The 72,089-nt window shown below is 33.9% G+C and overlaps 2 protein-coding genes across 4 annotated transcripts; one reads left to right on the top strand and one right to left on the bottom strand.

Moving 5' to 3' along the window:
• The first annotated feature begins 5,067 nt into the window (after positions 1–5,067).
• LOC133182432 (leucine-rich repeat-containing protein 9-like) lies at positions 5,068–44,000 on the top strand. 3 transcript variants are annotated; one of them, XM_061317281.1, is made up of 34 exons: positions 5,068–5,141; positions 5,597–5,848; positions 6,641–6,862; positions 10,225–10,365; positions 10,676–10,739; positions 10,866–10,936; positions 11,394–11,573; positions 13,823–13,978; positions 14,499–14,606; positions 19,609–19,703; positions 19,817–19,948; positions 20,629–20,814; positions 21,001–21,124; positions 21,601–21,727; positions 21,858–21,918; positions 24,145–24,212; positions 25,283–25,398; positions 25,519–25,667; positions 26,629–26,815; positions 26,938–26,994; positions 27,199–27,330; positions 27,447–27,713; positions 27,888–27,998; positions 28,125–28,412; positions 28,698–28,820; positions 29,098–29,273; positions 29,468–29,531; positions 29,787–30,015; positions 30,325–30,542; positions 30,710–30,778; positions 30,984–31,109; positions 31,283–31,445; positions 37,464–37,689; positions 42,952–44,000. In XM_061317281.1, the coding sequence occupies exons 2-34, from the start codon at positions 5,684–5,686 to the stop codon at positions 42,980–42,982; spliced, it is 4,632 nt and encodes a 1,543-aa protein (XP_061173265.1). In that variant the 5' UTR covers positions 5,068–5,141; positions 5,597–5,683; the 3' UTR covers positions 42,983–44,000. The 3 variants fall into 3 exon arrangements, with proteins under 3 accessions (XP_061173265.1, XP_061173266.1, XP_061173267.1); XM_061317282.1 differs by having other exon boundaries at positions 37,464–37,668; XM_061317283.1 differs by lacking the exon at positions 14,499–14,606.
• A 9,305-nt stretch (positions 44,001–53,305) lies between these two features.
• Positions 53,306–59,301, bottom strand: LOC133183767 (uncharacterized). Its single transcript, XM_061318676.1, has 3 exons — positions 59,070–59,301; positions 53,740–53,895; positions 53,306–53,581 (listed from the first exon to the last, which is right to left on the bottom strand). Exons 1-3 carry the CDS (start codon positions 59,248–59,250, stop codon positions 53,430–53,432), a joined length of 489 nt encoding a protein of 162 aa, XP_061174660.1. The 5' UTR covers positions 59,251–59,301; the 3' UTR covers positions 53,306–53,429.
• Positions 59,302–72,089: the final 12,788 nt, after the last annotated feature.

Raw genomic sequence — 72,089 nt, forward strand, 5'->3', positions numbered from 1 at the left:
TCCGCACTGCCCCTTTCTCTAGTTTATATGCTACAGAAAAGAATCCTGTCCAAAATTTTCGATTTCATATTATTTATATTGCCAGATAAATATTTGGCGGTCGCCATATAATTTTCAGGTGGCCGCCAAATAAGTTATCTGGCGGCCGCCAGAAAAATATTCTTCTACCTGGCACCTACTGGCTTCCGTATGTTTCGAATATTACCTAATAAAATTTTGAATAATGATTATATGAATATTTTCGGAACTGGCTGGAGAAATTTACGGTAGTACAATGCATTCGGGCGAGGAAGAGGGGGAGGGGGCTAAATCAGTTTTATAAGTGGAAAAACCTATGAATTAAATTTTTTTCCTCCGCATAACCGTGACTTGCCAATGTCCATAAATGACTAAAATAAATTTTCAGCGCTTATTGAGAGATAAATATTTTTCAATTGATCTGAAATTAGACTGAAACGTTATAAGAAAGAATTAAATCCAAACCATTATGGTCTCCGACGATGTATTACATGGAAAACTCTTTACATAACGCAAAATCGAATTTTGTTTAAGAATACAGTTGTGTTGTTGTGAGGAGTAATTTCTTTTAAATATAAAAATGTACGTCACACCTGAAGGAGGGATGCAGAAAATGTATGCTTAAAAGAGAAAGTAGCAGAAATCCCCCCCCCCCCTCCATGATTGGTCTCTAAATTTTATGTTTGATCATGAACACCTTTATCCTCTGCGGAAATCTTCATCCTGATAAATTGTATGTATTCATTCATTAAAAAATATGAACCCTAACCACACTGCAAATTCCGAATTCTCTTCCTGTGGTAATGCACTATTATCTGCGTAGGGGAAATAAATAAGTGCAATCAAATTTTAATTTTGTCTTTACTTAAGCAAAATTGTCATCTATAATCAAGCAGGAATAAACACACTGGTATTATTTTTTTCAAAAATTAATCCTTCTTTTCCTAAGAATAGGTACTTATTTATCATGGAGAATATAATGACTGGCTAACGGTCAAAAACTTTCCTTCATTTGCAAGTCATGTACCATGATAAAAGTTTGTGGATTCTGCAGATACGTGAAGGAAGGAGGGAGGGGGGGGGTTCCTTTCGTTAATGAGAAAACAGATTTCAGTGCCGAAATGATCACTGGATAAAAATTATATTACAGCGATAGGTATTATTTGCGTTAATAATGCAGTGTTTCTTCAGGATATCTTGTGTATCTGCTTCCTGTGATAAGTGTAGTGGCGGCTGGAGAGGATGATTTCTTTATTAAGTCCTTCGGGTCATTTGTGCAAGGAAAGGTGCAATCGAAACTGCTCCTCCAAACTGTGTTAATATATAAACCTGGATTTTCTTCTGAAATGCTAAAATCATCGATCATAAAAATATCAAGGTAATTAAAAAAACTACATTTGTAATACCATCTGTAGTCCAAGGAGATTTTTGTATGCAGTTTTTACACCACAAGCATGGAAATGTGAAAACAAAATAAACGACACTGCTAAGAGCAACTAAATAAGGAGTAGAACTCCTGCTCTAGAGATATATTGTACAAACAATGAACACAACTGGGTAAACCATTCTTTCTTCATATAATGTAAACAAACTGTCTTTAATTTTATGTGTTTAAATGAAGATTAAAACCTTTTGCACTACCCGGACCTTTAAACGTAGGCAGACCTTTTTTTATACGGGCCGGACCTTTTCTTATAAAAGGCGGACCTTATTTGTTATCGTATTAGCCCCCCCCCCCTCCCCCCGACCTTTAAACGAGGCGGACCAAATATCATGCGACACCGGTCGGCAGGGGGTGCTTACTCCTCCATGGCACTGTGAACTCGAGTGTTTTTAACGTCCGTGTTAATTTGCCCTGCTCACGATTTGTACGGTTTCAACATAGGCACTCCCCAGCTTAATTGTTAAAAAAAAATATATCTACTATACTGTAAACATAACATATTTATAATATAGTAGATATATATTTTTTAACAATTAAGCTGGGGAGTGCCTTTGGGTTTCAATGGACTTTTCGGGCTTATTACTGTTCGTTATCTCCATATTTGATTTAAAATATAAAACATTCAAGTACCTATGAAGACAAGAATCCTAATCAGTGATGAGAACGGTGGTAATTAATGAATAAAAGGCACAAAAGAGAGTATTTTGCATTCTTTTTTGAAAATGTCCCCGATTAGATACAATGAATCAAGCACTGGTGTGTGAATATTTAATAAGTGTGAAATAGGTCCCCGTTTGTGCTGTAAAAAGTGCTTGGCTTAAAATTGAAGATATTGACATATTCTTATTATATTCGCCATCAGAGTTATAGAAGGACTAATATTTTTGGTCAAAAGTCAATGAAATAATAAAAATAAAGAAGTCCCCACTTTGACAGTCTTTAACCCCTGTCCCCGTTTGACACCTTTCACATGTATGTGTGTGTGTGTGTGTGTGTATTAAATAACCAGCTGAATTAAAATACTCACTATGCTTACCTATTCAAAGGTTTATCAATTATGATGAGTATTAAAACATCGTAGGTTTACAATAGTGTCCCGAGAGGGCCATTTGCTAATTTAAGTGTAACAGAGCTTTCCTAACAACGAGACGTTGTGTTCACAACAAGCCGTTACGCCAACACAAATCACGCCGTCATGCTAACAAAACTTTAAACAACACTTTTTGACTGACGATTATTGATACAAACTTGGACAATCACAGCGATTGTGATCGGTCGACAGGGATGGATACTCCTCCATGGTAGCTGATCCCACTTCTGAAGTTTTCAGGGGTCCATGATTGCTCTGTTTCCAATTTGTACGCCAACTTTAAAATAATGTTTGCTTGCCCTCTCCCGACCCAGGATGAAAAAAATTTGGTCGGTAGGTATACATGTAGGTGGGATTTTTTTTTTTTTACTAGAAAATTTCAACGTCAATGCTGAATTTTCAAAATATTTTTTTTCCCGGAAGGCATAAAAAAAATAATTGCTCCCTGGAAGTTATAAAGAGTTTTGAGTCGAACCATTTTTAGCCAGTCGGTCGGGAGAGGGGCAAGCAATTTTTTTTAAAGATGGCCAGACTTTTTAGCATGAACACTGTTCGATATCTTCATATTTCATTCCATTTAAATTATGCCAAAAAATCAAATGAAATATCACAACAATAAAAATTCTTAGATGGATAATTATAGGTAATAATGAATATACATGTACGGACGGGTTAAATGAGTGAGTTTCTCTTATAATAGAATTACCGCGCTAGACTTAGCACTCTCACTCTCTCTCTCTCTCTCTGTGCGTGTGTATGTGTGTGTGTGTGTGTGTGCTAACAAAAATAGAAAATTATAGATTAAAGATAGAATATGTAAAAATTATAGATAATTATATTTTTGTTGACTTGCCTTGAAATGTAGTGGATATATATAAAAAAAATTTTATCTTGATTTGCATTTTCCCCATTTCTTTTTCTCTCCTAAGATGTATCATCTTTATCATTCCGTTTTTTATGTCTAGAGAAATCACAAAATTATCGATAATCAATGGCGGATTCTGGGGGTTGGGGGGGGGGGGTCGGGACCCCCCCCCCCATCATTTTTTTTTTTACAAGTGTCATTTAACAATATCTTTCATGAATGAGACTCTATCCAAGCCCATTGTTTTACACAGAGAGGTGAAATATACAGCCACCACGAGAAATCCCTTTCCGCTTGAGCGCACACAATTCACAGGTATTATATCAGGATAGTCCGTGCAGCTAGTGATGACACAAGGTCATACACTGACAACCAAAACTGCGCATAGTTATAACGGTATTGTGTTGGTATTGCTTAAGTAATATTCTTTCAAGAATTTTCTTTTTTCGATAATTGAATTTTACTTTATTGAACTACGTGAATAAGCTGTGATTTTAATAATTATTATTTAGAAAAAATAAATCAATACAATCAGGTATAATGAATTGTGGTAAAACTCATATGTATAAAGTAGAAGGTCTTGTCCAAACAAGAATTGGCCGCTTTTTTATTGATAGTTTTTCAAGATTCTTTTTTTCAAACATTGGACTAGTAAGTGGGTAAAAAAAAAAAAGAATAAAAGAGTGCATTTATGTTAGAAATTATAATTAACCCCATCCCCATGAATAAGCAATAATTCCAACATTTTCCCAAAATACTTTATATTTATTCTTCGATATGAAATATCATTATTTGTTTATTTTGCAAATTATATGAACAGTATAGATAGTCAAATAATTGAAAAAAGTAATTAGGCCCGGGTTTCTACAGAATCCAAATTTTCTAAGTGTTGGGAGAATGCACATCAGTTGTATTTTGGAAGTCAGAGCTTCACATGCGACACATTGGACGCGCATTTTAAAATGAAGAATTGGATATTATATATCAAATGGCGATATTTCTAATTTTATCAGATTTTACATTTATTTATTTTTTTTAAGAAAAGTCTCATTTTTCATGTTAACATGGAAGTTAAAAATAAATCCCAAAATTTTAATTTCTTGTTCAAATTCTTGAAAATTTGGGTAGGTCGGTCTTGAAAAACAAGTGACAAAAAACTAATTAATTCAATCTAAAATGTTGGAAAATGCACTATTTGGAGCCAATTTTAAAGAAAAGTTCTCGAGGGAGACCCCCGAACCTCCACCTATGGGATGGGGACACCCCCTCCCAAACCCTCCCCTTCGACCCTACGGGCCCCAGAACCCCCCCCCCCCAGAACTTCTGGATCCGCCACTGATAATAATTCCCATAGTACGACGATCTGAATTTTCTGAATCCGTACCTGCAGGGCATGCACTGTGATCCATAACTTTAATCGGGCTCCAGTTTCAATTTTCCCCAGTCTATATTTATGCTTATTTTATTTTATTTATTTATTTATTTATTTTCAAGGGAAGATAATCAATCAAAGCATGGATACGACCCATGTCACGTGCTTCAATGAAGACCAATGAAATCATCAGGTAAAGCTTCAAGATGGCGGACTCCATGATTCTTTAGGATTGAAAATGAAATGTGTTTTGTTACATAGCCTGCTTTCCTGATCACATATAAACGTCAAATTCTGTAGAAGATACTATCAATTGATGTGTAAAATTGACAAATTTCTAACAAATTTTAAGGTAACTAACTGGAGAGTGCTTGACAACAGATTTTCAGTAACGGAAAAAGTACATATCATGCGAAGATGTATTCATGCCTTGATGTTTTCGTGTCAGATTTGGGGATATGCACATAGATATTTAAACCATACTCTTACTACTACAAATCTATCACACACAGTTTGAATTTTATGGATATATAATAAAATATTCACAGTGAGACTCGTAACAAAAAGGGGGGTTTTGTGAATATGTATCATTGGCATCACAGACTAAAGTAAGGAAATGTTAGATTATAATTCTTTACGCTTAGTTAAAAATAAATGCTAAATACTTGAAAGAAATTCTCTGTTTCTGCACACAGACAATAATATTTTCTCATGCTGAGCTGTAGCTGTATGACATGTATAAATGTATAAAAATGCATTCTTAAGCTGATTTTTCTTAATTGATCAGTTGTAAACATTGTCTTATAGATAAATGAGATGAAACTATGATGTTTGAAAAGACTCGTAAGCAATGGCACAGAACATTTCCATAGACAGATTTTCCTGTCGCATAAGATGTCTAGCACTGCCAGTCAGTCCTCAAGCAGTAATGTTGGAGGTGTTACAACACCAACATCTGCCATGCCTGATTCAGGCTTGGGGATGAACGCCAACCCTCCATCTGATCCAAACAGACCCAGAACTCAGAAAGAGGAAGACGAAGAAGCATTTAAAGAGCTTGTAAGATTAATTATTTAGATAAAAAAATTGAATTGTTTTTCATGTAGAATAATTTTACCATTAACATGGATGTTTAAGCTATAGTTGTTATAAATATGTGAATGAGTACCAAGCACATATGTATAGAGGTTATTTCTGCAATACCAGAATAATATTTTATTTAAACTTAAAAAAATCTGTAAAAAGGTATTGGTGTGCTGAGTAGTGGTGTTCCAATCATCGATTATAATAAAAAATCCGTCGATTGCTGGCATAATCCAAGCGCTCGATTACAAAATTTTTATTCCGATCAATCGGGTTATTTATTTATTTGAACAAGCGTAATAGTTTTTAAGCCGAATATTCAGCCCCTATTTGTCTATTAATTTATTTGTGTATCGTAATGGCGCAGACGAACAGACATTGTATTCATACCTGAGTAACAACGCTCATTTCTGGGAATGGACGTACTTTGGATTATACAAAATGAACAAAGAACCAGCTGGACTAGATGGAACGTTCTATTGTTAAAATGATATTTTCCTACGGACTAGGGCTTGTCCCGAGACACAGATTATTCTAAACTACAGCTACCACAACAGAATAATATAAATATTAACCATATAATAAACTAAATTGGCAGACTTTGTAAATGTCCGATTATGATTGATAATTAGTTAGGTACAGTAGCCCAATCATCAATCATGAAATTCTTACCGATTCCCATCACTAGTGCTGAGGGATATTTATGCAAATTAATTGATTAAATGTCCGTTTTACACTGAAAGTAAACCAGTATGTTATTCCTTACAGTGTGCAAGCAATGGACTCAACCACAGTAAAATACAAAGTGGAGAACAGTGCACTGCCGAGGTGCTGGAGATGTTTTTCTCTGGGTATCCAAGAATTATCTACATGGACAAATTCCCATGCCTGCATACACTGGTGTTCATGGGACAAAGTATCAGTAAAATTGAGGGTTTGAAGTCTCTTACAGGACTGAAGGAGTTATGGATCAGTGAATGTCAGCTTAAAGTAAGAACAAACTTATTGTCACTCTATTCAGGGTTCTCCACAAGGGGTTTAACCATGGTGACCTGCCATGGTTGATTTTATGTGCGCCATGGTTAAACGAGCTGTGCCATGGTCAAAATTGGTGGCCGCCATGATTAAATTCTTATTGCATTTCAGTATTGACACCCACTTTTTTATGACTTGAGTAGTTAATTGTGTTTATACTATAACTGCCATGCACCTCTCAGGTCTCTAGAGAAAGCAGACTGTGCTAAACAATCACGGTCATTGACTATGCTGTGAAGCGTGTCAATAGAGAGTCAATTAGCTGACGAAGAATATCTTGAGAGTTAATTTTCATGTACACATGTTATTTCGGGGAATTCCAATGTGTTCACTATAACATAACAGATTTACAATAGATAACATAAGGACCAGTAACAACATGATAATGGACGAGCATCCAATTCAAATTTCTGTGCCCAGAAAAAATTAATCCTTTTTCCTATTCCTTTGCATTTAATCAGTTCCCCATGCTCTGTTTTTAGCTCACCTGAGCTGAAAGCTCAAGTGAGCTTTTCTGATCACCCGTTGTCCGTCGTCCGTCCGTCTGTCCGTCCGTCCGTCTGTAAACTTTTCACATTTTCAACTTCTTCTCAAGAACCACTGGGCCAATTTTAACCAAACTTGGTACAAAGTATCCTTGGGGGAAGGGGAGTTTAAATTGTTAAAATAAAGGGCCAAGTCCCCTTACAAGGGGAGATAATCAAGAAAAGACAAAAATAGGGTGGGATCATAAAAAAATCTTCTTCTCAAGAACCACTGGGCCAGAAAAGCTGAAACTTATATGGAAGCATCCTGGGATAGTGTAGATTCTAAATTGTTAAAATCATGACCCCCGGGGGTAGGGCGGGGCCACAATAGGGAATCCAGGTTTTACATTGAAATATATAGGAAAAATCTTGAAAAATCTTCTTCTCAAGAACCACTGGGCCAGAAAAGCTGAAACTTATATGGAAGCATCCTGGGATAGTGTAGATTCTAAATTGTTAAAATCATGACCCCCGGGGGTAGGGTGGGGCCACAATAGGGAATCCAAGTTTTACATTGAAATATATAGGAAAAATCTTGAAAAATCTTCTTCTCAAGAACCACTGGGCCAGAAAAACTGAAACTTATGTGGAAGCATCCTGGGGTAATGTAGATTCTAATTTGTTCAAATCATGACCCCCAGGGGTAGGGCGGGGCCACAATAGGAAATACAAGTTTTACATTGAAATATATAGGAAAAATCTTGAAAAATCATCTTCTCAAGAACCACTAAGCCAGAAAAGCTGAAACTTATGTGGAAGCATCCTGGGGTAGTGTAGATTCTAAATTGTTCAAATCATGACCCCTGGGGGTAGGGCGGGGCCACAGTAGGGAATACAAGTTTTACATTGAAATATATAGGAAAAATTTTGAAAAATCTTCTTCTCAAGAACCACTGGGCCAGAAAAGCTGACGCTTATGTGGAAGCATCCTGGGGTAGTGTAGATTCTAAATTGTTCAAATCATGACCCCCGGGGGTAGGGCGGGGCCACAATAGGAAAAACAAGTTTTACAATGAAATATATAGGAGAAATCTTTAAAAATCTTCTTCTCAAGAACCACTGAGCCAGAAAAACTGACGCTTATGTGGAAGCATCCTGAGGTAGTGTAGATTCTAAATTGTTAAAATCATGACCCCCGGGGGTAGGGCAGGGCCACAATAGGGAATCCAAGTTTTACATTGAAATATATAGGAAAAATCTTGAAAAATCATCTTCTCAAGAACCACTAAGCCAGAAAAGCTGAAACTTATGTGGAAGCATCCTGGGATAGTGTAGATTTTAAATTGTTAAAATCATGACCCCCGGGGGTAGGGCGGGGCCACAATAGGGAATCCAAGTTTTACATTGAAATATATAGGAAAAATCTTGAAAAATCTTCTTCTCAAGAACCACTAAGCCAGAAAAGCTGAAACTTATATGGAAGCATTCTGGGATAGTGTAGATTCTAAATTGTTAAAATCATGATCCCCGGGGGTAGGGCGGGGCCACAATAGGGAATACAAGTTTTACATTGAAATATATAGGCAAGAACTACTGAGCCAGAAAAGCTGAAACATGTGGAAGCATCCTCAAGTAGTGTACACTCTAAATTGTTCAAATCATGACCCCGGGGATGGGGGGGGGGGGGGGCAATAGGGAATCCCAAGTTTTACATTGAAATATATAGGAAAAATCTTTAAAAATCTTCTCCAGAACCACTGGACCAGAAAAACTGAAACTTATGTGGAAGCATCCTGGGGTAGTGTAGATTCTAAATTGTTCAAATCATGGCCCCTGGGGGTAGGGCGGGGCCACAATAGGTATTACAATAGGGGAAGTCTGGTAATGAACAGCATGGCCAAAGTTACTCAGGTGAGCGATGTGGCCCATGGGCCTCTTGTTAAGTATGAACTTTATTATCTTTCTGTCCCTAAGTGCAAATCACATTTTTAGTTTTAGAGTTACCTCCCGTTTTTATGAAACGTCGCGTGGTGCTATTTTTAGCACTAGGGCATGTGGAGAAGTAAACAATGGCTCAGGAAACTTGGCGAAAAATGCAATATGTAGAAAAAAGAACGTTTAGAAAAACAGAATTGAGAAAGAAAAATTACAGTCATGTCAAATTTATGCTCCAGACCTGGTTATATTAAGTTATGATACTTTTACCAGGTATGCAGTCAGTATGTTTTCATAGACCATGCATGCAGTTGAAAAAGCTTAGGCATTGTTAGGATGTTGGTTTTCGTTCGTCTTTTAGTTTGTGTGTCTGTTTACTTTTATATTTTCAAAATACTGCCCATTCATCAGTCTTAGTCATGTTTAAATAAAACATTTCATACAACAGGCAACATCAATTCTGTATATCAGTTTTTGAATAATGTTGCCAAGGATACTCTGTCAAAATATTCTTTTTTGAAATTCCTTCAAAACTTTCCTGCAGTTTTGGGCCAATTTTGGTACATTTTTTTGATTTTTATTTAATTTTTTTTAGCTTAAAAAAATTGTTGGTTATTTCAACTTTTCTTTTTGTGTTGCAGTGTTTAAGTTTTGTGAAACCAATCATTGATTAATGAAGGTTAGGAAGTCTATTACACACATTCGTGTTTTCGGTCACATTTCACCTTCACTCAGCTTCCTCCATGGTTAAATTTTCAAATGTGGAGAACCCTGTTATGCATTACAAAATATCTTTGTCATTGCAGAGAAGGTATCGATAGGCTTTGTCTGTTGCTTAATTGCTTAATCCTATTAACACATGTATTTCAATAAATAAAATATTTTTTAGATTGATGCTTTTTCTTTCTTTTGCAGAGCATTGAAAATTTGGAAACATGTTCAAAACTTGTAAAATTGTTCCTCTATGGAAATGAAATCTCTAAAATAGAAAATATTAGTCATTTAACACATCTTGAGGTTCTTTTTTTGAACAACAACAAAATAAAGAATATTGAGGTAAGTTACGCTATTTATATATTTATATAGATATGGCAAATATTTAATACCATTTATAAAACATAAGCAAGCAGATAATTAACTTATACAGGGTACATGTACAAGGAAGCATTATTATGGAAATGACACTGGAAATATTCACTGCAGTTGTGTTTGGTAAATTACATTGTTGTAGGTGTACTCAGTAACTGACTTTTCAAAATGGAATAATGCATCACTTGGTAGATTTAAATAAAGGGCAGTTGGAGGATAAAATTCAAACGAAATAAAAATGACAAGTGTTTAACTTGTCCACACTGTTCTGTTGCAGAATTTAGAAAAACTGAGGATGCTGGATACTTTGAATTTAGCTGAGAACCAGATAGATAAAATAGGTAATATATTAATAGTAAACAACTAGCTAGAATTAGCAACTTGCATGAGAAGGAATCCCCATAAATTTTAATGCTGAAACAAATGTAAAATTTAAACCACTGACCTTTGCTTTGCATTTTTTCCAGGCCACTTTTTAGATGCTAATCATAAATTGGCTGAACTGAATTTGTCTGGAAATCCTATTTCATCTCTCAGGGTGAGACCACTTTTCATAAGACTTTCTGACATAAATTTACTTCACATTACAGGAAAGCAATGCTGCATATACATGTACTTAATATGCATATGTATTTGTTGTATTTTCAGCTTTGATTACTGCTTGAATGCAGTGGTCTATATGTGCACATTTTAGTTGCATTTTCAACATTACCGGGCCCCAAGACCATAAACTGAGAACAGACTTAAGTCAAAATTTTAATTTTTGATATCTTATGTTTCATTCAATGTATTAGCTTAAAAAATTTTCAAATGTACAAAACACTTCAATTCAAACATATGATGAAAAGTTTATTTTATTATCAAAATTATTTGGAAAGATGTATCGATTTGAAATTTTGACTTAAATTTGTTATCAGTTTATGGTCTTGGGGCTGTTAATCATAGTTTTGAGCTGTATACTAGTATATTGAATTCATTTATCCATCAATATTCAGGAGCTGACACACTTGATGAGGCTGCCAGTATTAATGTCCCTGAGCCTGAAGGACCCCCAGTTCCCCCCTGCCCCAGTCAGTCTGCTATGTAACTACTCTACACATGTCCTTTATCACCTTCCCAACCTCAGCAAATTAGACACTTATGATGCCAGCAAGAATGTGTGTGAGCTTGCAGAGGTAATTCGTACTGCATATGCATAAACTTAATGTAAATCCAAATAGTGATGAGGGTGTCTCTTCATGTGTCCATGCATACGTAACACTAAGGGGTACCCATCTCTTATCCACAACTCTTATACCAATGTATTAAATTTTATGAAACTTTTACAGAATTTTTACTACATAGTGTCATTGTGCACACTTATTTTACATTTCAGTCAGAGATACATTTTGGATTTAATTTCCCATTGTCAAAAAATGGACTTTGTCATTATGCTAATATGTGAGGGGAGGGGGTGTCATTTTGTGAACTTGGTGCTATTTTTTGAGCTCAGTGCTCACAGTACCTCTATTTTTTTTTTTGAAAAATTGAGGACATGTACATTTTCATAAGTGTCAATAGGGGTCGAATGTATTGCTGAGAGGCTAGAGCAAAAAAATCATGATGTATGATAGTATTTTTTTCATACCTATTCATTGTGTACATCTTTTAAAAAAATACACTCAGTATTTGAATTTTTTGCTGCTCTATATTGTTAGGGAAAGAAAAAATAAATAAAAGTTCTTGGGCCAATTTTCTTAAAAACAGATGAAAATGTGCGGGTTTTTTATGCCCCGCCATGAATTTGGCCGGGGTATATAGTGTTTGTCATGTCCGTCTTCCGTCCTTCTGTCCTTCCGTCACACTTTGCGTTTAGCTCTGTTCAAAGCTCAGTTTCAAAGAAACTATCCAAGATATTTTTATCAAACTTCACATGCTGATAGATATTGATGAAAGCTATCCAACTGCATCAACATTTTTGACCTTGACCTTTCCTTTGACCTTGACCTCACTTTTTTTGAATTAGTGTATAGCTCAGTTTTAAAGATACCATTCAAGATAGTGTAATCAAACTTCATATGTTGATACATACTGATGTAAGCTATTCAACTGCATCAACGTTTTTTGACCTTGACCTTTCTTTTGACCTTGACCTCACTTTTCTTAAATTAGTGTTTGGCTCAGTTTTAATGAAACAATTCAAGATATTTTTAATAAACTTCATATGCTGATACATACTTTAGAGAGCTATTCAACTGCATCAATATTTTTTACCTTGACCTTTCCTTTGACCTTGACCTCACTTTTCTTAAATTAGTGTTTAGCTCAGTTTTAAAGATACCATTCAAGATAGTGTTATCAAACTTCATATGCTGATATATACTGATGAGAGCTATTTAACTGCATCAATATTTTTTGACCTTGACCTTTCCTTTGACCTTGACCTCACTTTTCTTAAATTAGTGTCAAACTTCATATGCTGACACATACTGATGTAACCTTTTCAACTGCATCAACAATTTTTGACCTTGACCTTTCCTTTGACCTTGACCTCACTTTTCTTAAGTTAGTGTCAAACTCATATGCTGGTACATACTGATGTAAGCTATTCAACTGCATCAATATTTTTTCACCTTGACCTTTCCTTTGACCTTGACCTCACTTTTCTCAATTTGTGTTTAAATGTTGCATTACTAATATACCCTCGGCGGGGCATTCATGTCCTATGGACATATTTCTAGTTTTTTATCATTTTATTGGCGATAAATTAGATGCAGGAGGCATTATTTTAATTCCTGAATTTTTCCTAAAAATAACAATGTAAATAAAATCTTCCTTCATGATTATACTGGACTCATTTTGTACATATATTTAACATCCCACAAAATTACTAAATATACATTTTATCCCTATTTTTCGTGATCAAAGTGTCCGTGTCCAGTGACTGTTGATATCCAAGTTTATATGAAATGGCTACCAGAAATGAAAATTGAGTGATAAACTATGAGAAAATGAGGGTTGAATTTTTTTTCAGGATTTCTCTCCACATTACCAATTTTTTATTGAAAATACAAAAAAAAAAATTGCTTTGCTGTAACCTCAAAACCAATGTGTGTCGGCCCGATCGAGAACTGTTATTTTAATTTTATTCAGCCTTCTATTTTTTTTTGCATTTTAGATTTCTCATTTTTACATCACTTTAACACATGTTTCTCTATGTATATTTCTACCCATGACTATACACAAAAATGGCATAGTAAAAAACACAGCAAATTATTCTACACTGCATAAATTCATTTTCTTCCTTGAATTCTTTGGCAGGTGTTTGAGGCAAATTTTGCATTTGCTATCTTTTCCTGGAGAAGATGATCTAGAGTTATGTGGTCACCAAGAATCATTTTGTAAATGTTCAGTAAAATTGATAATTTTTTTTTTAACATAAAAGGCCACAGTATTGAAGAAAAAGATGTACTATAACATGAGAGTAAAGACCATAAAACGCAACATGGCTGACATTGTGTCCAAGATGGAGATTTACAAATACAGACTACTAGAGTTTCCACATGAGAGAATTCGTAATCTCATGAACTGTATAAAGGAAGTAAGTTTTGTGGAATAGTTTGTCTTGTTTAATGTAGATCAACAATTCACAAATGACACCTAGATAAAATTTGAATTAGTAGTGACATTTTTTAATTTCAGTACCTTTGTAATTAAGAAATAATTTTTGAATGGAATACATGTGATTTTCATTCTAAATTAGAGATTTTTTCATTGAAATTTTTATTCATCGGCAAACTGCTAATGTACTGTCATGAACTTTCAAACTTTTATCTTTGCATGTTTTTATAATGACAGAAAATTGATTAAAGTGTGATATCTAACTTCATGATTGTACTGTGTGTAGTAAATTCAAATCCAAAGAAAAAAAGTTATTGATATATCAAAGATTTATGGTTTCAGTTTTATGGAATTGGATAAATTTCTTTGTTATCATATCGGGTTGAGTCTTTTGAAATACTTGTGTCTAAATGATATTCAATTCACTTTCTTGAAACTTATAACAAATTTAAAAAAAATAAATTTGTCAGTAGTCTTAATGTAGTATGGGACATTTTCAGGTGCGTAGAGAGTTTGAAGATTTGATGATGGATACAATAGATATATCAGTGTTTAATGACATGGACCATGACAGCAATTTATTATTGGTTCAGGATTTAGAGGAGGAGGTGATTTCTGATACTAACCTCTCCCCCTCAACTCCCACCAACCCCCTAACCTTGGGCTGTATCATATATTTTGACCCTCATATATTGAATGTCACTCATTCTAACAAATTATACTCTGTAGAATGTTTATAGCCTAGATTATAATAAATGTAGTTGTACCCAGTGTATATATTAATCAGAATATCTTTGTTAATGTAGTAATTTTAATTGCATGTGATCTGACTGGGTAGTGAAAGTGAAACTAACATAATCATTATCTTAAAATTACTAGTATTACAGAACATAACTCTTGAAATTTTATAGAGTGCATTGCATGATGCTGCAGTACTGTTCCTACTTACGCAGGAATTTTTTTTAGAAATTAGAAATGCATGAGGATGTTTTCAAATTCTAATTAGGGCCACAACAACACAGGATATACATATTTCATGATTTGTAGCTTACATGTACCTAGCTTAGCCAATTAAAGGCTGAAGTGAGTTTATCTGTTCAAAGGGGTCTGGCATCCATCTATAGTCTGTGTCTTGTGTCCTCTGAAAACTTTTTATTTCAACTTTTCTAGAATCACTTGGTCAAGAACCACTTGGTATAGGATAAATACAGTCAAACGTCGTTATCTCGAACTCGATTGGACAGAGAAAAAAACTTCGACATATCCAAGGGTTCGAGATATCGAGGGTAAAATACTTAAGAAATGCATGGTAAGGACTTCCCAATCACTTTGACATATCCATGGTATTCGAGATATCCATGTTCGAGATACCAAAGTTCAACTGGATATAGAAATCTTCTTCTCAAGAACGGCTTGGTATTAATATTAATATTGGTACTAATAATATTAGTAATATTATTTTGTAAGCATCCCAAGGTAATGCAGATCCAAATTTGTTCAATTAATGCCAGAATAGGGGATCAAAGTTTTACTTTGGAATAAATAAAAACTATCTAAAAATTTCCTTTTAAGAAACAGCAGGACCATTTAATAATTTAATAATTTTATTTAAAACAGATTTAAATTTGTTCAAATAATGGTCCTGGGGAATAGGATGGGGCAACAATAGGAATCAAAAGTTTACATGGGAATTATAGGGAAAAAACTTTAAAAATCTAGTGATATAAATGTGCAAGCATCCTCAAGAAGTACAGATTGAAGTTTCTTTTTTTTTTGTTATATTCAAAATATGACCCCCTGAAATAGGATGGGGCAACAATAGGGGATCAGTATTTTAAATGGAAATTAATGTATAAAGAATTCTTTTGAAAAAAAAAAGCAGGGTCACAATTAATTACATTCACAAGGAAAAACTCCAAGATTGTGTGGATTCATTTATTTTTAATATGGATCTTGGGATTAGAGTTAGGTTAGAAACTTAGAGCAGTTTTCACCTGATGCATATTTACTTCTGCTGCAGATCAGCAAGACCATTTTATGATATTGAAGCATCCCCAGGGTGTGTGTGGATTCAGGTTAGTTTATGTAATGATCCCTGGGGCTAGGATGGGGCCACAGTTTGGGGATAAGAACTGTTACATAGGCCCATGGGCCTCTTGTTTGATATATCAAGTTATATTTTAGCTTGCCTGAGTCTTTTCTGTTCAAAGTTTGTTCATCATCATTCTCTTGTTGAATCTTGGTGCAAGGCATCCTTGGATCAAAGAGGGTTTGTCTTTGTTCAGATGAAGGGCAGTCTTTTTTCTAAGGGGAAATAATTAAGAAATAAGGAAAACAGGGAAGGTTAATTAGAAGATGTCCTTTAGAACCCCAAGGCTTCAGAAGAAGAAATGAAGATAAAGATTCATCAACAACAAAGAATCATTGTTCAAATCATGGCCATCAGATCTTGGATAGCACCAAAGTTGGGATTCAAAATATGTGATAATTTTTAAATTCTTCTTTTTTGAATACAGCTAGACCTTAATAAGTCAAATCAATATGTGTGCATCCCCATGTCATGGAGAATAAATTTGTTTCAAACATGATCTAGGGTTTAAAAAAGAAATGCAACCAGTTGCAAAAGATAAAGTTATTTAACAAATCTCTCTGGAACAACAGCCTAAAATTATCTTATTTATATGTATGCAACTTTCCTTAAGTAATGTACATTTTTAAAATATTATTTAGATTCAGTTTTATGCAAATCATGGCATCTGGGGTCAAGGGGGCTGGGGAGACATACATATGGTAGTTTTTAGCTCTACTGGTCAGAGACCAGAAGAGCTTATGCGATAGTAAGGTGTCTGTCGTCCGTCCATCTGTCTAGCTGTCCATTCGTCTGTAAACAATTTTTCAAAACGCTACTCCTCCTACAGTTTTGATCTGATTTCAATATAACTTGGCACACAAGTAGACTACACTAAGATACATAATTCTGTATATTAGATTTTGATTTCAAAGGAAGATGTTGCCAGGTTACTAAAAATAGAAATTTCTGTGAAATTTGTTCAAAATGCTACTCCTCCTACAGTTTTGGTCTGATTTCAGTACATGTATAACTTGGCACACAAGTAGACCATAATAAGATACATAATTCTGTGTATCGGTTTTTGATTTCAAAGGACGGTGTTGCCATGGTTACTAAAAATAGAAATTTCCTTGAAATACTTTCAAAATGCTACTCCTCCTACACTTTTGTCTGATTTCAGTATAACTTGGCAATTACAAGTAGAATACACTGAGATACATAATTGTCGTTATTGTTTTTTGATTTTGTTGAATGATGTTGCCATAGTTACTTAAATCCAAATTTCTGTAAAATTGTTTTAAAAGGCTATTTCTCCTACAGTTTTAGTCTGATTGCAATAAATCTTGCCACAAAAAGAGACTAAACCAAGGATCATTATTCTATTTATTGCTGTTGCAAAGTTTCAAGTCCAATGCTACTTTTATTTTCCTTTATAAGTACAAGCAGTAGAGCTACAGTCTCGTCAGAGACTTCTGGTTATAGTTTTAGGTAAGTATTAGTACTGGTATATGGATAATTGGATATATACATGTAGTCTTCTTATGAAAACAATATTTTAGTTTGATTTTGTCAAGTTAATACATTTGCAATCATTAATATACACTGTACATATAAGTGGACTTTGACATTAAGCATCAGGGTTCTCCACATAATTTAACCATTTGGGGGAAGCTGTACAAAAGGAAAATGCAAAAGAATGTTAACTCTATCAGTGTTCGAATTCACAGAAATTTTAGTAACCATGCAAGACTATATTATTCATGGCAATCAAAAACTGTTATACAGAATTCTAAATCTTAGTGTAGTCTTTAGGTGTACCAAGTTTTATTTAAATCAGACCAAAACTTTAGAGGTAGCTTTTTGAAACAATTTCATAATAAAAAAAATCCAGTAGCATGGGCTTATTACATGTTATTTATGTAATTATTTGTCAGAAAGGGAGCAGAATAATTCAGGTGAATAATGTGGCCCATGCATCCCCATGAAAATGTTGAGAAAATTAGTTTTGAAATCACATAAAATTTTTCTTTCTTGTGTGTGAAGAATTACCGTAGTACAAAATCATTCAAGATTGAGGCACAATTTCATTGAAATTAACACAATTTTTAAAAAGCACTGTCAGTAAATATTTGATATGAATGAAAAAAAACCCCACATATTATTGTATCATTTTAATTATTCTACAATGATTGTGACTATAGTTATTTATGCCAATTTATTTTAATCTGTATACAGTTGAAGATTCGGTATCTTGAATACTGATATCTTGAATACCATGGATATGTCGAAGTGAACAGGAAGTCCCTACCACTTATTCTTTAAGAAATTAACCTTTGATATATCGAAGTTTTTAAGGTCCCATCTAGTTCTAGATAAAGAAGTTTGACTGTACTTTTACGTGAATTAGCAATTAATTTAAACAATAAAATGCTTTCTTTGGTTGTTAGTAAGGGAATTAATGTTGCAGCTGTTGCAGAAAAAATGCATAACCTGCGGGACATGTAATTTTTTTTGCGATAGTTGCAACATTTAAATTCCCATACTAACAAACAAAGAAAGACATTTTATTGTTTATATTTATATCTGTACAAATAATCATTTAAAGTAGGATTTAGTAGACGAAATAGTGTATTATTGATATGTACGTCATTGTACATTTCATTGATGGAACAGCCACTGCTCAAGACACCTGTACAGGTTATATGCCTATTGCTGTGTTTACTGACTGATAAACAGCAATGGTTTTCTTAAGAAATAAAGATAATATTCAGTGGATGTAAATTTAGTGTACTAGCCACATACAGTCAAACCTCATTATCTCAAACCTGATGGGACTTAAAAGATACTTCGAGATATCCAAGGGTTCGAGATATCCAGGGTAAAATATTTAAGGAATAAGCGAATGGGACTTCCAAATCACTTCGACATATCCATGGTATTTCAGATCTTCCAAATCACTTCGACATATCCATGGTATTTGAGATATCAGTGTTCGAGATACAGAAGTTCAAATGTATATACTGAGCTAAATAAAATTTGTTAAGTACATTTTTGTGCAAACAATTATTTGTAGGTAATGTTTAAAGATCTATGAAGTCAGTTCTTTGTAAATTATTTTTGATGATTGATTTAACCAATCTTCTCCTTTTTTACTAATCCTTGGGACTAAAATTGTGAATCCAATATTTAACTTAGGTGCATTTAACACTATCAACATCATATTTATTAGAATACTCAGAATAGAATAATAGTATGGATTAAATTGCAGTGGTGACTGATACATGAATCTAACTATAAAAAAATATTCATATAGTACATTTGATTAATATGAAAGAGTTCTCAGTCATAATAGCTATGATTGCCACATTTAATTTTTTAGAAATTATTAACTTAACAATAATTAAAAGGCATATAGTTTGCTCAATTCTTTAACTTCAGTGATAGAGGTTTGGGAGATGAAATTTGCTTTTAACAAGGAGCTCAAAGGTAATCAGTTCATAGACAAGAGTAAGTAATGTGGGGTTTTTATTACTTTTTAGAGTAAGCTACAGAAACTGGACGAGAGCGGGGGATTTACTGCCAAGATGAATTCTCTCAAGGACAGGATGAAGAAATGGGAGAAAAAAGAAGCAGAGTAAGACTGGACTTAAATCATTATCCCATGGTCATACAAAATTCTGAATGAGATATGAAGTTTAAATAAATATTAATGATTGTTAAGATAAAAATAAATATTTTATTCCGCAGAGTTGAAAGCTACCAAAAGGAAGCTTTACGTAGAGTAGAAACCCAGGCCGAGGCAGTGATGCGAAGAATGGCTATTGAATTAGAGTCAGGGGGAAATGTGCGCTTTGAAGAGGGAACAACATCTGATGTTTGGTAATTAAATTTGGCTTATTTGATTGCAATTACCAGTACATTAGGCATTGGTTTATCACTGTAGGACTGAAAATTGACTTTTTAGACCACCAAAATCATTGGATTTGTTTATCTTTTGTAATAAACTTAATTTTTACCTTTTTCTACTTCTTGTACATTGCTGTAGAGAACTAATGAGCTAACTTCAACCAAATTTAGTGCAAAGCAATCTTCTAGTAAGGAAATTCTTTTTTTCATTCAAAAGAAAGCCAGGACCCCTCTCTGAGGAAAATAATTGAAAAATATAAAAGGTAGAGTGTGCCTATTAGAAAAAAAAAAACAAAATTTTATTCTTTATATCTAAGTTTGGGCCATAGTATGTGTGTGTGTGTGTTGGGGGGGGGGGGGGATAGTGTTACATATTGGAAAATTCTTAAAATATATCCTCCAGAAAACTAAGGCTTCTTTTAGTTAAAGTGATTTGCAAGCATCCTTATGTATTACAGATTCAAAATAATCTGAAAAAATAAAATTTACAAGTTTATAAACAAAATGACTTTTATGTTATCCATTACATGTAGTCTAACCTTTTTTTTTTCACTAAGAAACATGCATGTTCCATAACATACATATACATCCACAAATCATATGATAAGTGTGCCTTTTGGGAGAATCTTAATATAATTCTTTGCTTTGTCTAGGTTCTCTTCCTGTCATGATTTAGTGCTCTCTCGGTTCTGTGCCACAGACTACAGAGAACACGGAATTGCAGGAATCAAGATACACAGAATTCTACGAGTCCACAACAGAATGCTGCGCAAGCGTTTTGATGACAGACTTACAGGAATTGTTGATAGCATTGAAGGAGAATACTTTCCAAGCAACAGGTAAAAATCCATTAGGTTGTCATGTAAAAAATTGAGATCATTTGGTTCAGTTAAATGCATTCAAACTTTTTGTATAATTCAGGTGATTTTTGTGCCTCTTACTTTTTTGATTTGTATAGAATTTCTGCAGATGGGTTATGTGTTTTGATTCATGTTATAAACCTGTTGATATTTTCTGGGTTTCAGGAATACTGCTTACAAAAAACAGTTGGAGTACCTGTTTTGGATCTGGGACCCTAACCTTCCTGGAGGAGTGCATGAGTCAACAAGAGTGGTGGAAGAGGGATTCATGGATGCCATGTCATACAAGGTGAGGAAACTTTTAGCTGTAAGAGAAAAAAGACTTCAAGTTTACAAGTTTCAAGTTGTAAAAATCAATTAATTGCCATGTCAGTAAACCAGATCTAGTCTAATTAGTTATAAACATCATGCAATGCCATACATGCACAAACAGTCATTACACTTTACTTGAAAAGTAATGTAATTTATGTTTGTTAAAGTAAGTTTGTGACGCCTACAGGTATATTTTGACATAATATCCTTAATGTTTTTGTCACTAACTATTGTAAGTTTGTCCAAAGTTTATTTTTTTTATGTTAGAAGACAATATAGTAGTCAAATATTCAGAAAAAATGTTTTATAGTCATCAGATTTCAAAGACATTTTAATTAAGGTTGATAGTTCAAAAGTCTTTGGTTAGAGTATCATCACTTCAAAATAAAAAAAAAGCTAAGACTTGCAGGAATATATTTTTGATTCATTTTCCACCTTAATTTGTGTGTACAGGCTCTAGGAAAAGATGGGGCTGTACCTTTGAGTAACAGTCTGAGTCTAGCAGACAGACACAGAACAAGTTACCTGATGAAAGAAAGCAAGGAAAAGGAATACACAGACAACTGTCCATTCAGATATGGTAGGAATTTCATTACATCATTTTGCAAGTTTTACATTAAAGTATATTATACATGTAAATTCAGTATCATGAAAAGGTCAATGATATGTAAGAATTGTCAATGAAATCAACTTCTTTTCATTCATTGTAGGTCAACTAGTCATATCAAAAGTGTTTTTGGGTAAAAGTGTCAAGGCCATTGATGAAAGGTTGTAAGTATATTTAGCTCTTCTGAGCCAAAGGCTCAAAGAGCTAATGCTATGGCCATTTGTGTGGTGTGCGGTGTGCGTTAACTTTTTAGAATATGGGCCATAACTCAAGAACCCCTTGGCCAATTATTGTCAAATTTGTCACAGGGTATCCTTGGCCCAAGGGCTCCCTTTTATACTAAAACTGGGGTTGTGACCCTTTGACAAGGGGAGATAATTAGGAAAATAGAAATAAAAGTACTGGTTGCTAAAAAATCTTCTTCTCTAGAACCACTGGGCAGATTATCACCAAACTTACACAAAAGGATGAGAATATGTTGTAGATTAAAATTTGCACGGGATTTACCCTGGGGCAAAGGGCGTGGTCTCAAGGTCACTTCAAAGTTGACCAAAAATTACATTTTATTAAAATGTTGATATTTTGCTTACTATAAGGACTAGGATCATCAAATCTTGTCAGTTGGTGCATCTAAGGACCTCATATCATGTTGACTCAAAAGTAGGTCACGGTGACCTACTTTTTAAATTTTGCGGCCATTCTTTTTCAAAATGATTTAGAGGCATATTTTGAACAATTTAAGGCCTACTATCATCAAACTTTGTCAGTTGATGCATCTTTGGTCCTCAAAGTACGTCAACTAAAAAGTAGGTCAAATGACCTACTTTTTGAATTTTATGGCTAATCTTTTTTAAAACAATTAAGGTCATTAATTCAAATACAGGGAGGCTTAGAATCATTAAATCTTGTAAGATGATGCATCTTGGGGCCATAAAACATATTTATTAAAAAGTAGGTCACAGTGACCTACTTTTTCAACTTTGCAGGCATTCGATTTCAAAGCGTTTTAGAGGCATAATTTGGACATTTTAAGTCCTATGATCATAAAACTTTGTAAGTTGATGCATCTTGGGTCCTCAAAAAAGGTCAACTGAAAAGTAGGTCACTGTGACCTACTTTTCAATTTATATGACTATGATTAAATATTTCAGGTACTAATTGGCTTAGAATCATCAAACTTTGTCAGTTGATGCATCTTGGGTCTTCGGAGTAGGTCGACTAAAAAGTAGGTCACAGTGACCTACTTTTGAAAATTTATGGCGTTAATTAAATATTTCGGGTACTAATTGGCTTAGAATCATCAAACTTTGTCAGTTGATGCGTCATGGGTCTTCAGAGTAGGTCGACTAAAAAGTAGGTCACCGTGACCTACTTTCAGAAAATTTATGGCTTTAATAAAATATTTCGGGTACTAATTGGCTTAGAATCATAAAACTTTGTCAGTTTATGCCTCATGGGTCCTCGGAGTACAACAACTGAAAAGTAGGTCACGGTGACCTACTTTTGGAAATTTATGGCTTTAATCAAATATTTCGGGTACTAATTGGCTTAGAACCATTAAACTTTGTCAGTTGATGCGTCATGGGTCCTCGGAGTACAACAACTGAAAAGTAAGTCATGGTGACCTACTTTTGAAATTTTATGGCTGTATTTAATATTTTCAGGAATTTTTTGGCTTAGAATCATCAAAATTTGTCAGTTGATGCATCTTTGGTCCTCAGAGTAGGTTGACTGAAAAGTAGGTCACCTTCTGTACTCCGAGGACCAAAGATACATCGACTGACAAAGTTTGATGATTCTAGCCAATAAGTACCCAAAATATTTAATTACAGCCATAAATTTTCAAAAGTAAGTCACGCAACTGAAAAGTAGGTCACGGTGACCTACTTTTGAAAATTTATGGCTTTAATTAAATATTACAGGTACTAATTGGCTTAGAATCATCAAACTTTGTCAGTTGATGCATCTTGGGTCCTTGGAGTAAAACAATTGAAAAGTAGGTCACTTTGACCTACTTATAAAACTTTATGGTTATAATTTTAAAAAATATTTTAGGTATTAATTGGCTTAGAATCATCAAACTTAGTTGATGGGTCCTCAGAGAATGACAAGTGATAAGTAGGTCACCATGACCAACTCTTAGGTACTAATTGGCTTAGAATCATCTTGGGTTCTCAGAGTGTGAATTGGAATTTCAAGGGTTTATCTAAATATACAGGATACTTCGAGGCTTCAAATAGAAGTGATAGGTTGTACAGTTTATCAGAAGAGCGATTCAAGGCCCATGGGCCTCTTGTTTCACCTGCATAAGCATAGAAATGCTGATCTTTATATAATATGTATGTCTACCTTTTACTACAATTTAAATTTTTTAATTTTTTTTTTTTTAGAATAACTAGGTCAAACTATCCCAAAATAGATGCAGTCTTCAAACCTCGTAAAATGTGCATTCCACCAAGTAAGTTACCATGACATGTTTTATATGTCATTTGTTATTCATTCTTAGAGAAAAATATGATGTTTATGGTTCTGGTTATGGACTAGTTCTAACAGAGCATTGCATTTACAGCTGCCCTAGAAAAATTTCTCATGGCAGGTAAAATTTTACATTGTGACTGTCATCCAAGCACTTTCTAGGTCTTTGGGAATCTCACGCAAATTTCACAGCTTTTGATAGATTTAAATGAAAATAAATAGAAAAGGGTTAATATAATTTTAACTCTTGTGTACAAATAAGGGGATATGAACATGTACAAGGAATAAGTGTGTTGATTTGTCCTTCTGTCTATCCACCCCAGTGTTTAGGCTATATTCTTCCAACAGAGAAAAATGAGAAACTCATTCTTGGCATAGAGACTGAAGGGAACAATTACCATGGCATGTATGACCTATTAAATCAATATCCTGACCCTAACTAAGGTCATCTGGACAAGTCAAGTTCACTGTAGTTATGAAGTTAAATTTCATGAAAATTTAATACATGACTTCTACAAGTGTTTGAAACTTTTTTCCAAACTCTTCATTTTGTCCTGTGTGGTTGAAAGTCTCATTAAGACAGTTCCAATGTTTACTGTTGATTTGAACTAAATTGTTATATCATTTACATATACATATACCTAGTATGTGGAATCAAAGTACGTATGTTGAGTGAAGCTGATAGTACAAGTTCTTGATATGAGTTTGCTTCTTTGTGTGTTTCATTCACATTTTTATAAATAGATGCTGCACATTGAAAAGTTTTTAGCAGCTTTTGAATTTATATATTACACAGGAGAAATTTATTACAAATCTATTGTTTGGAACATTTTTAGAACAGAATAAAACTTGTGGAGATTTTCATTTGGTGGCTTGTTTTTTGCTTATGGTTTATCTGTGTTCACTATGTCTGTGGAAAAATATCATCCCCTCTCACACTTTTCACTTGATATATCATTTCCAAGCTAATACGTTCTTTAGTGGTAAAGGTACTTCTAATAACAGTATATTCCTAATAAAAACTTAATTTCGTAATGTTACTCTCATCTTTAGGTGGAGGGGACTCGATACACAACTGTGAGTGCAGTGCTCGGCAGTGTGAGTGGTACCTGTTTGACAATGAACTCATACTTCCAGAGTATATTGTGGAGTTTGAATATGTCACAAAGGTGAGTAGGATTAATGAATAAGGTAGTTAAATTAGATCAAATATGCAACTTAAATAAAAATAAGCTTCAATAAAGGTGTATTTGTTTTTAGCTTGAAAAAAATTTTCTTTCATTTTCAAGTTCCGGTCAAAGTCACCTTTTGCAACATTTAGTGACCTCAATCTTGACAATAAAGAATCCAAGATCCCTTTGGTGCCCCACACAGATGATGACCCTTCTGTAGATGATGATGTCTTAGGAATGGAACCACTTCTGAAACAGAGACCAAGGTAACTAGTATTTCCTTTCTTACAAAATCTCTCCAGGGATTTTCAAATTAAAAATTATCTGATTAAGTCAAAACACCACTATTTTAAGAAAGTAAACAGTAAAAACTAGAGGTACTGTGAGCACTGAGCTCACTAAATGATACCCCCCGCCTCCCATATGATTATAATGGCAAAGTCCATGTTTTGCTCTGAGAAACCCAAAATAAGTGTCAGATCAAAAAGTAAAATAGGAGGTGCACAGTAGCATTATGTAATAAAGAATCTGTGAAAGTATCATTAAATTTTATTCAGTGGTATAGGAGGAGTTGCGGATAAGAGATGGGTACCCTTCAATATTATAGAAAGAATGGCAGTGTCCATGTTTTGCTATGGGAAACCCGAAATATGTGTCCGATCAAAAAAGTAAATAGGAGGTGCACAATGGCACTATGTAACAAAGATTCTGTGAAAGTTTCATTAAAATTCATTCAGTGGTATAAGAGGAGTTGCGGATAAGAGATGGGTTCCCCAAAGCGTAATAGACCGACAGACGGACCTACAGACGGACGGACATCCCGATCACTATATACCCTCCCAATTTTCAGGCAGGGGGTATAAAAAAGCCAGGTTGATCTTTTTTTTTTGTTGGTGGGGTGGGGGGTCATTATTTGGTAGAGATAAATTACTTTGAAGATTTTATCTACTTTTAATAGTATTACCCTAAAGCTACATGTAAAAATGGACCAACTTATAATCAATTAAATCATGCAGCCCCCATCAAAAATTAACAACCACTGCCAAACAACAAACATTAAATGTACTGGAATAGCCCTCATACTTACAATTCAAACAGTTTAACTGTATTGAAGTTTGTTTACCATGCAGGTATCAAAATAACAATAATAGACAAAAATGGCAAACATACTCTTCAATTTTTCAGGAACTCTGTAGGATATTGATCTATTATGACATATTTTTTCAGATTGACTATGTTAAATGAGGATATACTGATGAAGCATGTGGAAGTTGATTCTCTGGAAGCCATAACTGTGTTAAACCTCCACAACAATGGAATCAGTAAACTTAGGCCCATCCACTCTTTGTATCATCTTAAACGACTTACTGTTAGCTTTAATGAACTCAGCAAGCTGGATGAAGTAGCTAGTATGGTAAGTCACATAGAAAACAATAAATTCTTTTTTATTTTTAATTGCATGGTTCTACTCGTGCAAATTTGATTGAGCAATGCAGATTAAGATTTACATGTACTTGAAATGTTATATCATTACAGGGATTGGAATATCTTGATGCCAGTTTTAATCAAATTTCCACCTTAGAAGGACTTAAAGTAAGTTACTGCTAAAACTGTATTCAAAAATGAATCAGATGGAGTATTTTTTAGTGTTTGAATGTGACAACATGTGCAGTTTTTAACATTCCTGAAAACAAAAATTTCTTTCCCCATAAAGATTTTAAGTATGTTTTTAACAAAATTGATAGGAAATGATTTTTGTTCAGTTTCCTTACAATTGTACCATCATTTTGTACTCAGAACATGATGAAACTGAAGTTCTTTGACCTAAGTTGGAACAAGCTGACAAACACGAGAGAGGACTTATCCATCCTAAGGAAGCATGCTTGCAATTTGTTGACCCTTGACCTCCGACACAATCAATGGCTGAAGGTACTGTAACAGTTTTAATTCTTTTAAAATACTTCCTACTCTTGATAAGGATATCTTCTCAGGTACAATTAGCTTCCTATAAATATTTTAACTAATTTAATCCTTTAAATTTTCAGCCTCAGCATTTAAGGCTGCGTGTGATTGGACGATTGAAGTCACTGACCCTCCTTGATGGGTCAGCAGTGACGGAGCATGAAGCTACAGCAGCATTACGTGTGGCGGCTGGATCTCGAATCTGTCAGTTGTCACTACTTACACATGCTCGAGTGGACTCCCACAGACCGCGCTCACTCAGTCTTATGCCTACTGCTGAAATCTTAGAGAAGCAGAGTCACCACAGGCCAGAGAAAATCAGTGAAACAGATACACTTTGGTACCAGAAGGTAGAAATTCAGAATAACTTGCTAATTACTGTAATTAGTGTCTCCTCATAAAGTCATATAAAGTGTGCATACATATAGGGATTGATATCTGATTTTTATTTAAGGTGTGAATTCTAAGATGGGCTAAAAATTTATCTCAAAATGCAATCAATTCCATGTATTTTGTAAATTTAGGTGACCTCTCTGTATTTGGATAATCAGCATATCACAAAACTATCTGGTTTAGAGAGATTGGAAAACCTTAAATATGCCTCTTTTAACAACAATGACATCACAAAAATAGAGGTATGTTAAAGTTTTATCCTCATGATAGGAAACAAAATAACAAGGGTATCCTCAAGTTGGTTTAAGATTAAATACTTTAAATCATTAGATTGTTTCACAGTTTATAATTTTATTTCATTTATTTAGGGTTTGGATCATTGTGTAAGATTACAAGAACTTTCCCTGGAAAACAACTGTATCAGTAAACTAGAGGGTATCTCTAAACTGATCCAGTTGAGGAGGCTGTGTGTGGGTAGTAACTTCCTCACCACCCTGGAGAACTCTGGCATCCATTATCTTGGACACCTGACTTACCTGTCATTGGAGGAAAACAAACTTACCTCTCTGTTAGGGCTACAGAAAATGTCCACTCTTGTTGAGTTGTATGTAGGGAACAATATCATTGCCAGTGTCAGGGAAATCTTCTACCTCAAGGTAGGATTGACATTTCATACAGGTTTTGTGAATTGAATGAGTATGTAATGTATGTATGTATCATTTTTGAGAGACAATGCAAATATTCAGTTAAACATTTTAGGCCATTAAAAATAATGAAAAACACGAATTTTCAGTAACTGCATTTTAGATAAATGTCAAGATGCTATAGAGTAAAATAATCTGAGTTGCAAGAGAAATCAATACACTCATACACATCAGACCCCCAAAAACATTGATAATGATTGATGAAATGTAATTTTGCACTTCATTTCTACCTCATAGATGCTGTCAAATTTAGTCATACTTGACTTGTTTGGGAATCCTCTTGCCACAGAAACAGACAACTATAGACTCTTCATCATTTATCATCTTAAAAATCTCAAAGCATTGGATGGATCTGCAATAGTGAGTTCTTATGTTTCATTAATTGTAAAGGTGTCATCTCCTTTGTCATAAAGACACTTTCATTTTTTTTTCAAATTTATTTACACAATGTAGATAAATGATGTATATGTACATGTGTGCAAATAACAACTAAGATAGATCTGTGAAGTAATTTTATTAAATATTTTCAATGTTAACATAGTAATAATTAATACTTATGTTTATATATGTGTTTCAAAAGATCCAGTGGAACAATTTGTACAGTGCTATAAAACTTCCATTTTTCCCCACTATATAGGAAGCTATGGAGGGAAATCTTGCCAAGGATACTTTTGGTGGTAGACTTACACAAGACTTTGTAGCAGAAAGGCTGGGTCATTCCAACTTCCATGATGTACGGGAGTTAGACCTACCAAACTGTAGTATTCGCATTGTAGATCTGGGAATAGGGGATACATTTCTCAACCTTAGAAGGTAGGAAAGATTTTGTTGCTTTGACATAAGCATTTTGGCAGTGCTTGAAAAAAAAATTCTTCCACTGTTTGAGTAAATCTAGATATAAATTTAATTAACTGTAGTTTTTCTCCTAACTTGCTAATATAGAAAATTAAGATCACCTACAATGCTATAAATCTCTCCCTTTAATGATTTTATTGTTATATTTTTAGTGTGAACTTAGAACACAATAATTTGACTTCCTTCAGTGGTTTGATTCATTTGCCAAATATAAGGGTAAGTGTTGGCTGTTAAATTATAAATACCAAAAATATTAAGACTGAAAAATAAACTACCAAATTCAATTTCCTAAGGTTGCTGAGGTGTTGACAAAGGTACATAATGTCAGAGATTGAAATAATAAAATGAACAAACCAAAATTTAAATTCTTAACTGAAAAGAACCTATGTGAATTTAGAATCAATGGGAGAGAATTTCTGGCTTTGACACAAAATAATTTGCAGTGTATTTATGAGGGTTTTCAATTTACAGGTGCTGTGTTTGAATCATAATCATATTGAATGCATTATGCCGAAACAGAAACCGGTTAACAGAATGTCCAAGCAGGGATCAAATAAAAGCTTGGAATTTTTCTCCAATGACTCATCCACTCCTATTATGGAGAGTTTAGAGGTGCTACATTTAGGTTATAATGGAATCAAAGATATGTCCATTTTACAGTTGAGCAGACTAACTTCACTCAAAGCTTTGTTTCTACAAGGTAAAATGCTGGTACTATCAATATTATCAAAATGCTAAATGGTTGATAGTTATTACAAGAAAATTAGAACAAGTTAAGATTTTATCTCTTAGAGTGATAGATTTATGATTCCTATGCTATGATTTGGATAGGTGCATTTCAAGGGAAGTAACTCTATTTTAAAACTAGAAATCTTTAAAGGAAAATTTCTCTGTATTTTTTGTTCAGTATCAGTTTAGCTCTCATGTTGAAAGCATATGCATGTAGGAATCTCTGAGAAATTGTCTTGAAACATCACCAATCCTTAGTGGTTTATTTTTGCTGGAACAGGAAACGAGATCTCTAAAGTGGAAGGAATGGAGGGACTTCATGATCTCAGGGAGCTGGTTCTGGATCGAAACAAAATCAAAATCATCTCGGAATTGTCATTCGCCAATCAGTGGAATCTACAAGAACTCCATATTGAGGAGAACAGAGTGAGAGAGTTATCTTACTTGAACTGCATGGACAATCTACAGAGACTTTACATGGGCTCCAACCGCATCCAGGTAAATGACTCTAAATTAACCTAGTGTAAAAAACATTTTGTCTGTATCTAACATAAACTTTTTAATTTAATATTTAGTGCTGATTTAAAGAAAAATGAGATTTGTTCAGATTTTAGTGACATGTTTTTTGTGTGTGTGTGTTTGTTAATATTATTCATGATTTGTAGGAAATTTCTGAACTAGAGAAGTTGGAGGGGCTAAATAATTTGATTGAGATCTCTCTAGTCAACAACCCTGTAAGTATAGATGAACATGTCTCAGACACAGATTTTGTAATAAAATCAAACCTAGGATATTATTTAGTCATAAAAAGAATAAAAGAATGTTTCTCTCACATATCACACAACACAAAAGGCCCAATTCTGAAAAAAAAATTGCATGAGAACTGTTGAGAAATGGTGATCTTGAATGGGATAATTTAGCTCACCTCCTTCACTGTAGGCTGCCAGACGTCACCTTCATCGTCCTATCCTGGTGTTCAAACTGAAACAGATCATGATTATTGATGGGATCCCAGTCAGTGAGGAGGAGAGAGGGAAGGCTGAGCTCTACTTCATGGACCAGCAGGTATGTGTAAGAGTTTCTATATCAAAATGCTGCTCATTTTCGTGGATCAGCAGGTATATATGTACATGTATAAGGGATTTTATGGATGTTACATGTATATGTACATGCATTTATATCAAGAAATCAGCCAATATGTGCAAAGGATAAAGTCTTACATTGGTTTTGTTTTATAGGTAGCCACAACTCAGCCTTCAGCCAGTGAAGGATCACTTCCTGGTATCAACCAGATTAAGACACAGGTCCCAGTCAAAGTGACGACAATGCATCTGGGTTCCTCCCCATTGTGGAATGGAGGTGTTCTGTATGATGATAGTGCTCAGGATGCCATCCAGCGAGGCTAGTATTTCATTCTTGGTGAATTATGGTTGTACATGTAGCACAGAGATGGCTTAAGATAGTTTATATCATTTGTTATATCTATTATCTGTGAACTCCAAGTTTAAAGGGTGGAGTAACTTTTCAGTTATCTTTTAGAGGATCCTTTTAGATTATAACAGGTCACTTTGTTAATACAGCTAAACTTCGAAATCTCGAACACGGATATCTCGAATACCCCGGATATGTCGAAGTAAGGCTGCGGTCCCGACGAAATTTGCTTTATAAATGATTAAAATAAACCCCTCTATGTCGAACACGGTAATGTCGAATACCCCGGTTATCTCGAAGTAAAATTGTGTACCCATTCATTAAAATCGCATGCGTTATCTCGAAGTCAGGATAATTTTCCGCACTGATGATCAAGTCCGTTAGGTAAACTGGACGCTCTATTGATAACACCCACCTGTCTGTCAGGCACGGGTAATCTGTGTTCCTGTGATCAACAAATACTAGCGCAATAATTATACGAAGTGTATGTATGGCTTACCTTGATTTTAATTATGCAAGCCAAGGTTGTGTGTATTGGTCTAATGCATACGCATGGACGACATGTTGTTTTTTTTGGCTTGGGTACGTTTATCTTGATAATCGCTATTTAATGCCATGTGAAATATGCGCGCATACATACATATGAAATTGAAAATCAAAAACAACGAAGTAAAACACAATTCTGTAATTTAATACAATTAGAATTTATTTTTCCTATATGAGCATGCAGAATTTACAATCGTCCGTACACACCATCATGTGAGCGTGTGTCGCAGTAAAAACTTGTGCTGTAGTGTCCTGTGATTCAATGTTGTTCTGTTGTTAGACAAAAGTGCGTGATTTTTCTTTTCGTTTTCGTTATTCTGACAGCGACCGGTTTTAAATTTACAATGCATAGGCGATATCCGGTTATGTATACATGGGAAACGATGCTAGCGGTTGACATACCGCGTTGGTAGAAAGATTATACTTCTGTGCATATTATACAAAGTTTTTTTTTATTTTGTGAATTATAAAGAGGATGTAAAAATCTTTTTTTTTTGCTAAATACATGTACATGTTTATTAAAGAAATCGTATACAGAATTTCAAACAAGAAGGAATTTGACATGTTTTTACTATTAAGTACATGTTCACTGCACTAAGTTTATTTGAAGTTCATTTGAATTATAACCCTCGATATGTCGAACCCCCGGATATCTCGAAGTTCATCAACGGTCCCGTAAATTTCGAGATAACGAAGTTTAACTGTAGCTGACCATAAGAGCCTTGTCAAAGACATCTTTTTGTAGCATATAAAATGGTATTTGATGCAGAAGAATTAAGAAAAAAAAAATTTTAACACATGCTACCTCTAAATTTTAGAAAATGTTCTGATGTACTGATCAATCAAAAGTTTACCTGGCCATGTGCCTGATCAAATAATTGTGCATGGACAATAGAAGTTTTCACATCTTGGTGATGAAAAACTGTTTTTCACAGAAGAAAGAGCTAAATCCACAAAGGGGCCAAATCGGACTATTTTTTCAGGAAAATTAAACTGAGGGGAAGAAGAAAATTAACAATAGAAATATTATCCTTGGGTATCGAACTTAAATAGTTTATGCCAAATTTTTTTTTTTTGATGACGTCATATTTGTACAGAAAACGTCTAAACACGTGCACTTTGCTACTTTTTATCAAAATATAGCATTTTTTTTATCTTTGGTTCAATTTTTTTGCTGTGGCCACACCCTTCGAACAAAATAAAATTCATACCATTGAAAAAAGAATTAAAATATGAATAAATAAAGCATATTTTTATTTTGTTCGAGGGGTGTGGCCACATCAAAATTAATACTTTTCGTTCGATTCAAATCTCTTAGCACCGACTCACACAGTGGAAATAACGGGGATTACCCTACATTAATAGAAAAGAAAAAGAATCTATATTGCTTTTTGTACGTGTTAAAAAGTTTCAAAATGCAAATGTTCTATTTATTATAAGTTATTTTGTGTAATGGTGCAAAAAAGTACGAAAAACTCTCGCTAAGCATGACTGCATGCAGATGCAATAATCTGTCGATTTTTTGTGTACTACGTGCCTCAGTCCTGAACCAAGACTTTTCCTTTAAGTAGCTGATCTATATTTAACTCATCATTATGCTGAAATGTTTGAAAAAAATAAAATAATGTGTATACTCTTTTCCCCTGACAGCCTATTTATTTATGTTTTGTTTTTCTACTCCCGGTTCCTTGTCACCATGGTCACTATGTAATCAAAGGGAGATCACCCGAGAAACCTGTAGGCTACATCTTTATTTTCTCCTGAGTGGCTGTGTCGGAATAGCCTGGAAGATTAAACAGATTACGTCGGATGCAACTACCAAGACGTATTTATAATTGTTGTTTCTACCTTACTAAACATTAATTGTGTATACCGTGAAGTCTGCATCGACAGCAAACAAATGGTTAATTAATATTAGGCAATTATGAATAACTAGTTTAATTATAACCCATACACAACATGCGTTTCAGAAATAGCCACTGGCATTTTAAGACAAAAGATTAAATAATATTTATTAGTGAAAACCTTTTCTGATCCGAGACCTCTTAACATAAATTATATTACGTTGAACCTAGAAAATTCGAGTTGACAAATAAACAATAGATTGATATCACAGATCGCGTGTAATTTTTGTGATAGGCCTCTAGAAGACAAATGCCCTACAATAAAGGAATAACTTACTACCAAGACAGTGACATTTCTTTATGGTTTTAAATAATTCCAGTATCGTCTGCATGGTGTGACCTAAAAAAAGAGTCAAAGGGAGGCTACTTGCTATCTCTCTCTATTTTGAGTTACTCCGCTTAAATTATAACAAGGGAGAGAGGGCAACCAAGATTAGCAAGCATGTTTATACTATAGTAGTGTAAATTCATAAATGGGGGATTAGATCTTTGACATAAAATAAGAAGCCAAAAAAAAACAAAAAACAAACAAACAAACAAACAAAACAAAACAAAACAAAACAAAACAAACTATTACATTTACAAAAAAGACAGGAGTTGGGGGGACGGGGGTGTCGGGATTCCAGGCCTCACTCATTAAATTCGTGGGACAGTTCGATCAACCAATTACTACTGTCATTTAAACAAGAAAGTAGTAAAGTGAATAAATAACAATGCCAATAATATTAGTCCTTATATATATATATAGTATAAAAAAAATAAATTCAATCGCAGTTTTAATTCTTCTTTAATCTCTATGATAAAAATTTAATTCAAAAACGATTGATTTTTCTTGACTCGGTCATTGCATAAATTCATTATACATGTATATCCCAGGTCTGTAGGTAGCAATTTCAGTTGGGGTGGCACAACCATCATACATTTCAGTTGGGGGCACTATCAACTACCAAAAATTCCTTGACATGCAAAAAAAAAAAAAAGAAAAAAAAAAATGTTGCTTCGTTTTATAAAGTATTCTATATATTGGCAAAATTATGGGTGGGGGGGTTACAAGGCCCCCCCCCCCCCCCCCCGGGTTCCTACGGCCATGTATCTTGAATGTATTATCATCATTAACAGATATATCTGCTAATTTTGCCTGTCTATCATATTTGTTTTCTTGAAAGGATGTCTATATAGAATATAACTTCATAGATCGGGCGTATGAACATGTTTATTTTCTTGGGGGGGGGGGGGGGGGGGGGGGGTATGGTAATATGTCGCTCGACATATGGTCTATAATTTTTTTTTCGACGGTCTGTAATGATAGCCATTTACTACTGTCAGTAATGATAGCCATTTACTACTGCCAGTAGCTGTTTTCTGTATATTTTTATTTATTTACCAAGAGTAACGATCCGAAAACGTCCAAGTTAAAAATCTCATATGCAATATGTATACGATATTATGATTATTTTATCGTCTTCTGTACTCATTATCGCCTATCTATTTGTAGTTGTGTTAGAAATTGCACATGGAGAAACGAAACATTATTTTAAATATGTGAAAATTATGAGCAAAATGTTAAAACTGTCTTTGAACTCTATGAAAGTCTTAGTTGTTATGTTTCAATGTAATTTTCAATTCTCACCAAATAATAGGTACTCCCCAACATGGGAATGTGTAAGATATGAAATCGAAACATTTTTATTGTTGCGGATGTTAATTATAGGGCCAAAATTCATAAATAGATACCACAGTCTATTTAAAAAAAAAATGCTACAAAAGCTGTAACTGTAGTTGACGAAAGGATATTTTTTTTCTACACGTCGCATTTATTGCGTTGTCCGTCATCGTGATATGCAGCATAATCCGCAAAAATTATGGGCATGGTCAGAGGTATAACTACATGGAAAGGTTATCCTTTTTGTCATCTGAATCTCTTTTCATATATATCTTTTGGGTATGTAAAAAAAAATTTCCCTTTGATGATGTAACATTTTATCATAACTAGTAAATTTTATTTCGATTAAGTAATTTATATTGAGTAAAGTGGTATACAGGTATGTGCCATTTCCGTTTCTCTTGTTTTTTTTTTAACTTCATGTTCCGTTTTGAAATTCAAATACTTCTGGAAATCTTGTGGTTTTGTTGGACTCTTTCATGTAGAAAAAAATGCTTAATTTTTTTGCGGCCGATTTGATGTTTTGCATCACTCTTGTTTAAAAGTCTATAGTGGTTTCTCTCCTGACAATCTGTGGTGCTCAGGATTGTCGTCAAACGTCACTATTTTACGTGTATTACATGTATGAACTACAATTTCATTTCAAATGTCCGGAGAAAGGCCATATATTACGGAAGTGCATCGAAATCCTCAAAATGACAATATAATAGATGGTAACTTCAAACGTATTCATTTTTAATGCAACTTTTTATTTTAATTTTATGTTTTCGTTATTAAAGAGTACTTGTGTATTCTCTGATAAAACGTCTATTTTTGCTTGTTTGTACGCTGTATGACCAAACAATAACACATGCATTTAAGAATGATAAAATCCTTATCCATGGCTACTATAGAATATATATTACTACATTAATTCAGTTTTACTCAAATATGATGGATTAACACTTTGTTTTATTTTTCAGCTTAACGTGTCTCTTATTTTCATTTAATTAAAACGTGTTACATGTATCTACGATTATACCAGACTACCGTTGTATATAGCAAATATATGGCATTTTTTTTAGCATACAAACAGCTTTAATTAAAAAATAAACCAAAAGTTTTCAAAACTTCTTGAAAAATTCATAGTAAAATTTTCCTAAAATTTTAAAGAAAAGCCTATAGTGGTTATTTTTATTCCATTTACGTACATACATTATTTTCTTATACAAAATGTCAACTTCACGACGTTGTCAACGTCACGACGTTGTCAACGTCACGACGTTAAAGTATGTAACGTCATGACGTTATGACGTGATAGTATAAATAAGGAAAACAATACTAAATTTAAACGAATGTAAAAAGAAAACCAGAAAAGATATTGTTGAAAAATAAATGGTTTTACAACATACAAATCTTACAGTATTATGTGAGAAAGTTTCATTTATTTTGATGACTGGGCCGATTTTGGCACTTCGTGGATTTAGCTCTTTAATAGAGACATGTTTTTCTGTAAAAGTATTGTTATAAATGTACCTTCTTTAAAATTGATTCACCTGGGTATGTATTTTGAGGAAAAAAAATATCTTTGCAGTTTATAAAAATATATATACTGTTAAATTAATTCATGAATGCATATATTTTAATCACATAAAATTTGAAAGATTGTAAACCAAGTTTTAGAAATGTCCACAAATTTTGTGAAATACTTCTGTTCACAAATATTTTTTGCTGTGAACTATTTATTTAATTATGTTTTATTGTAGAATGTTTTCTCAGTCACAAAAATGAATATTTGCAACTTACTGATGGATTTCAAACTGATTGAATTAAGTCCCAATAAAAGTTGTCACAACTAATAGTTGGTTAATGGTATCTTTTTCAATCTCTTTTCAGGTGGTGGTCGTAGAAGAGGAACAGGGAAAGAACCCACCCCTCCCCCTAATCAAGGCATGATGAATCGTGCCAACACTATGGTATACAATCCTTCAAACACTGGTTATGGGGGCTTCTCCTACACCAACAATTCGGTAAACTCGGGAGCACGGCCACAGTTTTATCTCAATCAAATTCCCTATGTTCAGCCTCCTTCACAGACAGAGTATGTTGAATGGTTTTCAAGGTACATGTTGCTGATGAAAAGGGGGCATGTCAAAACTACATAATACTTATTAACTAATCTAGTTTGCAGTTATTTGGCAATTTTAACAGATTCTGTTAAAAATTACTTATCTGAATTTCTTATTACCGATGAGAAAGTATTGAGGATGTTTTAATTCAAGAATACATCAATCCTGATTGATTTCTTATCGATAATAGTTATCATCTGAGTTATTGTTGTATTCTTTAAAAGAAACTTTTGTCATGATTCTAGTTATTGGATCATCTTTAGTAGTTTCACTAACTGCTTTCAGATCTATTTACTCCTCATTAGATAGCTCATTTACAGTAATTAGCACATCATTGCTTGTCACTTTTTTTTCAGTAGTCCCTGGACTCTTGTAAATCCTTGTGCCTTTGGAAGAAATTGTGACATCAGATAGAGGATGTCATGCACAAGTGATTTTTTGCAGCTGAGTAAATTAAATTCTTGGAGCAAGTTATTCCTTAAGTAACAACTTGAACCAAGCCTTAAAGTACATCGAAGATTCAAAATCTTATTTTATGAAATCAATCTGGACAGCTTTATTTTGAAGATCAGAGATTGGAATAATTTAGAATTTCATTTATTTATTATACATATCATCATCATGCAGTGCATAATCATTGGGGGGGGGGGGGTTCAAGGTGTCCAATACAGTAAAATGAAGAATATTCCAAAGAAAACAAGTCATAAGATTGAATGAAAATAACTAAAATATTCTATATAATTCAGATTTTCAAAGTTTTCAACATCATGCTAGCTTTTAAAGACTTGCATTGTGTCACTCAATTGATATTTAAGGCGCATTGGCCTGAAAATCATCTAAGTTGCATTTAACTTTAACCATGTAAATTGTGCATCAGTGACTAACATGTATTGGTCTTCTTGTGGATGCCATTTTGCATGACATACAATTTTCTATTCCAAGAAGAGAGCAATGGAACCTCCATCATATGTGTCGTCAGGTATGACGCTCATGTATGGATGTGTGCGACTGTCAAAACTTGTTACTTTATAATAATCAAGAAACTGAGAAAGAAAATGCAGGTTTATTTGTTTTGTTTTTATGGCCACCATTTTGCATACTGTATTATGACCAGGTACTGTAGTTTGAAATTTATATTATTAATATTTGTTTCATGTATTTGATACACTTTCAGAACACAGAATTTTACATCAAAGTAGTTAAATGCATTGAAATTTTAGATATAAAGTTTACAGTGTTCAGGATTTCTTTGACATGGCCTCTAGCTGCCATGATTCATGACTGCCAGGAAATAGAGGATCATTATATACAAAATGAAAACAGATACCCTTTTATTGTCTTTTTCAGAATTGCAATCGTATCACTCTTTTTCTTCCTAATATTAACATAGTTGCTGGAAATAACTGAAATTTATTGAAAATTGAGTTTTAAAATGGCAGTTTCATGAATCACATATAATTAGCCTGTTGGTATGCATTTCTCAATTTATATCTCGATTTTGTGAATTTCTATCTGCTTTTGAATAGTGAAAGCTCTGTGGCTTATGGGTTTTGTAACTGAAGTGTTTCTTAAAATATTACATGTAGTTCTATGCAGGCATGTAGGGGGGGGGGGGGGGGGGGGCTGACCTCCCCCACTTCAATTTTTACCAAACTTAACATTTTACTGTTGAAAATGTTCATTGAAAGGCTGTTGTTGTAGTAATTTTTTTTTTTTGGCGTGTGCAAGATTTTGCAGGTTAATTGTCAATTGTTGTCTTTTTTTCTGCCTAGCCCCCCCCCCCTCCCTTCCCCCACTTTCACAAAGATATACTACATGCCTGCTATGTTCTAGAGGTTTATTTTGGGCTTAATAATATTTTATTTGTGATTTGTGTTTTATCTTTTATAAAATATAGGTAAGTTGAGAGTGGATTGAGTGCATGTTTTAAAGAAAGTATATATATTTTTAGCTTTTTATGGTGTGAATAAAGTATGTTTTTGAATAATACACTGTAGATAGTTATGCAATCCAAAATATTCAAAGAAAATATGCACATTTAGTATGCATCATTTGATGCATTGAGACAGTATCTTAAAATCATACAATTTTTTGTGTAATATGGATAGTTCTGTAGATATTTTCGTATTGCTGATGGAAAAGTATTTAAATAACTTTTTAGTATATTTGCAAGGTTCTGTCTCTCCTAAAAGATAAAGGTTTTTTTATGCCCTAAATAGGAGTAGCAACACAGTAAATCAATGCACTTATATGCTTGTAGCCAGTATTCAACACATCTTGTATTGCATATATGCCTGATTAGGTATAAAATTTTTAGTGTTCCAGTATACATACTTGAAGACCAGTGCTTGCAAATCATAATCTTTTTTCCCACTGTCTGACATTGATGATAGAGGTGTGAGAAGCGATTGTCTCCGTAATCATTCCCTCACAGTAAATTGATGGACATTTACACATGGGACTTGTAATTGTCCAATGATGCTGAAAATTGCAACTTATGATATGGATTGCAACTTATGATATGGATTGCAAACTGAGTTTATTTTCCTTGATGATATGACTGTCTTGGCTTTCTTCTGTAAAATCAAAGAACATTTTTATGCCCCCGTATCAAAGATTCGGGGGTATATTAGTTTTTGCCCTGCCTGTCTGTCTGTTTGTCCGCAAAAACTTTAACATTGCCCATGACTTTTGATTGGTTGGAGCTATGGCTCTCATATTTCACATGTGTATTCCTTGTGACAAGACCTTTCTTTGCGTACCACCATATTTGACCTTTTGGCCTTGACCTTGGAGTTTGACCCAGTTTTGCAAAATTTTATCCAACTTTAACCTTGGCCATAACTTTTGAACAATTGGTGCTAAAGGGTTTTTATCACGTCTCAAAACTTTTTGGTATGACAAAGTTTACATGTTATTTAAAACAAATATCTAAAATTCTTTGTTAGGAGATTAATATTTTTGATGTTTCAGCGATTCAAAGTTTGAATTTCTCAATATGCATATTTTGATCGCCAATGTTACGCGCCATTGCTCTGATGTCATAGGTGTCAATCCTGGTTAAGCGAAGTACTTATTGTGTTTACAAAAGGGTTCATTTGCTGCGTCTGTTAAATCTGTTAGATAATAATTAAGTGATAACTGGATAATTGACAGCTAGTTAGGCATAATTTGTGGTTTTAGGATGCCCAAATGTGCACAACAAATGTTTTAGGAAGATTTTTTTCCACATTTCCTGGACTTGTTCAAAGATGAAAGGGGGGCCCTTTTCCTCAAACGCGACGGTGTTTATCTCCATTCAGAACAATCGTTTATGCTCAATCACGAATTTTTTTGTACTATAAAATATTTTAAGGAAAAGATGCCTTTCTTTAAAAAGATAATAAATTTAAAACACGCATTTTTAAAAGTCGCACCGAATAAAGTAGGAATGTTGTAAACTTTGTAATGGCGCACGGCGCCATTGATGAAGCGTCACTTCTAGTAAATGATATTCACTGCTGGAACAGATAGAAGATATTTAGGATTTATTTATATATAAATAATTGAAATAATGAAGGAGAATTTAGAATTCCTATTTTTATAAGTAATTTACGAAGTTAAACTTTAGTAATTCGTTCTATTTAGCAGAAGTCCCGAGTTATCAACGGCTTCATCTTCGGTGACCTCTCCAATTGTTGGCATACTTTCTGGTTTTTCTCTCTGCTAGGCATTCATACATAAAATATTTACCGTCCATAACCAAAGGAATGCAGCTGATGTCAGAATTTCATCCGGCCATATTGTGTAGTCTATTTATTAAACGTAAAAATCTTTTCAATATATTTTTTCTTACGATAAGCTTTACGAGGTATAATTGACCATTGACACCTATGACGTTTCAGTACCACGTGACCCCTATCTAATTAGTGGAGATTTTTACTACGAGGACCTTATATTACGGGCGCTTTATCCTTTAATTATGACCGTTTTCAAAATCATTTCATAATTAAACGATAATTATATGTTCCAAGAATATAATATTGTTTCATTTTAAAGAAATTTAGATACATGATAAAAACCCTTAAGGCTTTCATACTTCATATGTGTAGTCCTTGTGACAAGACCTTCCTTTGGATACGAACAACTTTGACCCTTTGACCTTGACCTAGGAGTTTGACCTACTTTTGAAAACTTTAACATTGGCCATAACTTTTGAACGTTTGGTGCTTCAGCTTTCATACTTCACATATGTAATTCTTGTGACAAGACCTTCCTTTGGATACCAACAACTTTGGCCTTTTGACCTTGACCTTGGAGTTTGACATACTTTTGAAAAACGATAACCTTGGCCATAACTTTTGAAGCATTGGTGCTAAGCCTTTCATGCTTCACATATGTAATCCTTATGACAAGACCTTCCTTTGGATACCAACAACTTTGACCCTTTGACCTTGACCTTGGAGTTTGACCTACTTTTGAAAAACGATAACCTTGGCCATAACTTTTGAAGCATTGGTGCTAAGCCTTTCATGCTTCACATATGTAATCCTTGTGACAAGACCTTCCTTTGGATACCAACAACTTTCACGCTTTGACCTTGACCTTGGAGTTTGACCTACTTTTGAAAAACTGTAACCTTGGTCATAACTTTTGAACAATTGGTGCTTCAGTTTTCATATTTCACCTGTATATTTCTTGTGAGAAGGCCTTTCCTAGCACCATTAATTTTGACCATTTGACCTTGATCTTGATGTTTGACTTACTTTTGAAAAACTTAACCTTTTCCACATCTATTCAATGGTTGCTGCCTGGGCTTCCATATTTCACAGGTATATTCCTCGAGATAAGACCTTACTTTGGGTACCAACATATTTGATTTGCATAAATTGAGAAAGTTTAACCTTTGCTATAAGTTGCCATACGGGGGCATCAGTGTTTCACAAACACATCTTGTTATATATTAACCTTATTTAAATCAACATTCTAAACGCTTGATATATATGTTCATAAAGGAAGTACTTTGTGTTCTGTTTGAATTGTTCAAACCCTTCAGGAATACCTTAGTTACCATCTTTTGATAAATACTGGTACAAGCATAGAGTGTTGAATTTGATAATATTGTACTATATATTTTTGCTTTTGGTTTTTTATAGTTTATAAACACACAAAATAATCACACAACTTTTATCTGTAAGTACTTGTACCTTGTGATGTAGTTGTTGTTGAAATGAGAATCTAATCCTTTATATTTTCATTATTTTTCTCCTTTTTAGGATAAACCAAGCCAAAAATAACAGGAGGTGAACTTTTCTTCAACAGTTTGTAATACTGAATAGTGGTGCACATAGATGTACCTACTTTGTGACCTGATACAGTGACAGATCAGAAAATTTGGACATGTATGAGTGCTAAGCTCATCTCAAGGTGATGACATTCATTAGGGTTGGTGTGGAAATAATTAGTGTATACTACAGATGCTGTGATATCCTGGACAAAAATACTGTTAAAACTTGATTAATCTATATTCTAGGTGCCAAGACTAATTATAAGTCTCTGCTATAGTGTCTCCATCTCTAGAATGGTGATTTAATTACATTTCTTTGTATATATCTAATTAATACATAATAAGCAGCACAACAATTTTAAATTTCTTCTATAGACTTCAACTCATTTCTGCTGTATTTTATCTTTAAAGTTTATGCGCAATTTAGGCAAACCCTTTTCCTCAGCAATTATGACCAGGTAAATTACATCTTTCTTAATTGTATATATAGATCTAATACACTGTGGTAAGCTTATAATGTTTATGAAATGAATTCTCTTAATTTTGAGGTAGTGTACATTTTGTGGCCTTATAGCTTTGATTCCTTATATTTAAGGGATATTATTTTGTTCATAATTTAATCAAACATTGCCAAAAATCTCCGTCCTATTCAAGACTTGTTTCAAGTTATGTCCATGAATAATTTCATGATTTTCAAATAGAGGGATCAGTATATTTCGTGTTTCTTTAATATTTATATGACACGAACTGCAGTGTCAGTTTGTTTAAAAAAAAAAGCAGTATTGAGAGAGAGAGAGAGAGATCTGTAAAGAGATACATGACTTAGTATGAAGAACTGACTGTTATATGTATGTGGATGTTGTTAATTATTATGTGAAGTTTTTTTGTTGTTGATATGTAAATGAATTTTAAATAGAGTCCATATCAAATTATCTTTTCAATGCAATATTGCATTCCAGTTACATTATATTTTCAGCAGAATGTGTATACTATTATATATATGTCTTCATTATTGAGTTTTATTTTTGTGATATTTGGTTTGCTCAATATGTATTTGATGTATCTATTCCATAGTCATGAATGATATTAAAATGAATAATTCATTAAGCAACTTTTAATAGTAATTCGGAATGTTTGGTGAGCTTGAGCTCTTGTTTCCCCTCCTTTGGATAGTATTACTACTCTATCAGATTCTACCCGTGCCCAAAAAGATTATGACATGGAAAGTTACTCCTCACAAAAATATTATCTACTCACATCAGACGTACTATGCAACAACATACTAGTATTCAAGAAATTGTGTAAATTAAATATGGATTCTCAAAAACTCTGAAAAAGTTTTAGAAAATTGAAATAGCAATATTTTTTCTTCAAAATCAGAAACATCAAAACATGCTTATACAAGACTACTAGTATACAACCATTCCCCATGATCAATTATAGATCGGACTTTTTGACATCAAAGACAATGCTTCACTAGAAATGGAACCCAGAAATACCTTCTGAATGGTCATACATATAAAAAGTAACTTTGTAAAAAATCTTTCTGATTCTGCACAAAAATACTCTGAAGTTAATATTAAAATGATGCTGAAGTTCTCATTGACAATATCTACGCTTATCTAGTCTTCGGAGACAAGGTTTTCCAATAATCTGTTGAATTGGCTTATTTTTTAGCCGACCTGTTTTATTTTCTTATGAAGCAGAGTTCATTCAAAAACTTTTACATGACAAGCAAATTCAAAGAATTGTAGTTCCTCGCTTTCAGTGTCTTAGTGGATGGGATGCCATTATTTATGGCATATTGTAACTGTCTAGTTTCTATGTCCTCTCTTGTCTGTGCATCATTAAAAAAAGACAAAAATTATTGAATAATAACAGTTATGGCAAAGATTATAGCTTCTCAAAACTACACCAACCTTCAAGGTCATGAGGTCAAATATCATAATACAATCCGGAAGGTCTTGTCACAAGTAATGCACATGTGCAAATAAATATCAAAAACCAGAGTATGCAATCGAAAAGGTCTTGAAACAGGTAATACACATGTCAGATGTAAATGCCTTCTCTCAATCAAAAGTTATTAGCAATGTTAAATTTTTCAAAAATGAGGTCGAACTTCAAGGTCAGGGTCACTTGGTTAAAAATCATGGTACATTTGATAACATTTTTTGAAAAGTAGGTCAAACATCAAGGTCATAGGGTCAAAAATCATAGCATATTTGGAAAGGTCTTGTCACAGGTAATTTATATGTAAACAAGATGTGTTTGTGAAACACAAATGTTTAAAAGGTACGGCCAAAATTAAAGTTTTTCAAAAGTAGGTGAAACTCCTAGGTCAGGGTCAAAAGGTTAAAGTTGTTGGTATCCAAAGGAAGGTATTGTCACAAGGATTACATATGAGAAGTATGAAAGCCGTAGCACCAAATGTTTAAAAGGTATGACCAAGATTAAAGATTTTCAAAAGCAGGTCAAACTCCAAGGTCAAGGTCAAAGGGTCAAAGTTGTTGGTATCCAAAGGAAGGTCTTGTCACAAGGATTACATATGTGAAGTATGAAAGCCCTAGCACAAACCATTCAAAAGTTATGACCAAGGTTCAAGTTTTTGGAGGGTAGGTCAAACTCCAAGGGTCAAAGTGGTTGGTATCCAAAGGAAGGTCTTGTCACTAGGAATACATATTTGAAGTATGAAAGCCCTAGCACTAACCATTCAGAAGTTATGGCTAAGGTTAAAGTTTTTCAAAAGTAGGTCAAACTCCTAGGTAAAGGTCAAAGTGGTTGGTATCAAAAGGAAATTCTTGTCGCATGGAATTGACATACATGTTAAATATGAAAGCCCTAGCACCAACCGTTCAAAAGTTATAACCAAGTTAAAAGTATTTCAAGAGTAGGTCAAACTCCAAGATCAAGGTCAACAGGTCAAAGTGGCAGGTATTCAATGGAAGGTCTTCCATTCACAAGTCACAAGGAATACACATGTGAAGTTTGAAACCCAAAGCACCAACTGTTCAAAAGTTATGGCCAAGGATAAAGTCTCATAAAATTTTGCAAAAGTGGGTCAAATTCCAAGGTCTAATATGATGGTACCCAAAGAAAGGTCTTGTCGCAAGGAATACATATGTGAAATATGAAAGTCATAGCTCCAACAAATCAAAAGTTATGGGCAAGGTTAAAGTTTTTGCGGACAAATAAACAAACAGACAGACAGACAGGGCAAAAACAATATACCCCCGAATTTTCGATATGGGGGCATAAAAACGAAAGCACTATCTTTTCTCATTCAAAAGTTATGACCAATTTAAAGTAATGTTAAAATTTTTGAAAAGTAGGTCAAACTTCAGGGTCACGGAGTCATAGTATATTTGGAAAGGTCTTGTCACAGATAATGTACATGTGAAATGTGAAAACCCTATTTCTTCTCATTCATAAGTTATGACCAAGGTTAAAGTTTTTGTGACGGACAGACTGACAGACGAATGAGATTTAATATCCCCTCGCTTTCGCAAAAGCGGGGGACAAAAAAGAAGAGAAAACTCTTTATGTACCCTTGAATTTGAGGTATAGGTATATCATCGACAATTAATCGTTACTTTCATTCATATTGCGACTTGATCTCAATGTCTTTCGGTGAACTTGAACAAAAGACACCAGCCTGCCGTATCTGTTTCATGTTTGTCTTTTTTTCTGACTATAGCAAACTATTGGCAAACTAAAAACTACACTATAATACAAATGGCTTTTCCATCGTCAGCTTACATTATTTACATGTAAGTAATAATGAATGTTCCATTATCGCCTGCTTATGGCGTTTAATATACATGTATATCTCACATTTGGTACACAAGAGCATGTTTCGAGGACGATCAATTTTTAACCAAGGCAGACTAATGAGAAATAGATTTATGTCATAGGGCTTTCTACAATCTTGTTAAGTCCAGCATATCGCAAATTCTAATGCAAATTATAATGATCTTGTTTGCAAAAAAACCTATCATTGGGTATTGTTTTAGATGGATACTAGTTTTGACCACAGATTACTCTGTGTGCCCGAAAATACACTCATGACAGTTGTGACGGTCGATAGATGCTCACTTGTCTTAGGTACCAAATACCTGTTCCAACCTTTAGCTCTGGTGTTTCCGGGCATCTGTGCTTTTGCCCTGTTGACGGTTGGTATTGTCTACAGGGTTTTTGAGATTGGTCACAATTCGTTATCCTCACCATTTCTTTCTGGTTTATGAAAAGTACTCATTCTAAGTCGGATTTCGGTTTTTGCTGAGTAGAAAGGCATTTATTTATACAAATATAGCCCTTTCATGATCATCAACTTTACACGTGTACAGAAGCATATCGACCGAACACGAAGTGCTCGGTCGATATGCTTTTCTGCGAAGTCGATATATCTATGGATTGACTGAATGAAAAGGCTACATTTTTTAATATTATTCTTGTACAGAGATTGACAAAACTTTGAAAATAATGGGAACAAACTATGAGTTTTCTCTCGTCCTTTTAATACATAGAGATCAAAATAAATTAAGTTGTTTAGTGTAATTGTGTTTCATTTATACTGATAAAGAAATTTACGGAATTTACCAATTTTAAAGGCTACAGTTTTTTAATTATCTTTTGTAAGAATTTATGAAAAACATATTCTATATCTTTTAATATAAAATAAACCCTTATTCAAGGGATTATAACTTCTGATCAATTATTACAGAACATCACAATCGGAACTTAGAAGCTGATTCAGAAGTATAATTAGATATTAGCAATTAATTTAAGTGTTCTGAGAAAAACATTGGGATTTCTTTCTTGTTCATCTTCTAACTTCTTAATGATTTGTTGCCCACATTATATTCAAAATGCCAAATGCATGGACTATACACGATATTTATGGCAATCTAAGAAGTTTTGATTTCTTTTTTCATTCTAATTTTGGAAAACTTCAGCTTATTCTATACTCCATTTCTACGGAGCATGACCGAGGAGTGCCCAGTAGAGTTGGAACAGGTTATTCAATGTATTACTCATAAAAAAAAAATGAAGTGTGAATATATTTTGAACAGTGAGTGATCATGCTCAAAAGTCCATTTGAAAAAAAAATAAAATTGTGAGCAGAGTCAACACAGATCACTAAAAACCAGACCCAAAGCAAAGTTTTTCGAGGAGGGGGGGGGGGCTGTAAAAAAGGACAACTAACAAAAATTTAACTGCCAAACTTGAAAACCCTATTTCTGGAGTGGGGATATATTGTTGAAACCTTTCAGAACATTTTTTCAAATGCTGGAATTTGTCAGTGTTCAAGCATACTCTTATTACAGCAACAAAAAGTGTATGTGAGAAGGGGGAGTAAAAGCAGCTTCCTAATGAAAATTTACATAGTCTACATCAAAGACCCCCCCCCCCCGTACAACAGGCCTGTAAACAGCAGTGGGATTAAGTGCAATAGAGAAAAAAGCATACCCTGTCGAACGGTCACACCCGCCGTGTACCCCTTGTCATGATCGGATGACCGAAGAAATCCGTAGACAATTCAGTGTGAAAATAATGACCTAACAATTTGTATGAAAGACGTCAGTCAACATTCGACTTAACGACAAATTGTATTTGTAAACAAGGTCATAGTATCGACCATAGAATTTGCAAAATGTTGACTTTAAAAAAGATTATTGATATCCTTGTATCACAAACTTATTTGTCAATAGCCTGCTTCGTTTCAGAAATGTTCATGCACAGAACATGCTAATGCGTATCAAATCAACTGGGAAACATAAACTCATTATGCAGTTGATAATGGTATTTTGCTTCGATCAGAAATAAGGGAAGCAGACGACAGAAAAGCTGAAATCACGTTTATCATTTTATCCTCATGTGAAGTTGTTTTTCTCTTTTTCTAGTAAAATATCCAAACATGAAGTAGATGCGTCAATTTCTGTTGAGTCTTTTATTTGAGTTCAACGAGATTTATCGAATCAACGTAGAAATGAAAATTTACGAAGATTGTAAATTGACATATCGTCGATCTTAAATGTTGAACTGAAAATCACAAGAGACTTCTTTTTTCATATAGAAGTTTTCGAATGAATTTTGCAGAATTCAATTTTAATTAAAAATTTAAGAATACAGAGACAGATCTGTTAATAATGGGGAACAATTAGAAAACATGGAAATTCCAACAGATTGTTGAAATACCTGGTCTCCATGAACTAATAAATCTAATTCTTCTGCTTCTACTTAAAGTTCAAAAGTTACATTCAGGTTGAACGATCTTTACGTAATAGCATGTGAACAAGATTGAGAAGGAACAGTACAATCAACTCAGCTCTGACTTGAAGACTACTTTACTCAATTCGCCGATCAACAATCGATTAACAGTGTGTTGGTATGGCTAAGTTGATGATATAATTGAAGTGATTTAATCTTTATTTTACATATACGTGTATAAGAAAATACCCCCCCCCCCCCCAAAAAAAAATAGACTTTATTTAATAATAGTATTTATTTACTGGGATTTATTTATCTGTTCATTTTATTAGGTCACCTGAGTCACTCAGGTGACCTATTGCTATCTGTTTTCGTCCGTCGTCGTCCGTCGTCCGTCGTGCGTCGTGTGTTAACATTTGAACATTTTCAGCTTCTTCTCTGAAACCGCTGAACCAATTTCAGCCAATTTTTGCATGTGGCATCTATGTGTGAAGGGGAACAAAATTTGTGAATTTCATGGTCCCTGCCCCCCTGGGGCCTGAGGGGTGGGGCTAAAACCATCAAAATTAATGCAATCTTTAAAAATCTTCTTCTTTACTCCTGGACATCAAGCAGTCAAACTGTTGACATGATTGTAATAAGCATTGAGCCCTCTACCAAATTTGTGAAATTCATGGCCCCAGGGTCAGGGGTTCTGGTGATAGGGCGGGGCTATATAGATCATATAGTGAAAGTGCATTATTTCTTTGAAAATCTTCTTCTCTACTCCTGGGTATTATTGAAACAAATTGAATACATAGTTATGATAAGCAAGGGTGACTCTACCAAAATTGTGAAATTCATGGCCCCAGGGTTAGGGGTTCTGGTGCTGGGGGGGGGGGGGGCTCTATAGATCATATAGTGAAAGTGCATTATTTCTTTGAAAATCTTCTTCTATACTCCTGGGTATTATTTAAACAAATTAAATACATAGTTATGATAAGCAAGAGTAACTCTACCAAAATTGTGAATTTCATGGCCCCTGGGTCAGGGGTTCTGATGTTAGGGCGGGGCTCTATTTATTATATAGTGAAAATGCATTAATGCTTTAAAAATCTTCTTCTCTGCTTCTGGGTATTATTTAAACAAACTAAGTACATTATTATGATAAGCAAGGACACCTCTTCCAAAATTGTGAAAGTCATAGCCCCAGGGACAGGGGTTCTTGTGCTAGGGTGGGGCTATATATCTCCTACAGTGAAGGTGAATTATTTCTTTGAAAATCTTCTTCTCTGCCCCTGGGTACTATTTAAACAAACTATGTACATTGTTATGATATGCAAGGATGCCTCTTCTAAAATTGTGAATTTCATGGCCCCAGGGTCAAGGGTCCTGGTCAAAAGGTGGGGGGGGGGGGCTCTATTGATTATATAGTGAAAAATCAAAATTTCTTTGAAAATATTCTTTTCTGCTTCTGGTTAAAAAGCAAAGAAGCTAAGTATATAGTTATGATGAGCAAGAGTGCTTCTTTCAGAGTAGTGAATTGCATGACCCCTGGGTCAGATGTGCTGGTATAAGGGTGGGGCTGTTGATAATGTAGTGAAAATGCATTAATTCTATTAAATAATCCTGTCTGCTCCTTAATGTTAAGCAGTTAAACAAAGTGATAACTTATGATGAGCAAACTTGAAACTTCTGGTCCCAGGGTGAGAGGCTCTGGTGTTTCTCAGTGGTGAAGGGGGGGGGGGGGAGGGGCTCTATTGATAATATAGTGAATCTGTAGTGAAAATGCATTATTTCTTTAAAAATCTTCTCTGCACTTGGGCATATCATTAACAGTTGTAATAAGGTAGGGTATTTTTACCAGATTTTTGAACATATGGACCATTTGGTCAAGTGTTCTGGTCCTAGCCAGGGCTCAATTAATTTGCATTCTACTGAGAGGAGTTATTCCCCTTTGCCGTTTACTTTTGATAATTAATCATTGTAAATAATGTACTTGAAAAATTAATAGAATAAGAGAATTATGCAAGAATTTTTATTGTATAATACAAAAAGTATTTTCATAGTTTTAATGATCATGTGGACTTGTAAGTAATAGATAAATAAAAATGAGACAAAAATAACTTGTCTTATTAAATGTTCATCAAAGACCAAGAGAGGCCAATGTAAGAGATTACAACAAGGAATTAAAATAGTACAAAAGCACTGACAGTTTGTTAATATACTGTATGGTGATAGTGATAAATGGGGAACAGATTAGAACCTAATCTATGAACTGTTAATGAATAGTAGACTAATTATTTTGTTGATCCTGATCACCCTATTTTTCTTGCTTTTGGGCAACAAAGCTTCACCTTTCATTTCATTTTAATACTCTATGGATCCTCTAAATTGTTGTATTCTACTCAGGTGACCGTTAAGGCCCTTGGGCCTCTTGTATTTATTTCAATGAATAATTAATGTTTATTGAATAACAAATCCACAAACTATGTCAATTAATAATATAAACAGCATTGTGAACACGATTTATGATTTGAAAATTTACAGTAAATCGGAAGAGCAAAACAAAAAAAAAAATCACAAAACAACGGTACATTACAGTAGATGTTCTGCCAGTCACCTGCTGTGTAAATGTTCAGTAATGTTCAGTACTGCTAACGAGTCTGTCAGATAAGGGATGCTGCAAATCGATCTGACTCATTGTGGTTCATCTGCTCTTAAGAATTCAGGATGTGTTTTTCTTTATATATTTGTTTTTTTTCCCTGGAAAAACTCCCTTCATTTAAGCAATGAAGGACTTCTTATTGCCATGGTGTATGTAAAATAAGATTTTTCAGCCTAGAGCATCTCACTACGCAAGGTATTCACTTGCTTACACGTACATGTATATGTGCGATTTAGGACTTACATGTTCAGCTATAATGAGTATGCTTCCTTGTACATGGTCTTTCTACTCATATTTTTTTTCATAAAACTATTTTTTAAACTAATTTTCTTAAACAGTTTATCATTATAAAGTTACGTAAATTGCACTTCATCGACATATATATATATATATATATATATATATATATATATATATATATATATATATATATATATATATATATATATATATATAATTGCAAGAAATTTGAGAAAAATACTGAAATCTTAACACATGATCCACTTCCTCCCATGGACAACTGCATTTTATATGAAAATTGTTATCTTATTATTTTTGCTAAAGAAATTTAGAAATACGCGAGGGGATAACAAGTTCATTTTTAAAGAAACATTGCATAGTTATAATCTTTAAATCTACAAAAGCATTAAAAATACATAAAATAATGTATTTCGTAGATCTTAAATATTATTTCAGAAAAATAAAATCTTTAAATGATTTCAATCCCTATAAAAAGCGTCCAGTTAAATGCTGTCAAAAGAGTACAATTACTGTAAGTTTTCCCCTTATCAAATTTCTGAGGATAAAAGAATTCTGAAATACTGATGACCACAACATTATTTCATTAATGTTTCTGTGTCGCCTGCAGAGCAGTGCGACACGTAGGGACCACTTTATCCGGCATTTGTCTGTCTGTCACATCTTATTTATTTAGAACTGTAAGGGGCAAAGATTTGATTTCTTGGTCATTTACTGCTTCGCACAATTGAATTAATTATTTCATGGAGTGTCCCCTTCATGGAAAAAATATACCTCGTTGCAAGTGTCTGATTTACTGAGTTGCTACGGGTTGTAAACCACCTTGATAAACAGGAAGCAAATCTCGGAACTCTTCTGCAAAGTCATAGAACCTGTACATATCTGTTAATAGCGGTTGAGGCTATCTGGTACTAGTAGTTAATAGCATCAGTCGAAGAAAGAATCGGTAAATGTATATATTGGTTAGATTATCGACGGGTTTTTCCATTTACCCGATCATGACAATGAGCAGAAGCACACGACAAGGTGACCGGTCGACAGGGGAAACTTACTCCTCCATGGCACCTGATCCCACCTCCGATGTTTTTTTTAGAGGTCCTTGTTAGCTCTCTCCCGATATTTATTGTTCCAATGGACTTTTGAGCTGATTATTGTTCGTTATCTCCCTATTTCATCACATACTTCATGTAATATATTGGAAGAAGACCTAAATTATATCTTTAACCCAGAATATACAGATGTAGAGAGACATGGGGATTTATTTACACCCTTTCATTTTAGGAAGAACACAAATACTATCAATTCACCTAGAACATAAAAATGTTTTTGGTTTTTACTTTCATTTTTATTTTATGTTACACTTGAGTGAGTAAGAGGCCTGCACAAAACTGTAGAATGCACGCTGCAGCTGCTAAGAAAGCTGACCACTGGATCTTTGGGCTGACAGACGTATGGGATTCGTCCAGCTTACCATAAAACATTACCAAACACAGGGATATAACAAACACTGAAAAAACATGCACAACAATATTATGAAGTAAAAAGGTGGAAGCACCATTAGTACATGTACAGTTTCAAGGCTAATTACAATAAATAACGCTTTTAAATTTTTATGTCAGCTATTAGACAAGAAATGAAACTTTTTTTTTCATCCTGAAAACTGACCTGATATAATACAAAGTGCAGACACAGTCAGCTGTTTATGGTATTTCCATGATTTTGGGATGCTGGTATCAAACTTCTTAGAGGTAAGAAGAATCAATGAACCTACCATCCCAGACCAACCAAAAAGACCCAAAGCTTGAAGAACGTGGTACCATACTGAAATAAGAGTTTCTTTTACACTTTTTATGATTAAATGTGTATATCATCGAGTTTAATCGCAATCTATTATAAATACTTTTTTCGTGTTATGGGTCGGTACATGTAATTACGGGCACCATTACTAGAAAACTAAACTGTAAGAAAAACAACATTTTCATAGGAAAAATACAAGGTAAGTGTTCAGAAAATTGACAATGTGCTGTGTATCAGGAAATTTATGCAATAAAGAGAGCAACATCAACGCCTCTGTAGATCACTAATTTTCGACCCCACTCTATTTAAATGACAATTATGTTTACATAAGAGTTTTTAATCTGAACAATATACATTATGGAACCTTTCATTAGCCAAGTGGGTCGTTTTCCTTTATATGTATCAGTATATTGTCGAATGATTTCATATTGGGCAAAGCTTTATTCAGGCCTGCAAAATAAAATTTTTAGTGTATTATACAAATGTATGTTTAAACTGTAATGTGATAGAAATTTAACAAATCCATGGTTAGACTGTATACATTTAATATGTGTGGTTTATCAAATGTATGGTATGAACAGGTTGTCAATTTAAATTATAAATGGATAACCACGATTGTAAAACAAATATTACAATACATGTATCAGTTTATTCAAAAATGGTCCATTGATGTAAATAATTCCTAATGAGAAATTTACAAAATCTCCGAACAAAATTTTGGATTTGAAAATTTTATTGATAAGTTATCTCCCAAATTTAGAAAAAAAAATACTTTTAAAATTTCGTACTGCAAATCATCACCTACCAGTAGAAACCGGAAGATGGTATGGTATACCACTTTCCGAAAGAATCCGTACACTCTGTAATAATTCTCAAAATGCTGACGAATTCCAGGGGCGTAGCTTCCATTGTGGCAATGAGGCAACTGCCTCACTAGATTTTTCACCACCACCACCTCATCCCATAATCAACAACACATTGCAGATAATTCGTAAAAATTAATGGCATTTCTTTTAACATTTTAAACAGTTCTATAATGTTGAATTGAAGTTTTAAAGAAAGAAGAAAAGTTTAATAAGATGCGCTTTCACCTTTAAATGTTTCAAAAGTTTTAGTAAACATATTAATTAACTCTTTTACATTCTTTTACAATATGTAGTATCATGCTGAAGTCTTAAATAAAGAAACTAGTACAGCAAATGAAATTTCATTGCATTTTAAAACCCAAAACTCCATTTTCTGTCGGAGTGCCCCCCCCCCTCCCATGACACCACCCGGAACCTGCTGGGGGCTCAAGGTTGCCCAAGACCTCTCGCTGCTACATGTATGGTTTTGCCTCACTAGAATTTAAAGTCAAGCTACGCCCCTGAATTCCATTACATCCTAGAATGTAAAGCTTTAGATAATGTAAGAAAAAAAATACCAACGCAATTTTTATTCTTGTAGGCTAAATGTTGTAAAATTCATGGAATTAGGCCTAATGTCAAATAAGAACAAAAAAAAAAATACCCTGAAAAAAAACGTTGTTTATTTTAAAAATTTATGATGCTGTCTGTCCTCCTTGATATATTTCCTTCTCTCTGTTTTCTTTTTAATATTTATACCTATTTTCTGTCATCTTTATGTATTGTATACGTGAATGTACCTCTGACCAAATTATATATAATGTATATATGTTATTAATGACCCCCATGTATTTTGGTTTGGGAGTATAAATTAAACTTGAACTTGGTCTATCGCCTAAAGGACATAATATTAAAAAATAAAATTATTTCATCCTAAGACCGACAGCGAAGTGCACAGCATTGGGTTAATTAGAGAGGGCGAAGAGCCCCCCCACCCCACCCCCCACCCCCACCCCCCCGAAAAAAAATCTGAAGTTACATATGTGTATGTTCATAACTGTAAAGGGAAAAAAGTTACGATTTACGAGGGTTGTCCATTAAGTTCGTAGACAAATGCTATAATTTTCTTAATAATGACCACACTGCCAAATGTGTACGATATTTTCCATGATATGCTCGAAATTGCTAAGTCTTCCTTTGATTGTTTTCATACGTTTTTTGAATAAAAAGACCTCATAATGGCTGAGATCTAGCGAATAAAGGGGGGGGGCTTTGCTTTGTAAACCTTTTTTTCTTCAAAATTTTATTTATTTTTCTATGCTTATTTGCAGCAGCGTTGTCAGGTACAGAAAAATACCATGAGGACCGATATTTGGACTTGCTTTGCAGGAAATCTGCTTAACTTTCTTGAGAGAAACTTTAACATAAAGGTTGCCATTGACAGGTCTTCCTTTGGCTGTGTGTACATGTTTTACTGAACCTCTTGAATAAAAGGAAAATTTACAAAACATATTTGGAGCCTTTGCTTCTCTTTGCAATAATAGGACGTACGACAGGTTCCTCTTTGATTCCATATTTTATTCTTGATCTTCCTTTTTGGCTATAAGAAACTACCCATGTTACGACATCTATCACTCAAGTTTACCAACTCTTCTTTTTTGTAAAAATTCTTCATTTTTAAAATAGACAATTGGGCCATTTAACGTGTGTTTTCTCTTATAAAAGCATTTGTATATAGGAAATAAGGCGCCCATCTGATAGAATTAGTGTTAGATTTATTTCATTTGCGACGATGAAATGTTTAGTGTTTTAGCAATATCTATCAAAGTGAATCTAACATTTTCAGATATCGTGTTGCTCAAAACATTGACATTTTTTGTGCCCCTACAGATTTCGATTGACCAGTTTGACTGCAATCTTTTACTTGTACTTTTTTTACTTTTGAATTTCCGAATCCATCTGAAAACTATAAAGCGTGAAAGACTAGTCTTTCTACATATAAAAATCATATCTTTAATATTGGCTTTTCAGCTATTTATGTAAATGTTTTCACGCCCTCATTCTCATCTTCTTGGTAGAGACAATTTTTAAGCAATAATCAGCTCAGTGTAGTGACCATGCTCACTTTAAAGGTGATTTCCTTTGCGAGAACAATAGGAAAAAGCATAGGGTTTTTTGTGATTAGGGGTTCCTTAATAGAACTTTTCAACTGTTAAAAAATAAATTTAAATACTTCTACATTTATTATGATAAACTGTATGTTGCATTACTTACTGAATGACCCTTGTAGATTTATAAGAAGGTCATGAATAGATACATCGTATCAGTAGTTTTTCACTCTTGTAGTGTCTCATAAATAGTACACATCCTTCAAAATTCGTATATACCAATTTCAAATCATCAAACTAAATATATTCTAATAATTTCCCATTGTTTGAATAATTATTTTGTCTCTGACGTTGTTTAAACCATATAAAAACATGATTTTACAATTGGATGTTTTCGGATGGCCGATGTCCCTAGCTCTTTCTGTCAATTTTTGAAACACACATCTTGCACTTTTTTTCTTAATATTTTCACTAAACAATACTAAATTATCAGAAAATGACGACAACCGCATTTTTTGAGACACATTTAATTTTAATAAATTTTGGCTTGTTTTATGACGAAGATAATCATTTTACTCAGAAAACTTTTTTTTCATGCACACTATCTGCAACCTTTAGAGACCTCGATTTTTACAAAAATATAAGGTTCACACAAACAAAACCAAGCTATCCTGACTCGGATTTTCATAACAAATATTTTGGTATACAATACACACCCAGTTTGACAAAAACATCATTGTTCACGAACTTCATGGACAACCTTCCTATACAAAAGTGTACATCAAAATACCCGTACGTTGAAATACATTTATTCATCAAATAGGAAATGGTATTCTTGCAATTCCAGCATTATATGGATTATTCTTGACTTCAGGCAATCAATATTACTGGATAAATGATTTCCTTAATCTTTGTTTTTTTTATAGAACAGACCTGCTATCGGCTACCTGATACAATATACTACTGAAATTGTCAATAACTTGTTTCAGAAAATCTTCACTAACCTCGGAAATAAAGAAGAATGGTTTTGTTTGTGGGCAAAAAAAAAAAAAAAAAAAAAAAAAAAAAAAAACTAGTGGAAATCGTCGATCAGCAAGAATTTAATACACTTCAATTTCTGAGGCTAATAAAGGCGAGAATCCCTTAGCCAGTAAAGAGGAAACTTTTAGTGGTAAAATAAGCAAATTAATTCAGAGAAATATGGTCCCCGCTTTTGGGGTCTTATAATTGCAATTGTTTTGTTTATCCTGTCTTGTCTGTCCGTCATACTACAGTAAAATTTATATTTTTGAAATAATGTAATCTGGTACAAAAGTTACGGCCAAGATTGACGTTTTTTGAAAATCAAATTTCGAAGTCAGAAGAGATCAAAAGTCATAGTACATTTGGAAAGTTCTTGGAAACCTCCGAAAGGTCTTGTCACAAGCAATGCATATGTGAATTTTAAAAACTCTATGAATCTTCTCTCATTTCGAAGTTATTTCCAGGGTTAAAATATTTGATTGGCAGGTCAACCTTCAAGGTCAATATTATGAGGTCAAAATACATAGTATATTCGGAAAGGTCTTGTCACATGCAAATGCAGATGTGAAATATGAAAGCCTTATCTTTCATTATTCAAAAATCAAAAGTTTTGAGATATTTAGCTTAAAGTTTTTGTGACAGACGGACAGACGAATTTGATTTCAATGTCCCAGCGCTACCGCGAAGCGGCGGCAAACATTTTTGTTAATAAATTACTTCGATAGACCTCTACAGGCTTTTTCCCCCCACACCGTCTTTACTCACAGTAAAATTAGAAGAAGGGGACTCAAATCACAACTCTATGACAAACAGATAAGAATGAAAAGCAAAAAAAAAAAAAACAAACAAACAAACAAAACAAAACAAAAACAAAAAAAATGATGATGAGAAATTTCACATAATTTGATAATTATTACTAAAAGGGTTTGTGGGGAAGGTAGTGGGGCCAGCTGCCGAATTGTGAGCTTATATATAAAAGGTAACATTTTACTCGTAAAATCCTTAAAATTCTTGAGCTTGTGGAGGCTTAAAATTCGCCCCCTGGTGCTTTGTGCTTTGCCCTATAGCTACATGTACCTGAGGCCTTAGGGCGGCCCCAATACCTCCTTCTTCTCAAACTAATTAATCCTTGGTCTAAAGTCAATTTGTAATTGCACTTCATCTTCTGTAAAACCTAATTATATGTTCTAATGGACTACATTTTATAATTGTCATTCCATACCTGGTTCCTCCGTAAAGAATGCTGGAATAATTTGGCACGACAGGTAATCGCAGTATCTTGCTACCCACAAACCATAGGACACATCAGGTAATTGGAACCACGAATGACTGAAACAGGCTAGGCTGTACAGAACATTGGCTGTAATTAGAAGTAGGATCGATATCCGCTCGTATATTAACATTAGAAGAGTGGATCTTGACTAACATACCCATCAAAAACAAACATGAATAAAATATTACTGTTGTACAGTGTTGGTAAAATATATTTACTCTGAGTCAAAGTATTTTGTGCTTGGCAGCGGCCGATCACAGTTGATTCCACCTGACGCATCATTTACGCGCACATGACGCGACTGATAGTTTATTTATAATACTATGCGCTGATAGCTACATGTAAATATTGTATCGTGTTTTGAATGGACGATTCTTTTAATCGTTTACTTTGAATTCGTGGTGTATGAACTATGTGCGCAAGAATTTTATTGACTAAATGGAACTGCATATTAACAATTAACAATCACTAACAATAGTGATTTCCATTCACATGTCGACACGATATATCCCAGTGAGCTTGTAATAAAAGATACCACAGAGTCTGACACATCTGTTTCATATTTGGATATTTTACTAGAAAAAGACGTTAATGGTAATCTAACAACAAAGCTTTATGATAAACGTGATGACTTTAACTTTTCAATCGTCAACTTCCCTTACTTATGCAGCAATAATTATATACCCTTATAACCTGCATATGGGGTGTATATCTCTCAGTTGATTCGATACGCAAGAGCATGCTTTACGTATGAACAATTTCTAAAACGAGGTAAGTTATTGACAAACAAGTTGATGACACAAGAATATCAACAGTGTCGTTTAAAGTCATCATTTCGTAAGTTCTATGGCCGATGCAATGACCTTGTCAGCAAATACAATCTATCATTAAGTCATATGCTGACTGACGTTTTTTCATACTAATTAGACCATTATTTACATTCTGAATTGTCGACAGATTATTGAGTTAATAACCGATTCTGACAAGGAGCACATGGCGGGTGTGACCAGTTGGCAGAAGATGCTCACTCCTCCATGGCACCTGATCCCTACTCTGATGTTTTAAGTTTGAGTACTGTTCGTTATCTCCATATTTCATGTCCATCTTTTCCTTTCCTATCAGGGAATCATTGTCGTTTCAAGTAAAACAAACTTTTACTTAAATTACTTTTAGTATTTTGTTTTATTCGTTTATAAGTTGATATTTTGTATATACGCCACAACTTTGACATCTGAATATTACATATTTTCGGTATGAAAAATGAACTGACATACATGGCTGTAGGAAAAGGGGAGGTATAGTGTTTGGATAAAGAGTGTGCATTCAGAGCATCTTTTTGTCCTTGACCCTTTTAGTATAAAATGGATACGCTCTTTTTGTTCAGCTTAGTTTTAACAAAGTTATATAACTATCGATTCCGCATGAATAATCGCTGATATCACTTGTTCAAAATTGACATCACTAATTCGAAAAAAAAGATGTTACCTCAAAGAATCTATATTTCGGGTAAGTGATTACTTAAGTTCAAACTGGTGATTCGATTATATTATCATGGGGTACTCCAGGCTGTAACAATTGTAGGCTTTGCTATAGCCTTATTATGCGGTGTCCAATTCACTGTCATGAATTTCCATCTTAAAGGTGTGTTCAAAGTCGACAGCTTGAAATGCAGTCCCTGAAAATACATTTTTTCCATGCTTCTTAATATTCTACTTTAGGCATTAAGCATTTGACATCATGACGTTTCCAATGTGCTATTCTAAATGCAGACATAAATATACTTTACCTGACATCAGTAATTCCATTATCTACAACCAGACACACTTTTTGAACAAGCTATCAAATGAAATAATATGCATGGCGCATAGTAAATATAGTTCCTGCACATATACTAGTAGTAATGTACTTCTCTTTTCGATGTATATATACACCACTACAAACTCATATCTTGTAATTGTCAATGTGTCCAGGCACGAAGTATCGTTTTTGAAAGGGGGGGGGGGGCAGAAAAAAAAGAACACTTAATGAAAATAAAAAACTTTGACAAAAAAAAGGGGGATTGTCCAAAAAAAAAAAACTATTTCGGGGAGGAGGGGGTTCAACTTCTTTTTACAACCAAATTTTATTAAATCAATACATTACCAAACAAGAATTCTGTGAGCGAATGCTCACTTGTAATACCCCCGCTCGGCTGTGAATATACACTCTCACGTTGACATCGAATTCATACAAAAATGAATCCCACCATTTGGCATGCCTAAACAAAGATTGTGCTAAAATTTCAAGCATCTGCGCTGAGCAGTTGCTGAGAAAACTTTGACGAAAATTTGGTACGAACAGATGCACGGATAAACAGGAAGTTGACATCGAGTTCGAACAAAAATGAATACCATCATATGGCATGCCTAAACAAAGATTGTGCTAAAATTTCAAGCATCTGAGGGAATAGTTGCTGAGAAAACTGTGGTGGAAAATTGATACTGACAGACGCATGGATAAACAGGAAGTTGACATCGGATTCAAACAAAAATGAATCCCACCATATGGCAAATCTAAACAAAGAGTGTGCTAAAATTTCAAGCATCTGTGATGAGTAGTTCTTGAGAAAACTGCGACGCAAAATTTGTTACGGACAGACGCACGGATAAACAGATAGTTGACATCGAATTCAAAGAAAAATGAATCCCACCATATGGCATGCCTAAACAAAGAGTGTGATAAATTTTCGATTTTCAATCATCTGTGATGAGTAGTTGCTGAGAAAACTGCGACGAAAATTTGTTACGGACAGACACACGGACACACAGACAGACAGACACACAAGGGTAAAACACTATACCCCCTCTCCTTTGGAGCGGGGGTATTATTACCTACGACAAAAGGGGGGGGGGGGCAACAAACCTTTCAATGAACATTTTCAATAGTACAAGGTAATGTTTGGCTACCCACAATGATAATGACGAAGATCGTCTCAAACACTTTTCCCCAAAAATCTCTCTCGTACAACTAAGCTTTCTTCAAACATAACATTAATTGTGTCCCATTTAATACTCACGTATTTCGGTTTCAGGGTGGTGTATTTTGTTTAATGTGTTTTTGTAAGTCTGTCTAAAAACACTAATTAAAAAAAAATTAAAATCACTGAAACTATCAGTTATATGGCATGTCAAACGTTGCAATATTCGATCTTTTCCATTTGCAATGTATAATTTTCCATTTGCATTGTATAATTTTTATTTGTATTGTATAATTTTCTATTTGTATTGTATAATTTTTCATTTGTATTGTATAATTTTTATTTGTATTCTATAATTTTCTATTTGTATTGTATAATTTTCATTTGTATTGTATAATTTTTATTTGTATTGTATAATTTTCCATTTGCATTGTATAATTTCTTATTTGTATTGTAAAATTTCTTATTTGTATGCGATAATTTTTCATTTGTATTGTATCCGCGGACTGTTTATTTGTTTCGTTACGAAGGATTTCATTGGTCAAGTTTCAGCCTGTATCGGGTTGAAGATGTTCCGGATGCTCAAAGCAAACTGGGCTCATATGTATTTGCTTGATTGATTGATTGATTATTGTTTAACGCCGAGTCGGCAATATTTCAGCCATATTTCGGCGGCATATGTATTTGCGTGCATGTTAGACGGTCACTGGATTCTAAAAAGGGAGCGCTGGTAGATGGCAAATAAATAATCTGTCCTTAGGAATGCTGACTGAGAAAATAAATAAATTGACCTTGAGTAGTGGTAACTACCCCCACCCCCAAAAAACTGAGTTTTCGGGTTTGGGCGGATTTTCTTCTTTTTGTTTTTCTCCTTGTCTCTGGTCATATTGGAAATAAATATTCTCTCCTGCGAGAGAATGAAAATAAATAATCGGATTCGACACCCCCCGGGAATCAAATGGTCGTCCCTTAGCATGCACCGCAAATAGAGGAGCCGAGTTTGTGTTTGTAGAGAGTGCGCGATCGGAATTGTGGGAAGGGTACCAGACTAAGTTTGTGATGGGCACCTGAGACCTTTATACAGACTAAATTTTATGACCAATGACATCCTTCGTAACGAAATAAATAAACAATCCTCGGATACAATACAAATGAAAAATTATCGCATACAAATAAGAAATTATACAATACAAATAAGAAATTATACAATGCAAATGGAAAATATAGAATACAAATGAAAAATTATACAATACAAATGATTTTTTTTACAACACAAATGGAAAATATTGAATACAAATAAACATTATACAATCCAAATGGAAAATTATAAAATCCAAATGGAAAATTATAAAATACAAATAAAAATTATACAATACAAATTGAAAATTATACAATACAAATGAAAAATTATACAATACAAATAAAAATTATACAATACAAATGGAAAGTTATACAATACAAATGGAAAAGATCGAATATTGCAACGTTTGACATGCCATACAGTTAATACAAAATATCTCATATTTATGTTCTTAAAAAAATCACATTTCATGGAATGTAGTTTTCATGATTATGACGATACGTGTATTTATTTATCCACTATATCTAACAATTTTTTTTTCACTTCTACAGTTTTATTTATCTTTTTAAGAAAATCCTCAATTCCGTTCTAGGACCTAAAGTAATTGTTTGTTTCATTTTCCAGATTAATTTAAAAGCTACCGTGGTTTCATTAATGTTCGTATGGATCAAATTTCGTTGCAGTGCAGAAAAATCTCCAGATATTTGAATTCGTAAGCGAGCTACCTCCTCCTATTCTCTCATTAGTAAATTGTAGCTTCGTTGATCATCAACTTAAATAATGTCTGGCTCAAACACGAAAACAAAAATTGATGTTTAGTAACAAAGAAATAAAACCACAATATACTAATTTGAAATTTTGACTCGAAACTGTTCCCAGTTGGCCTAAAAGCAGGGGTAACATGAACATATACAATACCCATTTGTATATATATATATATATATATATATATATATATATATATATATATATATATATATATATATATATATATATATATATCTGTGTGTGTGTGTGTGTGATAAAATATGATCGACACTCGTGGTTATTTCTCACACGCGACTGCAAGTTGGTTTACAGCACCCCCCTCAACCAAAGTTGCAATAGGACATGCCTTCTGTTTTTGTGAATTGGAAACACAAGTACAATAACGGATCTATTGTACATTTACTTTATCACTCATCTTAGTACAACACTCTTGTCGACACTTCGAATGGCTTCTTCGGCTCCTTTACACTTTCCCCGTCTATATAATCTGATGACATTTTTCATATTACATTAGTCAGGAAGATAATGAGATATATCCAATTATACCCCTTCAGTGTTCGATAATTAATATTTCTTGGTGGTTAGTCAACGGAAAATAGTCCATTTTTTCTCCCTAATTGGGGATATTTCACAATGAAAACAATATTTGCATTTCATGACTTCGCCATACAGCAGGCTAATGCTCTGAGTTTCTAAATAAACAGTTTTAATAAAAAAAAAGAAGAGTTTTAATGAAGAAGGTCTACATATTCCGAAGCCTATCTTCTTCATCTTGGCTACTTCCGCTAGTATATATATCCTTTTCCCCACTGATCATTACTGAGATGCAGAGTTCAATTATTTATTTCTCTCCCTTATAATTTTCAGCCTCTACACTATAGAAGCAAGACCTATTTGAGTAATTGCATTTTTTGCTGACTTCCTGTTCACAGGAAAGCAAAGACACGAATTTCAAACCATGTCACCAATTAAAGAAAAAGAAAAAAAAGCTAGTCCTTTATGAAATCCTTTACTTTGAAATAAATTTTAATGTTCTCAAAGACAAAGAAAAGATAAAATATATTTAAGAAAGAAAGAAAGAAAAGATAAAATATATATCTCAGTTATTTCTGAATAAAACTTTTAATATGTAAATTTGGGTTACTAGTATCCTGCCCAATCTGACGCATACTGAAGGTGATGAACCGAAAAACCATTTAATTCGATTTATTGAATCAAATTCGACTGAAATAAATACGTATATAAAATTAGTTTGCCATTTCAACATACTTCTTCTGTATGGTATAACTGTTGTACATGCTCGACATGCTAATGATAAAGTTGAATGGACGTTTCCTACATTCCATGTGGATCCAGGCCTTTCAAGGGAAATCATGGCCCTTGTTTGACTGAAAATACACTGTACTAAAGTCTGTTTCTAATCTTAATCAACTCCCAAAAACATTATTTACATTTAAAGAAGAAAGATTGCCGTGAATAGCAGTCGCTGATTGTTTTATCTTTTTTTTCCCTTGAATTCAACCAAATAATGGTCTCTTTATACTGAAAATCGATAACTGTTTTTGTTTTTTAGGACCGCTATCGTTTGCTTGAATTCGAATGTATATCAATGATAAGGCATTTCGAGAATACAGATCCTTCTAACAGTCTACTTGAATCTGTCTGAAGGGGAAATATTAATTCAGTCCTAAGGCGATAATTAGAAATATTGTTTTAAAATGTCATTAATGAACAAAAGAACATCATTTTATTGTAGACATATTATTTGTCAAAGTTGGAAGTATCCTCCAATTTCGAAAATTTGAATTATAAATTGCAAACTATATACATGTATATTCTAGATCTGCTTTGGAAAGGCTTCTCTATATCTAAAATGATAGCAATTTAAAACGGGTAATTAGTATTGTTTTCCTCCTACATTGATAAAATATTAATGATACATCATGGTTCAAAGGTTTTCTTGGAAATGAACTTTGGTGAAACGTAATCAAATTTACTGAGAAGACTGTCGTGTTTCACGGATTATTTACATGACCAAACAAGCTAAAATGCCAATTACGACTGACAATGCTTTTATATTTTACCCGTTATTCATTTCATTATTAAAAGATAAGGTACTATTGATAATCCGGCTAACTTCAAGGGTGTATTTAGAAGTGTATAAAACATTTTATTCTTAGTTAAGGACAGATGATATAAACAAACTTTTGTCAAAAAATTTAAAAATAACAACTTGAATCATGTTTATGTTAGTAAAATGAACAAGTTTAACCGTATAGTTTTTAATTTTTCATTCAAAGTTTCACAAAAAAGAGATTTGAAATGACATATATTTATATAGATTATGAAGGATGGTTGCTGAAAGGTATAATTTGAAACATGATAGAGGGTTTACAATTTCTTAATATTTTAGAAATTTATTATTTGCATCATTTACAACAGAAATAGGTCCAGAAATAGATACCAATCCAGACATCCATTTTTTTTTTTGTATCATCTGTCCTTAATCTTAGTTGATCACGCTCGTCTCTGTATAGGTATAGAAATCCAATGAGGTTAATATGAACAAATTGTTCTTGTACTAATTTTTCAACACATGGTTATAGGAAACATGTTGTAGTCGATAGACCATCTGCTTAATTAACATGTTTTCTATGTCACTATGGATACCAGCCTTCACTACTGTCAAGTTGCTACTATCTCACTTAAATAATTGTTGAAAAGCGCATATTAACGTACGACTTCTTTAAAATAAATATAGGATCTCCCATGTTTCGTGGTTGGATAAGATTTTATCCGAGTTGTGTGTTTTTTGTCCCCCCGCTTTCGCCGAAAGTGGCGAATATTAATTTTGATCTGTCTGTCCATCTGTCTGCATTTCTGTCTGTCTGTAACAATTTCGTTTCCACGCGATATTTCGAGAAGCCTTTGAGCTTTCGCAATGAAAATTTACATAACAATTCCCTATGGCCTAATTTAAAGAAGACCCCTATTGATTCTGAGGTCAAAATGTCAAATGTCAACGTCGAAAATACATACATTCTGTCTGTATGTAACACTTTCGTTTCCGGGCGATATCTCAAGAAGCTTCTGAGCTTTTGCAATGAAATTTTATACCATAACTGCCTATGGCCTCGCCCGCCCCTCTCAAAGTGTCCCGCCCAGGTTTTTTTTTAAATTTTGGTCTTTTTTTTTAAAGTCAATTGGAAGTTTTAGAGTCAACTTACTCCACGTTTGTATTAAAAGTCGCGTGGCACTTGTACTATTTTTTAGCACAGGAACATGTGGAGAGTTATTACATATAATGCAGGTTGTCGGCGGACTTTATATTCTAAAGAACTGTTTAGTTTGTTTGTTTGTATGTTGTTTAACGTCCCTCTTGAGAATATTTTACATATGTGGAGACGCCACCACTTGCCGGTGGAGAGCTGCAAATTTTGTCCTATACTCGGCACTTACGGCCATTGAGCAGTGAGGGATCTTTTTCGTGTCAGCACCTACTGCGATACGGGACCTCGGTTTATACGGTCTCATCCGAAGGACCGGTCTCCACGTCCCACAGTGGGATTCGCGACGTAAGGATCAACTCCTTACTTCGCGACTCTAGAGCAGACGCTCTAACCACTGCGCCACGCGGGCGACTAGAACTGTTTTGTAAAGGCTAAATTAGACACCATGTGTTGTGTAAAATTTTGACAATATCCAACGTGAATATATATACATGTATAAGTGAATATACACGTACATGTAAATATACATGTATTAGTGAACTGCTGTTTGCATTTAATTTGTATCAATGTCAAGCGCCTCGTTGGTCTAGGGGTATGATTCTCGCTTGGGATGCGAGAGGTCCTGGGTTCATATCCTTTTTTAAAATGTTTTTTTCGATTTAATAAATGATAGTATTCAACATATGAAATGAAGAAGTTATGACGTCTGGCGTGTACAAACCTTCTCATAAAATCATTATTACAGTGTGATAAATATTTTATATAAAAAGAATCTTCTGTACACATTTTGACGAATAAGCAATCAAATTTATATATCCATATTGGCTTTTTTTATATGCTTCAGTATATACATTCAATAACTCTGCAAATCCAGTGGGTCCGAACCCCCCCCCCCTCCCTTTTAGATCTGCGCATGCTCTTTTTTTTTTTACCTTAAGCGGGGATCCAAATTCTCTGAATTAGCTTGTTTTATATCCTTGAACCTTGGGAAGGGGATAGAAACACCCAACGAGTTGGATAAAAATCATAGCCAACCACAAACCATGGGAGATATGTCGGATATTCAATGTTGTGTAGTTGGATATGGAATTGGGACAGGATTTTTTTTTTTATATTTTCACAAGTGCGAAGCACGAGTGAAAATATCAAAAATTCCTGTCTCACGAGTGAAATAAATTCCATATCCAACTACAAAACATTGAATTTTCTGTATATCCCATTGTCTTTTGATTTCCCTTTTCCTCTCGCTTTTCTTCACACATTGTCGTACATACAGGCTGTGACGTCACAGTTGAGCGGTTGAAACCTCATAGCGTAGCAATACTGTGAAATTGAAAACATCGTAACATGGATTTTAGCAACATATTTGGGAAGAAATTGGCAGTTTTAGTCTCTATCAAGATGGTTTAGTTACTATCTCTTTCTTATGAGAGGCCAGAAATTATTTTACTTACTTTTATCATAATATCCTTTCACACTGTGACAGATTATCAACTTTGGTATCCTTTCACATTGTTACAGTATATCACTTTTATTCAGTCAATAAATCACAGTATTTCAATGTTGAAAATGTAATTATCTTTTTTTCCCCAGATGTTATATCTAAATGACTATCACGAATTACACTGGTTTTATGTATGAATCCAGTTCATTTGATTTCAAGAAAACACTATCATGACGTCACAACTGTTGATAATGATTGATTGATTGAAGTTGTTTAACGTCCATTCGAGAATTTTTCACTCATATCTGCCAGTGAAGGGCTTCAGATTTAGACATTTACTTGACACTCAGGGCCATTGAGCAGTGAGTTTTCCTCATCTTGCCATCGCCTACCGTGACCTCGGTTATTAAAGTTTCATCCGAAAGCCCCGTGACTTTTACTTCCATTGCCAGGTGCTTTGCGAAGGAACAGTTACAACCTATGTTTACGTCGTAGGTTTGAAGCGGCACGGCAAACGAGAATCGAACCCAGGCCTCCCGATCAAGAAGCGAGCGCTCTACCACTAGGCTACTGTGACCGGTCCACAACTGTTGATATGGACAAAAATATCCACTGTAAAGAGGAGTAAACGTGTAATAAAAACTCTTATTAGGATCCCCTTGAAAATGTGGGAGCCCTATAGGCAATCACATTTCCGTCTGTCTTTTGTTGTAATACTGTAACTCAGTTTTCAACGTAATGTTTATAAAATAATTTTGTACAGATTTTTACTTTAAGAGCAAGTCATTTATAGATTTTGGAGCTCGTCTGTCAGTCCGTCAACACTTTCGTTGTGACGCGGTTACTCATGGTTTCCATTTTCCCGATCACGACAAGGAGTATATGGCGGGTGTGACCGGTCGACAAAGGATGCTTACTCCTTCATGACAGCTGATCCCACCTCTGATATTTTCACAGGTCCGTGTTCTGCTCCCGATTTGTATTGTTTCAATGAACTTTTGAGCTTGATTACTGTTCGTTTTCTCCATATTTTTTTTTTAAATTTTAAGAAATATTTTGAAACTATTCATGTGTATTTTAATCAATAATAAATAAATGAAATTCTATTGTCAGAAAGAGTACCTTGTACTTTTATAATAATCAGTCTACCTATGCAATTCAGAAGATGATGATCGCAAGTGTTCTATTACTTATAAATTTATACATAACTAACGTTACAATAAGCTGAAAACACCTAAATGTATTAGGGTCATATTACTTTGTCCGTCTGTCTGTACGTTTGTTTAAACGTAAATCCGTGACACTTTTATTGTGCCTCAAACAGTTTCAACTTAATGTTTTTAGATTTTGTAAAGAAGTACTTAAATCCCGGCCGCGACAGATCGAAGTCGATAAAAAAAATAGGTAGCAACTGTTCCTTCACCAAACGCTCGGCACTTTGAATTGAAAGTTGCGGGTCTTTCGGATGAAACTTTAAAAAACCGAGACCCCGTGTCACGGCAGGCGTTGGCACGATAAAGAACCTTCACTGGTCAATGGCCCTGAGTGCCGAGTAAAGGTCTAAATTTAAAGCCCCTCATTGGTATATATGGTGACGTCTCTATATGAGTGAAAAGTTCGAGAAACAACATACAGTCATTCAATCTGTACTATATCAGTTAGTTTTCTAGTCTATTCTGATGTTCTCGTTGGAACAGAGACTGAAGAGTTGCTGATATTAATTTTAAAATTCACATGTATTTTAGTACTGAAAATTCTTTATTCTACACGAGACCTTAAAATGCGAAATGACTCAGTGTCATCAAATAGCGAGAACCTGAATTCGCGAGTATACTCTTGATCAATAACTCTGTTTAGAATCTTGTTTGCGACACAGAGCAATATGATGTCCCTCCATTTTTTGCAAAGATTGAGATCTCCCTTTTTTGGTATGTGTAGCGTCAAAAGCTTAGCACGTATTTCAGCAACATAAAAATAAAAGCGAGAAAATTTATTCTGCGTATACCTCGTGTTTGTTTGGTTTTTTTCTTAATCTACAGTACTTATTATGTGATTTGCTGCCTTCTTCCACTAATCGACCGTATTCTGTGAAAACCATAGAAAATCAAAAAAATATATATAGATATCTCAGAAAACCCTTATACACTACAGTGTATTTAACCAGAATTTTATTTCAACCCGAATATTGAATTATTTAGATAATAAAAGCTGAACAAAAACTGATTAATTTGGGTACTTCAGCTTGAATTTATTAAATTGCATTCTCTAATCGCCAAAAAAAATCTTGCTTGTTCTATCAGATATTTTGCAATATAATCATCGAATAAATTTAATGTGGCGGGCGAATTCTGCTTAGATAAATCAATAAATCATTATTATTATTACCATAATAATAATGTAATCGAAATATATCGATCAAACAATTGTAGATAAGCCTAACTCGATATTGCAATGGACACTGAAGTTTTATCTTTGTTTTTCTGGCGACGTAGCGGAAATTGGACTTACTTATCATTGTATTAAAATTCAATCAATTCTCTCCGAAAATATCTAAGTAGAATAATACTAGGTGCATTGCATGGGTTAAAAAAGGATGCTTCAGTAAATATAGAGTCTCTGAGTGCATGAACATTAGAAATTCTAATAAACATTAGAAAAATCTAATTTTAATCATGATTTAAGACAAATACTTGAGGACAGGTAATGTATCATCGCCGAATTTTTCCCCCGGTATTTTAACGTTTGTTAGGTGCTTTTATACTGTTCATCCTTAAAACAACCTACACTCACGAAGATTTAGCAGAAAGATTAAACAGTGATGTATGCACTGTATAAAAAATGCAATGTCAATCCCGATCGGGTAGTTATTATAATATATATATATATATATATATATATATATATATATATATATATATATATATATATATATATATATATATATATATATATATATCTCACGGACAAACAATCACAGATTTTTTTAACCGAGTACATTTGAAAGGGAAGTAAAAGCTTTCCGAATATTCATGCCAGACTTAAAGAGTTTACTTACTACGAATCAAAGATTACAGTGAAATATTAGTTTTCGCAGATAGACAAGAAAAAAAAAAAAACAATCCCCCTGATCTTCAATGGCATAATAAATCTAATATAAAGTTGTGGGATTTGAACTAGTAACTAACCGTATTTCTTTCCCGATATTTTATTTCGAAAATAAATTGAATTTTGTGTAACCATTGTTGTCATCTTTCTGTTTTTCATTACATGACTAGTGCTTTTGACTTTGCCAAAATGTAATTTAAGGTAACTACTTAGTAAGTTTCCCATGGAATCAGAGATTTTTAAGCCCCCCCCCCCCCCGAATTCCCATAACGTTCCGTAAGAACGAGAAATATGACAAGCATTTTCCTCTATCGATACATAAAAACCAAAACGTTGACATTTCTTTAAAGAGTAATTTCTAAATTCTGGCTCCCTCGGGCCATGT

The sequence above is a fragment of the Saccostrea echinata genome, unplaced genomic scaffold, assembly GCF_033153115.1.
Source record: "Saccostrea echinata isolate AGI-Se365-2 ecotype Australia unplaced genomic scaffold, CSIRO_AGI_Sech_v1 ptg000009l, whole genome shotgun sequence".
Lineage (NCBI taxonomy): Eukaryota > Metazoa > Mollusca > Bivalvia > Ostreida > Ostreidae > Saccostrea > Saccostrea echinata.

Coding starts and splice junctions, on each gene's coding strand:
- LOC133182432 (XM_061317281.1), top strand. CDS start 5,684: ATGTCTAGCACTGCCAGTCAGTCCTCAAGCAGTAATGTTGGAGGTGTT. Junction 14,607..19,608: donor TTCAGGATTTAGAGGAGGAG/GTGATTTCTGAT, acceptor ATTACTTTTTAG/AGTAAGCTACAGAAACTGGA. Junction 37,690..42,951: donor TATGTTGAATGGTTTTCAAG/GTACATGTTGCT, acceptor TCTCCTTTTTAG/GATAAACCAAGCCAAAAATA.
- LOC133183767 (XM_061318676.1), bottom strand. CDS start 59,250: ATGTTAATATACGAGCGGATATCGATCCTACTTCTAATTACAGCCAAT. Junction 53,896..59,069: donor ATTCTTTACGGAGGAACCAG/GTATGGAATGAC, acceptor CTCTTATTTCAG/TATGGTACCACGTTCTTCAA. Junction 53,582..53,739: donor TGCACTTTGTATTATATCAG/GTCAGTTTTCAG, acceptor ATGTTTTTTCAG/TGTTTGTTATATCCCTGTGT.